Genomic DNA, 72,089 nt, shown 5'->3' with positions numbered 1-72,089 from the left:
TGGTCCAAAAATGGGTCAAAGTTTTGGTAAAGTTTTTCAGGAACATTTCATCCTATTTTTTTTATTGAAATTTTGAATTTTTTGCCCAACAAACTACTATTTTTACATATCTGTAAATTACCTAGCACATTGTGGCATACAACCAACATTAACTCTGCTCTCAAGTAACATAAAGATGGGAGAAAAAGAAAAAAAAATCTAATGTGTTTTTAAAATCAATTTAATCTAATGTTGAACCACAATGCAGGACAGACTTAAAGTTGTTTGGGTGACCCAAGTATGCCATTTCATACCTTAACAATTTTGGATTTAAGTTTAACCACAACTCTTTACTTTCCTGGGTGTACAACATTTGGTTTTGAGATAATTGCAATACCCCCATAATACATTGTAGCCTAAATTACTAATATTTACTCGCAACCTTAACTCCTTTTTACATAGTTTTTATCTGGGAATAGAGGAGCATTGAACTCTGCATGCAAATGATAACCTTTCCATTATGTCCTGCAATTATTGCTAAGAAGTAAAGAAAAAAAAAGTCTTTGAAAAGAGAGAGGCAGTTGTCTTTTGAATGCCTTACTCTTAAAAAAAAACTATCTGGGGTACAACTAGTTTCCACTTTTGAATGTATAGATGTTTCACCCAGAGGCTCATTATATTTTGTTCTTAGGTAAATATGAGTTACAGTATGGGCTCTAGCATCTACTCCTATATTTGACCTATAGCATCAGGTGTTTTGAAGAGGCCTGTAAATGTATGCCAGCTATTCTGCACATGCAGCAGTCCTTTGTGAATACAAGCAATAAGTATGTGCCTGCAAAAATGCAGGCTGAGATATAGAAGACATTTTGGAATGTTTGGCCTATCATTTACACTTCCAGAAAACAAAGCAACATTAGCGCTATCAGCAGTAAATTATAAGAACTAGTGTCCTTTGCAGTTGTACCAAGTTATTTTTATTTACATTATATTATATACTATAATCTGCAATATAAAATATTTTGCAGAACATATAGAATATTCTGTAAAAAAATCTATGCTAAGGGAATGTTACGGTTGCATGTTTCAAAACCCAAAATTCAGGAAATGCCAAATTTTGGGTTACCATGAAAACATGCAGCCTTCGCTAAAATAGAAACATATTTTTCAGTCTTAGTGGGGGTGGGAAGTGGGGGGAAGAAAACCACCTATCCAAAATGTACTCTGTGTGACTCGTATATGATTTGCAAAGTGTAATAACTCAGTCAAATCAAAAATAGTTTTCACTGGAACATAAGCATACTTCTTAATGAGGGCTATTTCCTTTGCAAATTTCAATTTCCTATCTATGACCAGTTGTTTTGGTTGTAGAGTTATTAAAAGAATAGAGAGGTAGTATTACCTCTGTATTTCGATTGGTGAGACCACTACCAGAACAGCATGTTCAGTTCCGGTGGCGGATTTAGAGTTAGTGGGGCCCTGTGCTCAGCTTCATTTTTGGGGCCCCTCCTTGGGACCCCAGCCAGGAAAAAGAACATTCTCTCTTCTCTCCCCTCACCCCCATTTTTCATTCTTTTTTCTTCATCCTCCTCCTATAAGTAATAGCAAGTAAATGAAAATAAAGTGAGGTACTTGATTGTTTTTGTAGTCTAACATTTTTCCACAGACCACTTGAAAATCACTGGGGGTCTTGACAGACCACTTAATGATCTTTACAATAGTTAGCTAATGGTACAAACAGTATTTGGAAAGTGCTTTGGATAAGAGCACTTTATAAAAAAAAATGTAAAGAAACATTGGGGTGCGGGGTCTGGCCAGGAGTTAGGGTGAGGGAGGGGGCTTAGGGTTGGGGCAGGAGGTTGGGGTGTGGAGCGCTTACCTGGGGCAGCTCCTGTTTGGTGCAAGTGGTACAGGTGGGAATGGGGGGGCAGTGCAGGAGCTCCCATTTGGTTCTCAGGGTGAGGCTGTGTGGGGGTGCAGGAGTCAGGGCATGGGGGGAGCTGGGCATGTTTGAGAGGGCTGGGCATGTGGGTAGGTGCTCCCAGCCCCCTGTCCTACCCACCCCAGCCCCCTGCCCTGAGCGGCTCATGGCAGGGGGCTGGGAGAGGTATGTGTAGGGGGAGTGTGGGGGCTCCACCCTGCCCCGATTCCACCCCCTTCTCCAAGGCCCCGCCCCCACCTCTTCTCTGCCTCCTCCTCCAAGTACGCTGCAGCCTCGCTCCTCCCCGTCCCAGTGCAAAGCTGACGGTAAGCCACCTATGTCTCTGAGGAGCCTTCTATGTTGAATGCACAAGACTATTGTGCTTCACATCAACAAATGTGTATGCTATTTGGAGGAATTGGTGGGAAGAACTTTTCTGCCCTTATTACATTGTTTTTCCATAACTTTGTTCTGTGAAAGCAGGAGAACTGTGCATAGAGCAGCTAGGTTTTTGTGCTAAATCCAGAGCTTGATGAATTGCCCAGTTGAATAAAAGTGAACATGCTGGATGAAAGCAAAGGTGGGATTAACAGCATCCTGATGAAAGGAGAGGTAAGTAGCACAAGAAATGTTTGCTAAAGTGACCCACGAATTTCATGAAAGCACAAAAAGAAATATACAGAAGAAATCAGTAGCCTGTTCAGCCCCTGCATCAACAGATCATCAGTGTCGACCTCAATAAATTATTGCAACTCCAGATGTCTGCTTCTTTTGTGAACTACAATCCTCATCTTCTGACCCTTTATTTAATGTACTTACATTTGAAATAGACAAAAAAAGCAATAAAATGTGCTTTCAAATAGGGAGATATAAACTTACTACCAAGTTGAGTGGTGGGGCATGATTGCTTCCTGAGCTTAGCCCTATTACCCTTTCCAGTAAGTCGAGAACTTCAGAAATGAACTCACAAATATACACACACACAAATACATACAAGCATACACAGATATATGGATAGCTTCTTATAGAATCATAGAATATTATGGTTGAAAGAAACCTCAGGAGGTCATCTAGTCCAGTGTTTCTCAAACTGGGGCCGCTGCTTGTGTAGGGAAAGCCCCTGGCGGGCCGGGCCGGTTTGTTTACCTGCCCTGTCTACTGGTTTGGCCGATTGCGGCTCCCATGGCGGGTTCGCCGCTCCAGGCCAATGGGGGCTGCTGGAAGCGGCAGCCAGTACGTCCCTCGGCCCGCACCACTTCCAGCAGCTCCCATTGTTCCTGGAGCGGCAAACTGCAGCCAGTGGGAGCCGCGATCAGCCGGACCTGCAGACAGGGCAGGTAAACAAACTGGCCCGGCCCACCAGGGGCTTTCCCTACACAAGCGGCAGCCCCAGTTTGAGAATCACTGATCTAGTCCAATCCCCTGCTCAATGCAGGACCAACACCACTAAATCATCCCAGTCAGGGCTTTGTAAAGCCAGGCCTTAAAAACCTCTAAGGCTGGAGATTCCATCACCTCCCTAGGTAACCCATTCCAGTGCTTCACCACCCTCCTAGTGAAATAGTGTTTCCTAATATCCAACATAGACCTCCCCCACGTGCCCCAACCCCCTAATCATTTTTGTTGCCCTCCGCTGGACTCTCTCCAATTTGTCCACATCCTTCTGTAGTAGGGGACCAAATCTGGACGCAATACTCCAGGTGTGGTCTCACCAGTGCCGAATACAGGGGAATAATCACTTCCCTTGATCTGCTGGCAATGCTCCTATTAATACAGCCCAATATGCCATTGGCCTTCTTGGCAACAAGGGCACACTGCTGACTCACATCCAGCTTCTTGGTCACTGTAATCCCCAGGTCCTTTTCTGCAGAACTGCTGCTTAGCCAGTCGGTCCCCAACCTGTAGCGATGCATGGGATTCTTTCGTCCTAAGTACAGGACTCTGCACTTGTCCTTGTTGAACCTCATCAGATTTCTTTTGGCTCAATCCTCCAATTTGTCTAGGTCACACTGGACCCTATCCCTACCATCCATCATATCTACCTCTCCCCCCAGCTTAGTGTCATCTGCAAACTTGCTAAGGGTGCAATTCATCCCATCATCCAGATCATTAATAAAGTTGTTGAACAAAACCAGCCCCAGGAACGACCCCTGGGACACTCCACTTGATACCAGCTGCCAACTGGTTGATCACTACCCATTGAGCCCGACCATCTAGCCAGCTTTCTATCCACCTTATAGTCCATTCATCCAACCCATACATCTTTAACTTGCTGGCAAGAATACTGTGGGAGAATACTCTACCCCATATGGCCCCCTTCTTGCAATCCCTGCAAGTCTGCTTTTGCCTGTTCCCTGATCAATCAGATATGTGCCTCCCCTTGCTCTTGCTTACCTCCTCCTCCAATTGTGTGTGGCCCTCATGAAGTGGTGCAGTCCCTTCCCTGGGCTGGCTGGAGCGGGTGAGCTGTGCCTGTTCCTGGGTGCAGGCATCTCTGTTGAACTGCTGCTGTTGCTGTGTCCGATTATGAGTTTCCGCTTCTTCTCCTCTTCTCTCTGTCTGTGATGGTGGTGAATGTTCCAACCATTGCATGTCCTTTTGTGTTGTCGTGTGGGTGGTGGTGGTTGGGGGGTGTGGGGCAGGATGGCAAGGGTGCCTGTGGAGGTATTGTGTTGGAGTGTGGTGGAGAGTCTATACTGTCTTCGCTTCCAAATCGGGGCTGCTGTGTGGTCCTGGAGTTTGTGTGTGTTTTTCAACAGAGGAAGGTGTTTGGAGTGGATTTGATTTTTTGTCCAAAGGCCCTTGGATCACCATGTCCTCAGGGGAGCTGACGAGGCCCAGGGGAGGGCAGCCCTGGTTCAGCTCCCATGGTATGAGGGTGTGCGAGTGACCCAGAGAGTGTGTGCACATGTGTGTGTGAGGGCTAGTCTACACTTACCTGCCAGTTCGACGCGGAGAGTTCGACTTTTCGGAGTTTGAACTATCGCGTCTAATATAGACGCGATAGTTCGAACTCCAGAAGCGTTCCGTTCGACTCCGGTACTCCACCACTGCAAACGGCGGTGGCGGAGTCGACCTTGGAGCCGTGGAGTTCGGTTCCGCGGCGTCTGGACTGGTGAGTACTTCGAACTAGGGTACTTCGAATTCAACGTAGCTGAATTTGCGTACCCTAGTTCGACCCCCGTTCTTAGTGTAGACCAGGCCTGAGAGAAGATGCAGCTCTACTACTTCTCTCTTCCCCTTGGTTGCTTTGCCCTCCTCCCTGTTTATGGGATCACATGTCCCTCCAGTGTTTTGGAGGGAATTTTGAACTCACCGTCTGTGCTGTCTGTCTCCTGTGTGTCCAGAATCCCGAGGCAGCTGTGCTGGGTGCCTGCTGACCTGAGGAGATCTCGAGGCGGGGAGTGAAATGGTGGATTTTGAGAGGAATGGGTGTCTTCTGAGCCTGTGCCCTTGCAATCCATTTCTTAAGACAGTATTTTTAGAAGTTTCAGAATTATTTTATCAAATCATCCGCTGGAAAACATGTATGTAGTTAGCAAAAATCCATACTCTGTGTATATGTATGTGACCAATGGTCATTTACATGAGGTTCAGTTCAAATGACTCCGTCACTAGTGCCAAAATGGGCACTACACAAAGTTTACTATACAGATTAGGACAGGGCATGCCAACTGTATGGATTTTTGACAAAGGCTGGAGGAAGAGCACTAAGTTATGCTTCTGCAATGTACAGAAATACACAAGAAACATTTACTGAAACTTCAGAGTGGTGGAGATGTATTCAGTGCTACTGTCAGATTTTGCATGTATGTAGGATGTCAGGGAAAACTAGGATGATGTCAGTCAAATTATCTTGTCCATCAGTCTTCTAAGAAGTATACTGAAAAGCTTAGCGCAAGATGTTAAAAGAGCTGGTGCTATTTTTGTTATGAAATGAATGGATGTTTTATGTAGCAAATCTGACAATGAGTTTCCAACATGAAAGAGTCCTCTTATTCGATCTTACCTACCTTACTTGATCCAACGTTTTAGAATAACCCAAGAGTGTCAATCAGGAAGAAAACAATATAAAGAGGTCCCGATGAAACTCCAAAGTCTATCAGATAAAGTCAAAAGATAGGAGCCAGAAGAAACAACACAAAGATCTTGTGTCTCCTTCTGCTTCTATCATCACTTCCAGCAGCTGTTCCCCTCAATGGTGGGTCAGAGCTGACAAGTACAAAATCACTGTTTTCTCTAAATTCAGTTGCAAACATCCACTAGCCCAGCACTATCTGCCTTGTCTGTGCTCGATATCTAATTAACTAGCAAAATAGAGAGTTTGTCTGAGGGGTAATTCCTTGGTATATTAATCTTTAAAATGAAAATTATGGCTTGCCTCTGGTAACATTTTTAAGATTTCCCCCCTCCATGGGTCAATTCAGATAACACTTTCAGTACAGGTACAAATGCTCTAAACAACCAATGAGTGAACCTGAATAGTGACAATGCAAAAGGATTGATAGTTTTGACAGGTAAAGATGGAGAACTTCACCAGCAGATGCTGTGACTACTGCAGATACTGATATAACTTCTGACACTGGCAATAATGAGTGGTCTGAAATATCAGTCTAAATAAGAGGCTAAAAAGTTTAAAGAAATTTGAACAGGAATCTCATGGTACGCTAACATAATTGAAAAGCCCTGTTTTTCCAGGGTGGGAGATGACAATATAAAAGGCTGACCATGGCAAAAATGTGGCCTAATTGTTCTTCTGGAGTTTCTTAACAAATACTAATGGTAGCTTCCTCTCCACCTTGCATTGGGAAAAGTTTATTATAGTAAGAGGAATAATAATTATGGATGCAGCTGGAGAGAATTCAAACTACCTTATAGCACAAGTAATACTCCAGGAGAGTTTAACAGTCCCAAGCAGAAATAATCCTGTCATGGTACCGGTCTATATTCTGAATGCCATCCTTTGCTTATCTTGCATACGTTTCATCACACAATATGTGATATTAGGTATTAGGCTTTTCTTCTTTCACTAGAAGTCTTCTGAACTAATTCAATCATTTGTATTATTACGTCCTGCTACCTCATGTTTATAGCTATACTTAAAATGTGAGGTCAGCTATATCAGTACAGAGAGGGCCACCACAAGAATTTAGCACAGATTTGTTATGGTTCTGTTCTTCCACTGCTGGAGAAAGAAGGAAACTTTCCCTCTTGCCAAATACTGTTGTACACAGTTACAGAACAGAAAATATTTAGGTTCACAGAAGAGGATACAGAGGCACTTAGAGAACCTGGTGAAACGAAACAAAAACTTTCAATCCATATATCACAGCTTCTGAAATTCCTACATCAAGTCAGATGAAACCACAACAAATACCAAGCAAAGAAAGCTAATCTGTGTCCAGATCAATAAATAAAAAGCTGTTGTCATTTATAATCAGTACAGATCCCTTGACTGTTTTCTACTCTTGTTAAATTCTTCAGTGGCTTTAGTTTCCCTTGAATGCCTTGCAAAACTTTTGTTTGCTAGCAGCCTGGTTCTACTACACTTGCTCACATCAAGAAGTACCTTACTTGCAACCAATGGGACAACAAGCAGAGTAAGGTACGATTCAACATGAGTCAGAGTGGCAGAATTGTGCTCTATGTGAGCTTTCAGGAATTGGTGCCAGTAGTAACTAGAAAAAGTATATTTCTTTACTTGCACATTTAAACAGCTAAGATTAACTGATATTGCTTTATAATCTGGAAGGCCTTGTAACCACTGTTTCTCCATGACGAATATATTTTTAAATAAATCTGCCCTATTCCAGACATACTTAAACTTTGATTCTTCAGACCAAAGACCAAACTCACTTCAGATCTCCCCATTTTTATTAGTCCATCCGCCTTTAGAAAGTTAGGTGCTTTCAAATAAGAGGACTTACTTCATTTACTGATTCAGCCAGGAGGCCCTATCCAATCCGAGAAAAGCCTTAACTAAGTTAACAGAGAAATATGGCACTTGTCTCAGTGGCTTAGAGACCTGTTCCTGCTCTTGAATGGCATGTTTAACTTAAAACTTTTCCATAATCTACAGAATTATCTTCAATTGCCCAAAAGTAAGGTTAATGTTTAAACTATAAAAAATAATTATGTTCAAAAATCCACAAAAATTCCTCCATCTTTCATTGGATAATAATTTTAATAAGCAATTAAAGCACTTTAATGCCACTAGTTATTCCATAAATCTCCCCCTGTATTATTCTTCCTACTCTCACTTTTTACACTGGGATGGATGCAATACAGTATACTATTCTCCTTATTTTGTTCATTTTATTCTCTGTTACTATAACTTTCAAAATAAAGCCTTATAATGAGAAACCATTTATTTTACTAAAATGAGCATTATCTTTTTTCCTTGAAAATGATACTGCTCTTCATATTTATAGTACCTTGCAGAAATGTGAAATATAAAGTTCAGGAAGGCAGGTTTCCTGATAAAATTATATGCAGCATGTAAAACAAAACATACATACCTATGAATACATTAGCCACACAGTCCACTTTCCTGCCTATTAAAGGTACATACGAAGAAAAATGCAACCCTGCTCTTTCACTTCCGCATAATCTTAGGTTTTAGTCCTTAATCATTTTTGAGGAATGGCTTCCTGCAGACTTTTCACTAAACTAGTTGTAACTACAACTGCAAAACACTGTTGACTGGTGGACACTAGAGACTTGTTCATTACCTGTCATTAAATGTTTTAAAGTTTGCATAATTGATCCAGCCAATAAGTCATCATTGATTTATAGGGGTCTGTGCTGAAGAGTTGCTCGTTAAAAATTCATAACACTGGTATGTGTCTTTACAATCCATTAGCTGTTTACGTACCCATAGTCCTAAGATTGATTGACCTTGGACTGAGATTCTCATGGACTTTGCTTTTATTTATTTATTTTCACACTACTTCTCAGTATAGAAAAGCAATATTTCAGCCTGCTCCCTTGACAGCTATACTTTGATTCTTTCCCCCCTCCCCATCAAAACTGAAACTTTACTTGAAATGATGAATAAATAAAGCATATTCCATAAACAGCTTTCCACTATTATTTAAGCTTGCGAGCTGTGCTCCGTTAGTTTCCTTTCCCCACCATCAGATTCAAGTGTGTAAATGTTCTAAAAGGCTTTGAATGTTTTATGATGATTTCAGGGAATGATGGAGTAATAGCTGAAGAGCGAAGCTATTAGTTTTAATATTTATATTGAGTGCTCTGAAACATTAATGTGACAGGATGTAAGATCAGAGCAGCGGGACATATTTACTTCACAACCACTGCCACGTGGCAAAAATATTTATTTTCTGAAGCTCTAAGGCCAAGTTTTTTCACAGGAATTTAAAGTTCAGATTGACATATGCATTAGCTTTTCCTGAACTTTGTAGGTACTGTATTTTAGGAACTAAAGACTGGCTACTGTTTTGGATATGGCTGGCTTAGCCTGGTGTAGGCCCCAGTCCAAATTGCAGCTATAGAACATCATGGATAAAGCACAGAAGCTTACCAAACCTGCAATTGGTTTAGCTATTTGTATGTTCTTACCTTTTTGCCTGAGTTCCAGCAGCACCTTGGAGAAAAGGAAAATGTTCATTTATTAATAAGGAAATGGGAGTGGTTCATGAGCAGGGGTATCATTAAAAGGTTTGTTTCATACTGCATTCCCACTTTTCACACAGAAGCATGAGAACAACTCCGTAAACCGAATGGTCCTAAGTCATCATGACTAATTCTTTTGTTCAAAATTACAAACATATTAAAGATAAGTGATCTTAATTACCAAGGGTCAAATCCATCTCACCTCTCACACACAGTTCTTCATGAGTGAGTAAGAGATGCAGGATGAGATTCCCAAGGGAGACATCCTCCCATCAGATTCACAGAGTGGATCTGATATGAGTGGAACAAATAATGACTTATTGCTGTTGCATTATGAAAATATGCCTGCTCCAGATGCTTCCATGCCCTGTATAAAGATTTCCATTGGCTAAGACTATATCCACATTGGCCTCTACAGATCTCCAACAGAAGAAATAGACAGGCCAAAAAGGGGAGTTTTTTAGCCCACTGCAACACACACACACACAGTCTACTAACTCAGACATGTTTGAAAGGAACACTATGTCAGAATTAAAAAATATTCTACCTCTAAAATGGAGTAAAGTACTAAGCCACCTCGAATGCAGAGACATTAGAAAGATGGATGGGACTTATATGTCCATACATATAGATCTGTTAATAGAAAGAATAACCAAAATCGGCAATTAATACACCCCTTCCAGCAACATCCAGATCAGAGTAGATCATTTAAGAAGTTCAGAAATTACATCCTCTAAAACATTGTCCCAACATGACAATTTTGACCAGGTTTTTTTTAGATAGTTTAAGTTGCCCATTATTACTGCTCGATAAGATTTTGTTGACTTTGATATTCCACAATATCTCACACTCAGTCAGATCTGAAAACCTATAATGTAATCCTACTAGTATATTTGTATTGTATCAACCCCCACTTTGGCTCAGAAGGCCTAATCCTGATCCTGTGTAAGAAGTGGTGCACAGAAGTACAGTAGTGCTGGGAACTATGATAACTGAACCACAAACCCTCAAGGCAAATGTTGTAGTCAAGCCAGCAATTACAGTCATGAGAGCATCTCTATAGATTTCATGGAATGCTTCAGGTGCAGCGTTTCTCCTCCACCCCTATGGTCTCCTCTGTCCTTCTGGTATAGATTATATTCAGCTATTATGGATAGTCCACTGATTCTGTCATTCCACTACATTTCACTAATACCTGTTGTGTGAAGGCATCCTTCCGTTGCCAGCCATTTTACTTCATCTATTTTTGCTTTTAATCGTCTCTCATTGTTAAAGAGGCACTTACAGAGTCAAAGCCTTCAACATGGCCGAACTGCACATAACACAATTCAAGACGTTGAATTTCCACCACTGTCTAGCTGGAAATGCAAGCATTTCCAATAAAGCTGCCATGGAAGCTCTAGGCATTCTCTCTAATCATCTAAATTTTGCTTCCAGGATCTCTCGGCTCCCCGACATCATTGTACCAATATATACTGTGACCACAGGTTCTTCCCCAGCATTTTCTTGTACTGGGTTTAGCTGTTTCATAGGAGCGATTCATCTTCAAGGGAAGACTCTAATATCATTAAGAATAAGGCTGGCAAAAAATTGGGAAAATCATGTTTTTGTCATACCAAAAAATTCACATGTCAAAATGTTAGGTTAAAAAACAAGTGAAGTCACGGCACACACCATCTTAATTAAAATGTTATTTTCTATTAGAAAAGTATTAGGAAACTGTCATAGAAGCATATAGCAATATCAAAATCACCCAAATATGCATAGAATTTATATAAAATATATAATAAGAACACTAGCTAGTAATACCTTGTTTTAATAAAGCACTTTGTAAGTTGCTAAATTATCCAGTTTAAAACAATTTAAAAGCCCACTCTCTCTCTCTCAGAGGCAAATTTGTAAAAACTTACAGTTTTATTCAGTAGACAGTTGTATGCAGTTTTGTAGTCGTGTCAGTCCCAGGATATTAGAGAGCTAAGATGGGTGAGGTAAGTCTTTTATTGAACCAACTTCTGTTGGTGAGAAAGACCTGAAGAAGACATCGGTGTAAGATCAAAATCTTGTCTCTCTTACCAACAGAAGTTGGTCCAAGAACAGACATTACTTCATCTACTTTGTCTCAGTAGAGGGTTGACAAGAGTGATCAAGATCATTAGATTTTTTTTTTATATAAAAACCTCATAGAAATATTTTTGTCATGGAAGCCATGACAGGGACAAACATACAGTTTTAGTTATCATCCAAACAATTATTCATTAGATGAGGACTGACCAAGAATTTTTACAAAACAACCATGAAGATTTCTAAGGGAAATCTGTGCAAACTGTCAAGTACCAGGCAATGAAAGGCTGCACAAGGCCAAGAGAACAAAATAAAATAAACCAAAACAAGAAAAAAGTTTTAAAATTGGAAATTCTATAACGAGAGGAATAACTCAGAAAGTTGCTCAGTCACCCACTCAAGCAAAGTACGCAGCTAAGACCTTAATTCAGCAAAGTTCTTAAACACCTCCCTGACTTTAAGCACTGACATAGGCCTTGAGGTCAAAGGAACTACTTACATGCTTAAAGTTAGGCACATGCTTAACTACTTTGCTGAAATGAAGCCTTAAGCATATGCTCAACTTTAAGCATGTGAATATCCATTGACTTTGGTGCTTAAAATTAAGCAGGTGCTTTAGGATTTTGCTGATTCAGGTCCTTAGTGTCGTGTTACTTGCTCTAAACAGAAATGTAAATAATGTAATTCTAAACTCTTTTGGAGGGGGCAGGTTTTTTATTGTGGTTTATTATTTTGAGCCCTTGTAGCTTAATTGTTGGATGATGCATTAAATATTTGGAAACTTATTTAATCTATTTTGACTGATAATAAAAAAAAGTCCCTTCTCTTAATTCCCTGCTGCTCAAGAGAGCTATAACCCAAGCCCAGCAGCCTGAAACTCAGCTTGGTGAGAGGAATATTTTTGAAATGCATTTGAAAATAAACACTCCTAATTAAAAATTGGCCTTTCAGAACCTCCTGCGAGCCATGGGCATCCTGCAGAAAGGTGACATCGCTTTTCTAGACTGGCAGCATGGGAGCTCAGTGTAAGAGATTCAAAGCCAGTTTTCATCCTCCCTTAATAATGGTTTCATAATTAGGGGTGAAATTCACTCTAACTCAGAGAGCTCACACATGGCACAGTGGGGCTGCATGGAGAGTGGGGAGAACAGTGGAGCCTCAACAGCCCATGTGCTTCTGAGGGGCTCTCTCCACTGCAATCCAGACACATAGGCCAGATCAGTGGGCAGCACTGGGGACACAGTATCCATTACTACATGGGTCCCCTGGGTGAATTCCTGGCCCCAGTGAGGTCAATAACAAAAATCTCACTGACTTCAGTGGGGCCAGGAATTTACCCAGGATGTCTCTAACACATTGTACAAGTGGCATAAAAGAGCATCGGCTCATTGACTGTAATGGCGAGGGGAAAGGCAGGCTGCATTGTAGCCCTATAGCCTGGCCTCAGACTGTGGAAAGAGGTTTTACAACCCTAGTGCATGGCAGTGGCAGATATAAAGTCCAAAGAGTCAGCCTGTTGTAGCTGAAGTGAATTTTATCCTAAGAGAAGGTTACTGTGTAAACTTTCACCACTGTATTTAAATATCCCTGGAGTTTTAGCAGGACGGGGGCTGGCTTACGATCTCCTTTTCCACTGAGCTCCCATACACTGCTGGTGTCACAAACGATACCATGTCTCAGCAAGATGGTCACTGCCAGCAGTTGACTCAGAAACACCAATTTTAATTACAAACTTTATTTTCAACAACATTTCACACTTGGTACATGGTGAAAAGTGCTTATCACCACGTGAAGTCTCATGCTGTTGTGCTGAGGGAAATGAGTGCAATTTACGTTAAAAAGGGCCAAATCCATCCCAGCTATAAACTCCACTGATTTCTACAGTGTTACATCACAGGTAAATTTGTTCCACTGTGTTTAGCAAAGACATTGTTAAAAATTCAGCTTCAGACTGGTTTATGTCCCTTTTTTCACACAGAAGGGCATTACACGGCCCCAAATCCTAACTAATTTTTATATTTACAATCATGTACACAATGGAGGGACCATGTGTCCCAAATTACCAAAAAATTGGCTTCGTATATTACATTTGATGTATAAATACTGATAAATTTGCTTTCACAGTGTAACCTTTTAAAAGCATCCAAAAAGATCCACATAAAAACGTGACTGACTAGTAAAAGATGTAAGCTGCATTATGGTTATATTGGTATTCTTTAGAGAGCAGGGAAAATATAACAAGTATGACTATTATTATAGTTATATAGCATATTCCATTTAACAGCAAAATAGCAGAAGTCTGAAAGCATATCCTGAGGTATTTTCACTTCATGCATTTGACATTGATATTAGTTATTGCATTTAAGATACATTGGGCTGTTTATTGCTGACTTTCTCCTCACTGAAAATGTTAACCACAGCAGAGAAATATTTGATGTTACAAATTTTTTAGCTTGCTAGTCTTCATTTTCCTTTTAGTATGCAATTATTTGTTTGGTTTCACTGAGCAAATGAAATTTCAAGGGCATTTCAAGGAAAATAAACAAAGTACAGCCCAAAAGGGGTTTTTTTTTGTTTTGTTATGTTTGTATTCAGGAGCAGCACTGAATCATGCATATGTATGAATCAACAAAATCAGGTTAGCTAAGAAATTGGAAATTGCACTCCACACTAGCGTATTTTTCTTGCTCTAGAGATCTTTGCTACGGATTTGAAGGACTAATAAAAAATCAGCAGCATGACTGGAACAGATGTTTTTTATGGAGTTGGCTTGTTAATAGTCTTTTTAGCTTCTCCTAAGGACTTAAAGCAAGTTCCTCACTTGTCCTGAATATTTAAAATGATGTTAACATTGTCCAAAATGTGCACTAACAAGCAGCAGCGGAAATGCTAGGATTTTACACACAGCTACGAATAAGAATTCAAAAAATTTCTGCAAGTGTGACGAACCCCAAAAGTAGGTGATGTTACAAAACAAAGAAGTTACTTACTGTATCTAAGCCATTTGATGTCATCCTGATAGAAGGTAGATTGATAAAATATTTCCATGCTCCATGCTACTTGGATTATAAAAACATAGGTTTATTGCAGGGAACAAAATTGCTTTTACATTTATTATAATGATTTGCTTGTGTTTAAATGAAAATTTAAATGGACTAGATCCTCAGCAAGCGTAAATTGGCCATACTCCACTGATTTCAAAGGAATTATGCCTATTCATATCAGCTGAGGATCTGACCCTATGTATCCTCTTTCTAGGTCCATGAAACTTACCGCAGATAGAAGATTGGAATGAGAATATTTTGGAAAGACAAAAATCTAAACGGATAATTCTGTCCACAATGTTTCACTGGACTGTGAATGTTTCAGTTACTCTATTTCTGTTATCTTCTCTAGTTTTTCCTGTAATTTCCTATCTTTCTCCAGAAATTCTTGGCTGGCCAATAGAAGTTATTTATGCATTGTGCTAGGCTTTGATAGGGATGATATCGCCTCAGTCTACACAATATTTTCATTATTATTATTATTATTATTATTACTAAGGCTTCAGAAGCCTGATCCTGCTCACTGGAATCCAGACATGACATTGGCCCATCTAATTTTCTTTCACAGGGGAGAAACCAGTAGAAGTTTCATTTCTTAATCAGGCGAAGAGAGGGTGGAATGGAACAGAGTTCTAATTCATTTAAAAGTTTTAAACTTATTTTGCCAACAATATTTATTTCAATCACTTGAAAGACTTGGAAGCATCTTCCAACCCGGTATTTACCCATAATTAGATTACAGAAGCATCACACAGTTATTGTCATTGAATATTATATTGCCACTGAATATTACAGCGTCCCAAACCCCCAAAACCTGCTCTGCCAGGTAAATGGATGTAGTTTCCTTTCAGCTAATAGATGCTAAAGCTACTACGTATGTGACTTTAGTCAATGAGTATGGATTTCCTCTTTTGGAAATGAAGAGCATCCTTCAGATCCTTAAGGGAAAAAAAAGAGGATGCACTCACTTTCGTTGGTAAGTCATTTCACCTCAGGTGTAAACTGGGGTGACAATATTCATATTCGTAAAGTGCTTTGTGATCAACACCTTTGACACACTTGTCTGGGGAGAACGGGGCTGGCTTTGTTCCTTCCCTGCTGAGTGCTCACAGAGGGTTGCATTATGCAAGTGCTCCTCATCCCTGCTCTCATGTTGGGGTTTTGCAGTGCCTATTTTCTAATTCTTGTTTAGTGAGTACGTGAGGCTGGTCATTGGTAGGGTTAGAGAGAAGGCATGGACTGCAGTATCTTCATCTCCACATTCCATTGCTTGGCAGCACACTTATTTGTTACCTCCCCTCCCCCTCACTACCACCACCACTCACAGACATATGGAGTGCAGAACTGTGGTTCTTAAGATATATAATCGAGCCTTCATTTTGGAAGCAATATAGGAGAACAATTTCCAAAACTACAAGAAGTTATGTGCCAAATATGCACAAACAGTTACTGCAATTGTATGTATCTGCAAGTGAATAGTTCTACTTATTTGCATGTGCAACTGTGTCAAGTAGACACAATGCTGAACATTCACTTTTGCATGCATATTTTTGAAATTCTGTAATGGATTTTTAATTGCCTTTCCTTCATTCAAGAGGTATATGTTTATTTTAGTTACATTTAGAAACCAGGATGTTAAAGAGCCATCAGAGGCTATCATTTCAGTCCTTGGATATACTAGAATGGGTCCAAAGATTATATTTACATTAAATCAATGTGAAAATAGCTGTGAACAACTTACTATGTTTGTGCAAAAATACTGAAAAACCAAAAAAAAAACCAAAAACCCCCCAAAACTCCTGCTTCTAAGCAAAAGGTCCTTCCCATTTCTCATTTGTATTTTCCCAAAAATACAAAATGTCTGAGCCAAATTCTGCTCTCAGTTCCACTCTGTAAACCAAAAGTAATTCACTAGTTGAACTGAAATTCCTCTGGATTTACACACTGCAACAGAGCAGAATGTATCCCTCATTTCACATTATCAACCAATTCCATAAACTGTATTAGTAGGAAGTTAGGGTTGTTTGGTTAAGCACAGAAAAGGCAGAAAATCCCCGAGTTAAGCTTGCACATGCACCATTAATTTGATATGTTTAATTACATACCTTCTATTTCTATCATCTCCTGATCTTTGACCGCTTCACCAGACAACATTTCTGTTCTCTTTTATGCAGGTTTTGCATGTAATTTCCTAAGGGTACTTTTCAAATAAAAATAAAGCTGGATAAAGCAAAAGAAAATGGGCATTGCATGGAAAAATTCCATCAGCTTCATGCACAGCTGTTACCGCATCACAATGTATGTACATTATTTCAGGCCCCCCACCTCAAAATTCAGACCATTCAGGCCAATGAAAAAATAGCAAAAATGCTGAGTCAAATTTTGACAAAAATCAAACAGTTGAGAAACAGTAACTTAAAAGATTGATGTGTTATTTTAAATGAAAAGACTTCTTGAGAAAATCTTCATCTCATGTCTCTTTTCACTAGCCTTGTGTCTTTCACTAATCCACATTGGTGGTGTCTAAATTGTGCCATCTCTTGACTCCAGACATGCAGGTTTACAGACCACTTCATAGATGATCAGTAAAATTTTGATCATTCATTCAAAGCTAACTTTGAGACCTTGGTTCAGCAATCTCGCAGGAGTGTGGAGGAATATTCCTCCTTTAAAGAGAATTTTAATGAAGTTTAATTAATATGAAAAAAAATAAAAAACTTTACTGATAACAGATTATAATATGCTTTTCCTGGCCACATAATTTTTCTCCTCTCATAGTCCACATACTGTTTCATCTATCTCACACTACAATTGTGCAAGAAACCAGTGCATTTCCAGTATACATAGTTTTTCTGACGTTGTCTGTATTTAACGTGAGTAGCTGATATAATGTGCAACACCTTTTTAGTTAATGTTGAGCTTGGAAAAATAACCAGGGTTTGAGATGGTATAAGCACTTGACAAGATTTTATAGTAGACATTACTAGTATTCTCATCTAAATAATGATAATGGAGATCCCAGTATATTTTCTTCTCTTATCATGTTGAAATTAAGTGTTAGTGAGAACCGGCTGCTTATCTGATAAGAACTCAATTAATTTGTGTCCAGACTCATTAATCTTTCTTAATTCATGTCAGACCCTTACATTTGATCCATGACCTCTGTCGCCACTTTTGCACAAAAATCTCACAGGACCAGAATCACATCATGATTTGGCATGTGTTCATGAGCCCCTGCAGAACTCTTCAATCTCATCAGCAATAGCAGCTGCTGTATTTATATGCACATGACTTAACGATAGGTTCACAGCTCCTTTAAGGCAGGTTGAAAGAATTTTGTTATTGGGAGGACTAAATCCCATTAGAAATACAGCTGTGTCCCTATTTGGATCAAATGATTCCCCATTGTCACTTGCTTTTCTATTCCCAACACACACAAGCATCATTCAGGGGTGTTGAAATAGCCTGTGCAAATATATCAAACTTCCCAATGGTTTTTGAAAACAATATTTGATTTAATTTTCATAAATGTGCAGGGTTGTTTTGTTTTTTGGGGGCTTTGGGGGGTTTTTATTGCCCTTTTATACATGGACATTAATGGATGTGGGAACATAGAATCTAGTTGAAATCTATCATTCTTGTCCACTATACCCGGGGCTTTCATGGACTCTCCTTGAACTGGACATGGACTCCTCTTTTCATGGGGACTTAGGGATGAGCTAGTTGCCCAGGTGCCTAGACTGAAGCAGTTGTGTACACGCTTGCTGGTGCCTAGGGAACTGTTCCAGCAGAAATTTAGGTACCTAGGGACATCAGGCAACTACACTGGTAGCTGGCAGTGGAGCAGGGGATTTGGGGATCAGAATTTTGGATTTAGGTGCCTAGAGTGGCAGTCAGGCACCTAAATCCTTTTGTGGGTCTAGGAAACTAGGCCAAACTCTTTCCTGATTTATAATCCATACACCTTTGTCTTCAGCAGGAGTGCATGGGAAATAATGCATTGCAGAACTTGGCTCACTACATTTCAGAATAACAGATTCCAATATTCAGAGAAACAATTAAGTAAACATTTTCCAATCATACTTTAACTACAAATTTGTTTTCATGTGATTTATTATGTACACACAATAATAAATTATAGGATAATACCCTTAATTTCATCATTCAAAAGCTATGGTACATGTATACCTTTCTTTTTGTAATAAGAAATATAGTTTCATTTTCTTTGTGCCAAACATATGAAATCACTATGGTTTACCATACTTGGTAATAATGTTACCTATTATAAAGTGATGCCATTTTTTGGCCTCATGTTTTCTTGTTTCCAGATTTTTTTTATGTGCTTTCAGTCCAAAGCATGTATATCATATCAAACGAGGAAATTTCGTGGATGTCTGTAATGTGACTTGTAACTATAGGACCTGCACTTTCGTTTGGCATTTTTGTTCAGACATCATAATATAACTATACTATATCATATCATTTCATAAGAAGGCAGATTCAGCTGACAAAAATACCGTAACACAATACAAAGAAGTGAAGTGGAACCCAAAGATATATATGAGCCAGAGAGAGAGAGATGCAATAAATATTTTTGTAAACCAGTATATGTTACTGACTGCAAAGTAATTTAAATTCAGGGATCTGTTTGTCAAAGTTTTGTATTTCTGATTCAGTGTAACCTAGTACTCACTTGTACTTGTCTGCATAAATTATATGTATTAGCAATTTGTATCACTCCTAATGGTTTTCTCTTTCATGTGCACAGATAAGTGGATGTGCATTATAATCTACATTGAGCAAGCAAGATGGATGCTCACACAACATGTAGCTCTCCCTGTAACAGAGTGATCTATCCCTAGGGTGACCAGATGTCCTGATTTTTTTAGGGATAGTCCTGATATTTGGTGCCTTTTCTTATATAGGCTCCTATTACCCCCTGTCCCAATTTTTCACACTTGCTGTCTGGTCACCCTATCTGCCCCTTTAATAGCCCAGTGGGGAAGAAGCGTAATGGAGCAGCTGACCCTGCCTCAGAGAGAAGCCCAGCAGACAGGTGATGGGAATCAGCTGACCAGCACCTTATGCTGGCCCACTCTCGCAGCTGGACAATATAAAGAAGAACTCATCTCTGTGAAGGGAAGGGGAAACTAAGAGAGAGAGGATACTAGGGCCCTACCAGGTAGCTATCAGAAACCAGAGGACCCCAGTCAGAACCCCTAACCAGACTGTTTGTGTTACTTTTTGCACACACTTTTTTTTGTGAAGGCAATAAACAATGCCTTGAAGAAAGGGACCAAAACCTAACCTGGGCATGGCAGACTCTCTATCCCCAGCTGGTGACTAGAGCCACCAACATACACTCCCCAACTCCAAACACTTACAACATTCATAGAAATCATAGATTATTAGGGTTGGAAGGGACCTCAGGAGTTCATAACCACAAGAATAATATGTAATAACTTAGATATCACCTGCAGTCCAAGGCTTTTGTGGCTTGGGTTTATATGTAGATGATTTTCTTCTCTTGTCTTCTTTCAGTCTCTGGAAAAGCATAACACATCAACAGATAAACGCCATATATTGCTCACAAACATACAATATCTGGTATTTAAAGTACAAATAACTCACAATAGCATTTTATAAAGCAATTGGATAACTCATACTGTGTATTGTTTACCTGTGACCACAGATCATGTCCTACCAAGCAAATGCCTGTTTTATTCTTATTAAAATGTCAAACCGCATCTTAATCTTATCAAAGTGACTACACCGCAGCTTTGAATTACTCTACATAAAGCCTATGCATTCATTAATCATTCATCCTTGCAATGAAGAAGGTAAGACTGTTAGATACTTACCATGTCTGATGGGCTAATTGTGATGGGACACAGATCAGCTACCTGCCAACTGCCCTTGATGATAACTCTCAGGGGCATGGGGGCAGGCAGAGGAAAGAATAGGACTTCAGCCTCTGCTCTCCCCCAATGGCAGTCTTTCCAAATGGGGAGGTGCTTTTCAAAACAATATAATTTATTTATGAAGAGGACATTTAATTCTAATACTTTACTGTATCTCTAGTATGACTGTAACCATGTCTCCCCTCTTCCCCCTCTGTCTACAACTATCAGATTATAATCCATCATCTTACAAGGCTTGTTTCTAAAGAAAAAATAAAACACAAGTCAATAAATGTGGTTCCCTTTAATAAGTGCAACACATGTACTGTAGTGAGATTTCCCACTGCTGTGGTGGGAGCACATTATGACTTTAAACAAATCTTCTCCAAGCATATTGCCAGAGAAGAGAAGGATCATGAGCAAATCATGAAACAGTGGGGGCGAAGGACCTCTCTGGCTTTAAGATTAAGCTTGATAAGTTTATGGAGGGAATGGTTTGATAGGATAACGTGATTTAGTCAATAGGTCAATAACGTGCCGCCACTGGTAATTAGTACCGAGGGTCAATGTTGGGATATTGAAAGTCTTTTTCCCGAGTGTCTGGCTGGAGAGTCTTGCCCGCATGCTCAGGGTTCAGCTGATCGCCATATTTGGGGTCGGGAAGGAATTTTCCTCCAGGGTAGATTGGCAGTGGCCCTGGAGGTTTTTCGCCTTCCTCCGCAGCATGGGGCAGGGGTCGCTTGCTGGAGGATTATCTGCTACTTGAAGTCTTTAAATCAGGATTTGGGGACTTCAACAGCTGAGTCAAGGGAGAGAATTATTTCAGGAGTGGGTGGGTCAGCTTTTGTGGCCTGCATTTTGCGAGAGGTCAGACTAGATGATCATAATGGTCCCTTCTGATCTTAAGTTCTATGATTCTATGATTCTATGAAATCTGGTTTTAAAAGAGCTCAGAAATGTGTGAAATGATTGTGATAAATATCGAAAAGTGAGCAAACTCTTGACTCAACAATCAACTCAACTGGCAGATCACCAGAGATCTGAATTAGGAGCACAATTAATCTCAAATCGAGACTTGGCAAAAGCAAGTCCCGGTGACTTCCTGTATTACTTGGCGGCAGCATGATCTAGTGGTCAAGAGTAGAGACAGATAAAAAACAGGAACATGTTTTGCAACATTTTCACTAAAAATGTGTACCTTTTTTTGTCAAACATTTTGAATTTGAAATTTTTCAACCAGCTCTAATCAAGATCACAGTAGGGCGGTGAGAGTCATGAGACTTAGGTTCTAGTCCTGAGAATGAAACTAATTCATGAGGTCACCTTTGACAAGTCACCACGTGTGCCTCAGTTTCCCAAAATGAGGATACATGTCTCAATATGAGGATTGTGAGGTGTTTGTGGAGCGCTTTGAGATCCTTGCATGGAAGGTGCTATAAATGTTATTTTTTTAAATGAAATATTCTACATGAAGAGCAGACACACCACCGTTTACAACAGTGTCACTACCACTACTGAAGAATACGCTAGAATTTTAATAAGAATTGTATAAAAAATTGTAAGGTCTGAAAATGCTAAATTTAAAGTAAAACACTTGTATGTAATGGCCAGACCTTTTCAACGGCCATCACTATAATTCTGCTGTTCATTTCTTCAGTGGGAATTTTGCCTGAATATGATCCAGGATATTTGCAGGATCTGGCCCATATTGAGAAAGGCATGAGAGCTGAACTGACTGAGAAATACAAGTTGAGAGCTGTCATTCTGAAACTCATTTTCCCCACGTGAAGATGAACTCTTATTACCTGTGAATATGGACTTCAAATACTATTTTCAAGTTTTAAATGTAGGTAACACTTTACATTATGTGACAGCAGGGTACCAATTACAGCATAACTGTTATATTGTAAATCTAATACAAGGATGTGAGCTGAGAAATTTGAATACTGGTCCAAACTTCTCCTAAAGTTCAAGGAGGTCTGACTCTAGTGTTCTAGTTCAAGCCAATCTCTAGTACCTAAGAAATAGGCACATCATATTTTAGAGCACTTAGCTCACCCAAGTAGTATGTTAGTTTCTCTTTCTGTCCACTCACTGGTTATTGACCAATGAGACCACATCCACCTACTTTCACACCTTAGTAGCAAGTTGTACATGGTTAGGTCAAAGGAAACTTAAATATTATTCTAATTCCCAAGATTTATTTTCCTCTTCTGCTTTGTTTAGAGGATAAAAAGGCCAGATCTTCAGCTGGTCTAAAATCAGCGTAGCTCCATTGTCTTCAATTCAGCCATGTTGACTTAGACCAGCTGAAGATCTGGCCAAAGTGGGAGGAAAAGTGAAATGTGAGGGTAACAGAAGCATCGATAAGAAAAAAGGAAAGAGTAGCTGCAAGAAAAGGCTGTGTTTTAATCCTTATGGGAAAATCTTATGGAATTTGGTAGAAAAATATATCTTTTCTATAAGCTTGTGAACCGGTCTTTAGCATTTAATGTACATTTTATCCCTGATATAGGATTCCATAGGATGGTCCAAAGAGTGTAGTAAGAACAGCATTCTCCACTAGACTCTGTACGTTTCTTTAGAGTAATTTCTACATAAGGGTTTGGGACAGAGTCAGGTCAAGTCACTGAAAAGGCTTCTATTAACTTTAGTGGACTTTGGAGCTGGCTATTTGTGTATTTTAAGCAGACAGCTCCTTCACAGTTATTCACGTCCCATTGAGTTCCTTCCACAGTATTATGGAGCCTTCCCTTCAGAGAAATGAGGCGCTCAATCAGCACTGTCTGCCTTGCTGCACAAAGCTACCAGACAGAAAGGACAAAGCCACAGTGGAGAAATTGAGACCACGCAAGTTATGCCATCCTTGATGTAAAGGGAAATCAACTCTGTTTAAATCTTTTAATTTTTTTCCTCTGCAATAAACCATCTACATTTGCAAACTTTGAGTTTCCTCACTGATCTCTGCTTTTAACCAGGGCACTAAACCCCAGTGTACAGTAAATATTATATACGCAAGTCATTTCATTTTGTTTAATTAGGTGCACTCAACTATTTTCCTCTCAGTGAGTGGGGCATTTATATGTATATCTGCCATTAACACTAATGGGGTTTACACATGTAAAATTCCCCATGCATCAAGAAGAAAACAGACTATTCTAATTCATACATAATGGATCTGTAGCAAAATTAGCATGTGGAACTCTTCAAATGTACTTTTCATGCAAAAATCTGTCAATAAGTAGAAGGAAAATGTAGTACAACCTCTATTTTCTGTATCTCAGTTAATCAAAACTCTCTGTGATCCAAATCAGGGTAATATCTTCTACATGTATTACATAATCATACTGAAAGCATCCCTCGATTATCTGAAAACTCAATTATCCGATGATAACCAATGTCCCCCATGACATTAAGATAATACTGAGTGTCCTGTTTTGAAGGGCAGCTGCTGAGATATGTTATCTTCCCTGTGACTATGTATCTTTCTAGCTTAGCACATACACACACACATTGTCTTTGCAAATACCAGTATAAAACATTTGACCCTGCACATGAATTATCTATACCAATGTATAAACCAAAAGGTTGAGTGTACATATTACAGAGCCAATGCAATGCATAATTTAAATATGCTGTGGCTGGTGGTCTGGCCATTTCCAAATCCCTCATCTTAACTGGACAGGTCTTCTTGCAGGACTTTTTAAAAGTTATCAGATATGCACAGACTCCAGCACAAGCTGCTGTACTTCAAGAAATCCTGTCCCATTTAAATTAATGGAAGTTTTGATATGGACCTCAATGGGGCCAAGATTTTACCCCACGTCTTTTGTAGCAAGAGGCTGGAGGGACCTTACAGAGCCCTCATTTCCCCCTTGCTTTTACATAAAATGTCAGTTAAATTTGGGTGTACTGGGAAAAAATCCTACTAACACTATTAAAACCTTCAGGCTAGCCTTGAACATAGTGGTGGGATAATGGTGGACAGAAGCCATCTATATGTGAAGAAGAGTGGAAAAACTAGTTTAGCAGGCATACCCAAAAATTATAAGGATGTCTCTTCCCCATCTGTAAAGGATTCTGTTCCTCAGTCCTGTGGCTTTGACGTGTGAAGCAAAACCTATTTCCATGTGCTTTGATATATTCCCAGTGGACCCCAGTTACAATTCCAGTGGGAAACAGAACTCTGAGTTTCATGATTTTCATGTTTACACTCTCAGCAAAGACATTACACTACTGCAGTTTTTCTTTTTCTTCTTCGGTGAATGAATTCACATTTACAGCAGTTAGATTCAGTTTAATTCTGCAGCCAAGCATACTTACAAATCAATACTTTTGGCCAGGAAAAAAACCCACACAGCAATGACCTTTTAATTTATAAGCACCAAGTCATCCAGCAAGTGGAAAATGCAATGCACGAAGTTAGACGCCATAACAAACCATTCTTGGATTTGACGACTCTTTTCATAGTGAGGTTTGCTCAGGTGTTGTCTCTCAGGATACATTTAGAGAAATTTTTATTCCAACCTTCTGATTTTTTTTTTTGAGTCAGAAGAAACACCAATGTAAATGAAAGTATCATATTACGACTAACAATAGTATTTTTCTTACTTGATATCACCACTGGAGTATATATAATATATTTAAAGTGCAGCAATGATTTTCACATTCCTAATGGATTGAAACAGAAATCAGCTGTAAATTCAATGGGAAAAAAATTACATCTTCCCTTAGGTTAATCAACATAGCTCACATTTCCAGGTTCCTGCCCCTGGGAGCATCTGTCAAAGCTGAGTCAGCACCTTCCTCTGCAAAACTAGTAAACATGGTAGAAGACATTTCATTTTGTCATCTACCTAGGCACCCAGGATTAGTATGCAAATAAGACAGCACAAGAACAGACCACAGCAGCAGTGCTAATGCTCTAAGTGATCTTTCAGTGTAATTAGAATTTGTTTCATCACACTAATTTGACATGGCAAATTAGTGTAGCTAAGATAAGGGGGTTTTGCAGAGCCAAAGCGCTGTTACGTACACCGAAACTTGCCAGTAAGTCCACTTGCACATGGGAGTTGTGTAATGTTGTAGAGAAGTGACAATTAGCAAAAGCTCTAGAAAATATCAGTTTGTTTTATTTTTAATCTGGTAATTTGACAGGTTATATTTCTTCCTGTGATGATATTACATGCGATTGCTTAGAGATCTGAGCTTGCACGCTAACGAGAAATCCTTCATGGCTCAGAATAAGCTAAGTTGTACCACAATTATACAAGTTTAATCACGTCTGGCCCAGTGGTGTGGCAGCACCATGCTATGCTGCCGCATGAGAGTAAAGGGGCATCTTTGAGACTGCTACTCCACAGGAAGCTGTAGATGAAAGCCACTCCACTCCAATCCATGGAGCAATGCTGATAGCAGCCTTGGTGCAAATCATGTGATCTAGTAAAATAGTGGGCATCAGCCCTGGATGGCTGATTTTTCCAAGTCTTGCTTATTTTGGAGCTTTCTTCAGGCAGAAGTGTTTTACAATATGTGCCAGCTTCCTTCCAGCACCGGAGCAGTCCAAAACTCTCAGGATTTAGAAAGATTGGCCAGATCAGCAGACAATTTGAGAGAGATTTCAGCAAAGGTAGAGGGCCTGGTGAGGAGACTGGCTGAGGGCAAGGATGCTCATTCAAACTATTTTGAATCTAAAATGGAGGTTTGAGATAGTCTGTAAAACTCTAAGAACTATTTATCTCTAATTTGTAGATAAACAAGTGCCAGCTGACCTGAGACAGAATATGCTGTGTATTTGAGCCTTCAGAGATCATCAGCCAATAGCAAGTGGCTGGCTACATGTGCTGTTATGCATCTTTTAGACGAATCACAAATCCACATGCTATCCCCAAGTGCTTCTTCCTTTTCCATCTGACACTCCCTGAAGAACAAGGGCATTATAAACTAATGATTTGATTGCACTGATCCACAAATACAACTTGTAATCTGGCTGGGACACTATTCTTATTCTGTACTTTTCATGTTATATATCTGAATCAGAACACAGGGTATACATAACACAATGGAAATTGTTTATAGGATTTATCAGCTGTGTTGTACAGTTGGGGTATATTTGCATTGAGATTTTAAAGGAAGGAAGGAAAGCTAGACAGATAGCACTGGTAAATTACCTGTAGTTTCAATTATACATTTGTCATTGCTCCTGTAATGCTTGATACTGTAAATATAATCTTTTATACATTGATTAAAAATGTCAGGGAAGGCAATTCTGGGTTGGACATCTGGAATAAGGCACATGGCACACAAGGAGAGGCTCATGTATAGAAAAACATATGAGTCTATACACGCGCACACCTCCTCTCATATAAAACAAATAGTGTTCATTCATATTATGTAGGTGTGTGTATGTATAAACACTGACCATATGCAGCCCGAAAACCCACAAGCAGAGAGTCAGAAAGTTTGTCTGCAGATCCATGAGGGCCTTCAGAAAAGAAAGAGCCAAATAGCCAGAAATTTAAGCTGCCTTTAGTACTTGGAGACCTCCATCCATTTCTTCCAGTTCTGCACACCTCAAAGGGGTAGAATTGGACTGTCTTCTGTTTAGTAGACTGTGAACCAACACTTACCCTGTGCAACCCCAGTGACTTCAAAAACAGACTTCTTTGGGAGGAATCCCTGTGGCGGGACACCTGACTCAAGGGCTTTCTGGGTGGAGCTAGGAAGTGCCTCTACACACACAGGGCAGCAAAAAAAAGGAAAACTTTCCCTCTCCTATTGTAAGTGTCTCCTTGCTAACCTTCGGAATGATGCTCCATAAGGTCTTGAATGGTAGGATTGGGAACTGCAGGGATTCCCTAACAACTGCAAGTAGGAATTGCACGGATGCAATTCCTACAAGCAGAGCAGAAGCTCAAATAGAAAAAGTCCACTTCTGTACTCACTCACACCCATACAACTTCCCTGATTTTATATTCATGCTTCCTAGTATTTTTAGAGAGATTTTACCACATTCTTATTTTTGTTCTTCTTTTCTACTTACAGGAAAGATGAGGTTTCCCTTGCTAGTTCAGTACCAGAAAAAAGAGTATCACTCAGGTGGTCCCGGTTCCTAGTCCCCAGGATAGCTGGTCAAAAATGTCGGTCTATTTACACAAACACACATACAAATAGAATCTCTCTTTACATTTCTGACGATAAAAATTCCCCGACACAACTGGCCTCTCATTAACCATGTAATCCTCTCACTTTTAAGGATAAAAAAGTTAGAGTCAGTTCTGATCTAGGAGGAGAAAAGATACTTTAAAAAAAGTAAATGCAACTAAAAGCTGGTCAAGCTTGATGTAAGAAGTTGATGCAGTGGGGGGATATATTATTCATCATAATGTGTGCCATAAAATGCCTTTTTAAAGACAGAGAAAAAGGCCATACTTTAGGGAATGTTTCATGGTGAGTAAGAGGGTTAAATAAACAAATGATAATAACACCAATCAAACCTCTATGCTTAAAGCCTGCAGAGTCAATCTGCTTCTGACTGTGGAGCTACCAACCAGCACAGGCAAACTAATTAGACACAGTCAAACACTTAGGCAATCACACCTTGTGAATGTAAGCGTCTTCCTGTCATTTGGCAAGTCTCTCAGCTGCCTCTGAGCGTGAGACAACAAATCCCCTGAAAACAAGTTCCTCGCTCTCCCTGTTAGTGAGATCTAACAGAGCACAATGGCTGGAGGTGAAAGGTGACAGTCTAGTCAGGTAATGACATCGTCTTGAACAGCCCACATTAAAATAGTGGCACTTGTTTAGACTAGCCTATTTGCACCTACCTGCAGAGGGCCTTTTTAATGTAATTATTAGCCTCTGCGGCCTTGCTTAGGATTTGAAAATATCATTCATTTTCATCTTGCTTCAGCTACCGCTGCTATCTCCTATTCAGTCTCAGTCACCTCATCTCCCCACAACTAAGTGTAGAAACAGAGGCAGATGAGAAGAGCTGAATTAACAAGAACAAGTTGGCAGGTGAGCTATGTGACAACAACAAAAAAACCTAAAAGATTTGACAATATATTCTAATCACTACCTGACTGCAGCAATACTGAAGACACTGAAATGGCTTTCTTAGGAAAACAGAAAAGATACCATGATAATAGTCTAGCTCTGTTAGTGAGAAAGCAAAGAGGTCAGGAACTGATCCTCATGAACTGTAGAACAAACATTTAATTATTCTCTTTTTGAATGTTCTTATTTTTTCTTGTTTTAAACTATTCTCTATTGACAGGGTGTGATAGTAGGTATGGCTCTATGAGCTAAGATGTGAAAAAAAATATTTAAATAGCTAGAAGGGATATCTCCACTCAACTCTAGCCATGCAGACATAGGCAAACAACACACTGTCTAAGAATCGAGCCAGTACATTATAGTTATATCAGCCAAAGATCATACTGCCTCTATCCCATTTCCATGTGTCCTCTTAAGCAACCATTCTGCTGGAGCAGTGCAATGAGTTATGTTATAGTATCTCTCTCTACTTGTAATTTCAGGTGCTCTGCAGAGAGGGTCCTTGTTCTGTACAAATTGAAGTGGGGTGCCTCCCAGCATGGATTAGGTTCTGCCAGAGAGCAGTGATGATGTGTGTGGAGAAATAATGTAAGTGCATATGCCCAGTGGCAATAAGGAGAGATTGAGGGGACTGGTGTACCTAGGGTTGTGAGAGTTACAGGGCCACTATAATGGATATGCTTGCCAGGGGAGTTCTGACCTTCACAGCGTCAGCCAAATATCTAGGGGGCATCCTTCGATACAAACAGATGCTCTACAAAGGATTAATGGAGGAGAGACAAGAACAGTTCCTGCTGCTTGCTGCAAATAGAGATCATTTCATCAGAGGCCACACAAGGAACCAGCAACAGCTTAACTTTCCGCCTCTCTGAAGGATCAATGGGTTGTTGTATTTCCGTTTTTTTAGTATTAAAATCTGATACAGTGGAACTCCAGATGGCTTGAGTGGAGGGTTTGTTCACTATGAAGTTGTGTCTTTTGGGTCTATTGCTGTGTTAACGCTCCCACTCTTGTCTCCATTCCTTCTTCCATGCTGCCCTGAAATGCTCTTCCAATCGCAATGTGCTAGGCCCCCACCCTCTCCTCATTCTAATCCTTCCCATTACCTATTTCTACTAGGGGACCAACCAGCAGAAATAAACAACAGAGCAAAGGCAGCCTTAATGTTTGGTCTGATACAGTTCTGAACAAATAACACCTAATCAATAATCAGCACAATAAGAAGTTGTTTGCATAAAGGTATTTCTCATTATCTATAGTTACAGGACCTGCAGAGCCATTCTTCCCATCTCAAAGTAGGACGACCGCTTCACATAATTTTAATATTGGGCATTTTCATTGCAACGTATATGTCAAATGATCACAAAGTCAATTGGCACCGGGAAATCAGTAGGTACTAAGTACTGCAGCTATTTACTTTGTTTGTTTGTACCTGTTTCTCCATCTGGCTCTGATGCATGAGGGGCCTTTAACTGTACTTGTATGTACACTGATATTGTGCATCTGACTTAAAATGACAGCTGGAATCAGGACCCCAGATAGAGCTGATGATGCCCAAGATAAAGATATAAGTGAGTTCTGGAGGGTGCCAACTCTGGGTCAGTCTTAGCTTATTTGTCAAGCTGCCAGTTCACTGCTGCCTCCATGCTTTCCTCCACTGACTGGCAGAAGGCACTGCTTTCAGGGGTACTAAATGCAGTCTGTTAAGAGACAAGCAGTTGGCAGGAGTCCTCATGACAGGGTGGGAAAGGCAAAACAGGTAGCCAGATGGATATGGTGAGGCCCAAGGCAAGCACTGCAAGCAAAGTTTATGTGCATCGCAAGGAAAGAGATGATTTATCCTAATGCTGCCTCTGATTACAGTGCTCTGAGTGCAATTAGGTTCCCTAACTGATCCCCGGTTACACTGCAGTTTCTTGAACAAATCGTATTGTACAGTGGCATTTCAAGCCACTGTGATATAGCACGGCCAGAGGGCAGCAGGAGAGTGATAGATGGGAGATATGTAAGCCCCAGGATGATGAGATCCTTATTATCCTGTTTGTTTGTTTGGTTGTTTGAGGGACCGTGTGCTCTGGCTGGCAGTTGGAGGCAGGTTTGAAAGCTCGAAGCCTCTGGTAATTGGCTGAGCCTTAATCAGTGGGCGGGGCATTCACTCAGGCCAGGCCAGGGCTTTATAAAGCCGCGCACAAGCGACCAGGGAGCTTTGCGAACAGGGGCTGCTAACAGGGAGTTTCGCAAGGGAGTTCTCCAGGTGAAGGAGGAGCTAATCCAGCATCTGTGGGGTAAGTGACTGTCTGTAGTGTGTGTTTGTTTGTGTTTGGGGGTTACTTGCTGTGTGCTGAGCTTGTGTTTGTCAGTCTGTTTGTTTGTTTGGTTGTTTGAGGGACCGTGTGCTCTGGCTGGCAGTTGGAGGCAGGTTTGAAAGCTCGAAGCCTCTGGTAATTGGCTGAGCCTTAATCAGTGGGCGGGGCATTCACTCAGGCCAGGCCAGGGCTTTATAAAGCCGCGCACAAGCGACCAGGGAGCTTTGCGAACAGGGGCTGCTAACAGGGAGTTTCGCAAGGGAGTTCTCCAGGTGAAGGAGGAGCTAATCCAGCATCTGTGGGGTAAGTGACTGTCTGTAGTGTGTGTTTGTTTGTGTTTGGGGGTTACTTGCTGTGTGCTGAGCTTGTGTTTGTCAGTCTGTTTGTTTGTTTGGTTGTTTGAGGGACCGTGTGCTCTGGCTGGCAGTTGGAGGCAGGTTTGAAAGCTCGAAGCCTCTGGTAATTGGCTGAGCCTTAATCAGTGGGCGGGGCATTCACTCAGGCCAGGCCAGGGCTTTATAAAGCCGCGCACAAGCGACCAGGGAGCTTTGCGAACAGGGGCTGCTAACAGGGAGTTTCGCAAGGGAGTTCTCCAGGTGAAGGAGGAGCTAATCCAGCATCTGTGGGGTAAGTGACTGTCTGTAGTGTGTGTTTGTTTGTGTTTGGGGGTTACTTGCTGTGTGCTGAGCTTGTGTTTGTCAGTCTGTTTGTTTGTTTGGTTGTTTGAGGGACCGTGTGCTCTGGCTGGCAGTTGGAGGCAGGTTTGAAAGCTCGAAGCCTCTGGTAATTGGCTGAGCCTTAATCAGTGGGCGGGGCATTCACTCAGGCCAGGCCAGGGCTTTATAAAGCCGCGCACAAGCGACCAGGGAGCTTTGCGAACAGGGGCTGCTAACAGGGAGTTTCGCAAGGGAGTTCTCCAGGTGAAGGAGGAGCTAATCCAGCATCTGTGGGGTAAGTGACTGTCTGTAGTGTGTGTTTGTTTGTGTTTGGGGGTTACTTGCTGTGTGCTGAGCTTGTGTTTGTCAGTCTGTTTGTTTGTTTGGTTGTTTGAGGGACCGTGTGCTCTGGCTGGCAGTTGGAGGCAGGTTTGAAAGCTCGAAGCCTCTGGTAATTGGCTGAGCCTTAATCAGTGGGCGGGGCATTCACTCAGGCCAGGCCAGGGCTTTATAAAGCCGCGCACAAGCGACCAGGGAGCTTTGCGAACAGGGGCTGCTAACAGGGAGTTTCGCAAGGGAGTTCTCCAGGTGAAGGAGGAGCTAATCCAGCATCTGTGGGGTAAGTGACTGTCTGTAGTGTGTGTTTGTTTGTGTTTGGGGGTTACTTGCTGTGTGCTGAGCTTGTGTTTGTCAGTCTGTTTGTTTGTTTGGTTGTTTGAGGGACCGTGTGCTCTGGCTGGCAGTTGGAGGCAGGTTTGAAAGCTCGAAGCCTCTGGTAATTGGCTGAGCCTTAATCAGTGGGCGGGGCATTCACTCAGGCCAGGCCAGGGCTTTATAAAGCCGCGCACAAGCGACCAGGGGCTGCTAACAGGGAGTTTCGCAAGGGAGTTTAGAAGGGGAGTGGGAAGGGAGCGGGAGTCCCTCGCCGGCCATAACCCCTTCCCTGTAGCCCCCCCTAAAATCCTAAAACCTATAAACCAAACTACATTCCAAAACTACTTCTGTAAACCAGCCTTTCACTAACTAGGAGACAATGCAGGCAGAAGCCCAGCAGCAGAGTGGGGGCTATCCAGTTTATTGCACTGAGTGTAGCATGTATGATTACCTGCCCTGTGGGCGGGTTGCGTATGTGTGCAGTCGGTGCAAGGAGCTCCTGGCCCTCAGAGACCATGTACAGACTTTGGAGGCCAGGGTGGCAGAACTGGAGGAGCTGAGAGAGGCAGAGAGGTATGTTGATGAGGCTTTCCGGGACACTGTAGAATTGTCCCACCTCCGCTTAGACAGCACCTGTGCTGTTGAGGAGGAAGAAGGGCCCAGGGAAGTAGAGCAGGCAATGGGAGCAGAGGGAAACCTTCCCGTAGTTGGGACCCTCCTTCCAGATGGTGCTGGGGTTGCCTCTCGCACTGAGGTTGCCTCTCCGGGGGAGGGAACTCCAGTTTCTAGGAAAAGGCAGGTGTTAGTAATGGGAGATTCAATTATTAGAAATGTAGATAGCTGGGTCTGTGATGACCGGGAGAACCGTATGGTGACTTGCCTGCCTGGTGCGAAGGTTGCGGATCTCTCGAGGCATCTAGATAGACTTATGTGTAGTGCTGGGGAGGAGCCGGTGGTCGTGGTACATGTAGGTACCAATGACATAGGGAAGGGTAGGAGAGATGTCCTGGAAGCCAAATTTAGGCTGCTAGGGAAGAGACTGAAATCCAGGACCTCTATGGTGGCATTTTCAGAAATGCTCCCAGTTCCACGCGCAGGGCCAGGTAGGCAGGCAGAGCTTCAGAGTCTCAATGCGTGGATGAGACGATGGTGTAGAGAGGAGGGGTTCACGTTCATTAGGAACTGGGGAAACTTCTGGGATGGGAGGAGCCTATACAGGAGAGATGGGCTCCACCTAAACCAAAGTGGAACCAGACTGCTGGCGCTAAACATTAAAAAGGTTGTAGAGCAGTTTTTAAACTAGGTGATGGGGGAAAGCCGACTGCTGCAGAGAAGCGTGTGGATCGGACACAGACTTCTCTTAGGGGAGAGTCTGATGATAGAGAATCTCCAGGTTATAGTCAGGAGCAGAGGAATGAGAAATATAATGTAAGGGCCGGATCAGATGATGAACAGTCACATAAAAAAGAATCTGGCACATCAGAAAAAGGCAGGCTAATAAACAGGGACAAGTTTTTAAAGTGCTTGTACACAAATGCCAGAAGTCTAAATAATAAGATGGGTGAACTAGAGTGCCTTGTGATAAAGGAGGATATTGATATAATAGGCATCACAGAAACCTGGTGGACTGAGAGCAATCAATGGGACACAATCATTCCGGGGTACAAAATATATCGGAAGGACAGAACAGGCCGTGCAGGGGGAGGAGTGGCACTATATGTTAAAGAAAGTGTAGATTCAAATGAAGTAAAAATCTTAAGCGAATCCACAGGTTCCATAGAGTCTCTATGGATAGAAATTTCATGCTCTAGTAAAAATATAACATTAGGGATCTATTATCGACCACCTGACCAGGACAGTAATAGTGATGATGAAATGCTAAGGGAAATTAGAGAGGCTATCAAAATTAAGAACCCAATAATAGTGGGGGATTTCAATTATCCCCATATTGACTGGGAACATTTCACTTCAGGACGAAATGCAGAGATAAAATTTCTCGATACTTTAAATGACTGCTTCATGGAGCAGCTGGTACGGGAACCCACAAGGGGCGAGGCGACTCTAGATTTAATCCTGAGTGGAGCGCAGGAGCTGGTCCAAGAGGTAACTATAGCAGGACCGCTTGGAAATAGTGACCATAATACAATAGCATTCAACATCCCTGTGGTGGGAAGAACATCCCAACTGCCTACCACTGTGGCCTTTAATTTCAAAAGGGGGAACTATACAAAAATGAGGGGGTTAGTTAGACAAAAGTTGAAAGGTACATTGACTAAAGTGAAATCCCTGCAAGTTGCGTGGGCCCTTTTTAAAGACACCATAATAGAGGCCCAACTTCAATGTATACCCCAAATTAAGAAAAACTGTAAAAGAACTAAAAAAGAGCCACCGTGGCTTAACCACCATGTAAAAGAAGCAGTGAAAGATAAAAAGACTTCCTTTAAAAAGTGGAAGTCAAATCCTAGTGAGGCAAATAGAAAGGAGCACAAACGCTGCCAACTTAAGTGCAAGAGTGTAATAAGAAAAGCCAAAGAGGAGTTTGAAGAACGGCTAGCCAAAAACTCCAAAGGTAATAACAAAATGTTTTTTAAGTACATCAGAAGCAGGAAGCCTGCTAAACAACCAGTGGGGCCCCTTGATGATGAAAATACAAAAGGAGCGCTTAAAGATGATAAAGTCATTGCGGAGAAACTAAATGGATTCTTTGCCTCAGTCTTCACGGCTGAGGATGTTAGGGAGATTCCCAAACCTGAGCTGGCGTTTGTAGGTGACAAATCTGAGGAACTGTCACAGATTGAAGTATCAGTAGAGGAGGTTTTGGAATTAATTGATAAACTCAACATTAACAAGTCACCGGGACCAGATGGCATTCACCCAAGAGTTCTGAAAGAACTCAAATGTGAAGTTGCGGAACTATTAACTAAGGTTTGTAACCTGTCCTTTAAATCGGCTTCGGTACCCAATGACTGGAAGTTAGCTAATGTAACGCCAATATTTAAAAAGGGCTCTAGGGGTGATCCCGGCAATTACAGACCGGTAAGTCTAACGTCGGTACCGGGCAAATTAGTTGAAACAATAGTAAAGAATAAAATTGTCAGACACATAGAAAAACATAAACTCTTGAGCAATAGTCAACATGGTTTCTGTAAAGGGAAATCGTGTCTTACTAATCTATTAGAGTTCTTTGAAGGGGTCAACAAACATGTGGACAAGGGGGATCCGGTGGACATAGTGTACTTAGATTTCCAGAAAGCCTTTGACAAGGTCCCTCACCAAAGGCTCTTACGTAAATTAAGCTGTCATGGGATAAAAGGAAAGGTCCTTTCATGGATTGAGAACTGGTTAAAGGACAGGGAACAAAGGGTAGGAATTAATGGTAAATTCTCAGAATGGAGAGGGGTAACTAGTGGTGTTCCCCAAGGGTCAGTCCTAGGACCAATCCTATTCAATTTATTCATAAATGATCTGGAGAAAGGGGTAAACAGTGAGGTGGCAAAGTTTGCAGATGATACTAAACTGCTCAAGATAGTTAAGACCAAAGCAGATTGTGAAGAACTTCAAAAAGATCTCACAAAACTAAGTGATTGGGCAACAAAATGGCAAATGAAATTTAATGTGGATAAATGTAAAGTAATGCACATTGGAAAAAATAACCCCAACTATACATACAACATGATGGGGGCTAATTTAGCTACAACGAGTCAGGAAAAAGATCTTGGAGTTATCGTGGATAGTTCTCTGAAGATGTCCACGCAGTGTGCAGAGGCGGTCAAAAAAGCAAACAGGATGTTAGGAATCATTAAAAAGGGGATAGAGAATAAGACTGAGAATATATTATTGCCCTTATATAAATCCATGGTACGCCCACATCTCGAATACTGTGTACAGATGTGGTCTCCTCACCTCAAAAAAGATATTCTAGCACTAGAAAAGGTTCAGAAAAGAGCAACTAAAATGATTAGGGGTTTAGAGAAGGTCCCATATGAGGAAAGATTAAAGAGGCTAGGACTCTTCAGTTTGGAAAAGAGAAGACTAAGGGGGGACATGATAGAGGTATATAAAATCATGAGTGATGTCGAGAAAGTGGATAAGGAAAAGTTATTTACTTATTCACATAATATAAGAACTAGGGGTCACCAAATGAAATTAATAGGCAGCAGGTTTAAAACAAATAAAAGGAAGTTCTTCTTCACGCAGCGCACAGTCAACTTGTGGAACTCCTTACCTGAGGAGGTTGTGAAGGCTAGGACTATAACAATGTTTAAAAGGGGACTGGATAAATTCATGGTGGCTAAGTCCATAAATGGCTATTAGCCAGGATGGGTAAGGAATGGTGTCCCTAGCCTCTGTTCGTCAGAGGATGGAGATGGATGGCAGGAGAGAGATCACTTGATCATTGCCTGTTAGGTTCACTCTCTCTGGGGCACCTGGCATTGGCCACTGTCGGTAGACAGATACTGGGCTAGATGGACCTTTGGTCTGACCCGGTATGGCCTTTCTTATGTTCTTATATGTTCTTATTCCCTGTAGAGGGAAGAGAGGCTGCTACAGATTAATTAGAACACTGAAACCAATTAAAGCACCTGAAGTCAGTCACCTGATAAAAACCCACTGCTTCAATCAAACAGTTGGAGGAGTTGAAGCAGAGTGTTTGGTGCTGGAGCAGAGAGGAGTTTGGAGAAGTGCTGTGGTGGGCCAGAAGACCAAGACCCTAGGTAAAGGGAAACCCGGCTTGTGCAGAGCAGAGGGACTCTGCAGACACAAGGGGTTGGGAGAAACTTGGCCCAAGCAGAGAGAGGGCAGGAAGCCGCATAAGCTGAAGGGCCGGAGAGGGAAGTAGCCCAGGGGAAGGAATTGCTAGTTCAAGTGGTTCACCGCTATCCCTAGGGCCCCTGGGCTGGGAATAATTAATTTGATTTGGATAATTTCTGCACACATTCAGTACTACTGCACTGTTCAGACTTGTTATATACATATTATTTATTATTTATACATAAGCTATTATTACTTATCTACATATTTTAATTTTGTAAAATATAATGTAATAAACATTATATTAAAACCTCTGCCTTGCAGCCGGGTGGTGTGGTAGGGGCTTCCTCCCAACGGGGAGGGGGTCTCGGGGCTTCTGCCCCCCAGGGTACACCTGCCGGGCCTCGGACTTCAGCTGGAGCAGGGCTGAAGCCCCGAGCCCCAGCAGGTGTGCTCCAGTTCTCGAACTTCTGAAGATAGTTGTATGTGGTTCAGTGGGTCAGTAATATTGGCCACCCCCATCTTAGATTATCCAGACAGAGCTTCTCTACTCACCTTATCCACCACTTTCCTGGGAGTACTGCTTCCTCAGCAGGCAGAAGCTGAATAATGGGGAAGGGCACTTCAGGAAAATGAAGACTTTTGCCAGTCTTGGCTCCAGCTCTTATGTTAAAAAAACTCCTCACTTTGCTCCTCTTTTAAATAATGTTTTAAGGGAAATCCCTCATATAGGAGAAACGTTTCCACAGCAAGGAACAAGCCAAGGAATGGCTCAAAGAAGACCTGAGGCAAATTAAAGCCCAATTTAACTTTTGCTCAATAACTTCGCTTTTTCTGAATGAATCATTTATGTGGTGAAAAACTTCAGCTTATCGTACTGGAAAATTCAATTAATAGCCAAGTTACTTATGGCGTGGGGGAGGGCAGCAGAAAAAGTTTCAGTCAAAGAGCAGAAACAAAACAATTTGACATAAGAGATCACAAGCAGAGAACTGTCAAGGTGACCAGTTTGCAAACAATCCATAGGCTGGCATTTATTTGCATAAACTATTCTGTGAATATTTATGAACAACAAATCCATCTGGAGAGATCAGGAGTGGTTTTGGAATTATTCAGAATGCATAATAATAATAAATAAAATTCATCTGATAATTAACTCACCACAGATTACCTGATCATCCCTATTTAGGAATACTTTTCAAACCCTGCACGATCGTCACTGGAAATATTCACGTATTCTGATGTCCTCTACTAACAATTTTCTATTTCTGTCTTATGCCTTGATCCTGCAAACATTTATGCATGTGCTTAACTTTTCTACCATGAGTAGTTCTATCAATTTTGGTGGTATCAAAGCTAAGCACATGTGTATTTGCAGGATTGGGACCTTAGTCACCTTATCAGATGTCTCTGAGCCACATCTGATGTTCTGTTTGGTCACTGGTTCAAACAAATATGAGGAGCCCCCTATAAAGTTACTCATTTGCCCCTCCACCTCCCATCTGCCATGCTAGATCATGCAAAGTTTTGGATCCATCGGGTAGTAGCAATATGGAACGTCTGCAAAACCAACATGTTTTCCCCCCCATAAGTCAAGTCATCTCCCCAGAGTTCTCAGCCAATCGTTTCCAGTCCTCTGATCTTCTGTCAGCCTTATCTGTTGGGCCATTTCCAACTGTCCTTTAATCAGCCACTACCCTTCAATACAGTCTAGACCTTAGCCAAGAGCTTATCCAGGCCCTATCTAAAGGTCCATCAGCACTGACACACACTTTTTCACAATATACATTTCACAAGGCAATAGAATGAAGTGGAAGGTTTAATCAACACTGAAAAAAGTTTGGCTTCAGTGGGAATGGCAGGGTGCTCAGCACCTTTGAAAATTGGACCAGTGTCTCAATATGGACAGAACATCCTAACTCTAGCCACCTGTTTTTAAAAACATTGTTCACGGAATTTAATAGAAAACACTTGACGGTGGAAGTATTAATCAGTCCTGATGCTAATTCAGGTTTGCACCATCTGATCTGACCTTCCTGACTTGTAGTTTATACTACATGGAGTCCAACTCTTAATGAATAGGAAATCTCTATACACTCTATGAATCAATGGCTAGTCAGAAAAAGAAGTCTACTGCCTCAAGGTGTGCTAAAACAATAGAACAAGAGAAGAATGATGATTTACTAATACAGAGAAAAGGCTAATCGATACTATAAAGACAATTGTAAATTCCTAAATGGAAGTAGTCAGCTCACTTTTTGGTGCAGGCAGGGTTGTACAATATTGCTTTTGCAGATTATCATACCAGTTGATCTTGAGAGTAACACTTGGACTCCACAGGATACCTATTGCTTTCCTCTCCTCCTTTACTGTGGAGACTAGAGGACAAAAAAAGAAATGCAGTGAATATTCTTCAAGAGACTTCATTGCCAAATGATGTGTGCATATTAAAAAACAATGGCTAGCAGATACCATGGTATAGGGTCAGGGGCGGCTCTATGTATTTTGCTGCCCCAAGCATGGCAGCCAGGCGGCTTTCGGTGGTGCGCCTGCAGGATGTCCGCTGGTCCTGTGCCTTCCGCATACCCGCCGCCAAATTGCCGCCGAATCTGCGGGACCGGCAGACCTCCTCCAGGCGTGCCGCCGAAAGCCGCCTGACTGCTGCCCTCACAGCGACCGGCAGGGCGCCCCCCATGGCTTGCCGCCCCAGGCACATGCTTGGAGCGCTGGTGCCTGGAGCCGCCCCTGGATAGGAAGGATGGTGCAAAGAGGTGTGGCTAGAACTCTTTACCGAGGCAAACTGCATCATCTCCAGTATAACATTCACACCTGGTCCAGAGACCAGATGATCGAGCTTCCTTTGACTGTATGTTCATTCCTCCTCGGTCCAGGACCTCAGCATACGTGTGGCTGTACCACTGTGGTCAAGCCTGCTCACTGTTGTACACATGCTCCTCCTCTGATTCAGCACACTTGAAGTTCTTAATTTTCTATTCATAAAGACTCATCTGCCATTGGCAAAGTGCTGTAAGAACGGACCACTCTGAATTTGTAAACCAGATCCAAAAGGAAGGCAACTTCAGAAAGGCAAATGTCTCCTACAACACAGAAGAGCCTATACATATAAGGATTAAAAATCAAAATGAGTGGTATGATGTGATTTACAATGGCACTGATTAACACTGATGAGATCCACTTATTACCATAGCTTCTGAGTGCCTCACAATCTTTAATGTGTTTATTCTCATAACACTCTGTAAGGTAGAGACGTTTTATTCTGATTTTACAGATGGGGAACTGAGGTACAGAAAGACTAAGTGACTTGCTCAAGGTCACCCAGGCAGACTGGCATAACAAGGAATGCAACATGCACCTCCTGGGACCCAGACTAGTGCCCTAACCACTGGATCATCCTTCCTCTCTGGTTCTTCTTCACGCAGTGCACAGTCAACTTGTGGAACTCCTTACCTGAGGAGGTTGTGAAGGCTAGAACTATAACAGTGTTTAAAAGAGAACTGGATAAATTTATAATGGTTAAGTCCATAAATGGCTATTAGCCAGGATGGGTAAGGAATGGTGTCCCTAGCCTCTGTTTGTCAGAGGATGGCGATGGATGGCAGGAGAGAGATCTCTTGATCATTGCCTGTTAGGTTCACTCCCTCTGGGGCACCTGGCATTGGCCACTGTCAGTAGACAGATACTGGGCTAGATGGACCTTTGGTCTGACCCGGTATGGCTGTTCTTATGTTCTAAGGACTGGAGATAGAATGCAGCGGCTTGAAGACCTATTTTAGACTATGTGCTTCTGAATTCTGGGATAAGGACTAGTTGATTACGTATCCATTCCCCTGGCTGCTCAGTGCTATTACCATAAGAATCATTTGTAGCTGGACATCTTACTCTGGGATTGCTCCCTCTGCACTTTGTGGACAGAAAGTACCTTGGGTATTGGGGACTGCACTATAAAAGGGAGGGCACAGTCATGATTTTCTTGCCAAAAATGGAAAAGAAATAAAAATTTGATCTTCTGCATGCTGCCCATCATTTTTCTCTCTCCTGGTTATTTTTGTTGTGTATATAATAATATACACCTACAGTTGTTTTTATATAAACACACAGGAAATAATTGTTAGTCAGAAGCCCTTTTCCTCACTCACACAAGATTTAATGTAGGAATATAAGAGAAGCAAACATAAACTGGTAGCATAAACTGGTCACACTTCACGGCTCTTAAAAGAGTGGGCAGTTTTGTGCTCCGGTTGAAAAGATCTAGCTGAAGATTCAAAATCTGGAAGCCTATGTCCCCTGTCTCCTTAAAAGAAACATTAGGTTCAAGTAGTAGCCACAGGAAAGAGGAAAGTGAATAGCTGAAAACTGAATGATAGTTTGATTGCTGTGGTCTCTCAGGTTTTATCACATTAGAATAGGTTTAACCCCTGAAAGCCTGGTCATTTGTCAAGTATGATGGGGAAACTGCTTTGTTACAGAGGGAGAACAAAAGAAATGCACTGCTGCATATGGCATTCCATTAATAAGCCTCACACCCCGTAATAGGAACATTTGTATACAAATGTGTTCTTTGGGATATAGCCAAGAGCAGAGCACCCTAGTGAATCACAATGCACAGTTAATGAGTTATTTTTGGTGAATTTGGCACTATGAGTTAATAGAACCAATTTGTCCCCAAAATGCTAAATCGTTTAGCGCTCCTTTGGAGGTGTTAAGTGTATCTAGAACTTTAGGATGCTGTCAGTAAAAAATAGAGACTAGTCTAAGCTGTGCCTAATAATTTGTATTCCTTCAAACTATATTCCTCTTGGAGACCAGATGCATGAGGCGTATTAGACAGAATGGCAATATTTTTGTTGCAGAAAGCAATAGGACAATCTGACTAAGCTGTAGGGCTGGTGCCTGTTTGAGAAAGGTGGCCAAGAATAAAATAGGCTATTGTTATTATGAGGCTTCCAGTAAAAACCATTAAAGAGGGACCCAAACTGAAAAGCTCAGAACTAGATTTCAAATGCCCAATTATTGGGGTGTTTGGATCTGAGTTTTGTTTCAGCCAATTATAAAAAGAAGAGCTATCAGCAGAATTCAGATCTGGGATTAGATTACACATCACTCTGGAGCTTGAAGGAGGCAGGTCAATGTGGGGATTTAGTCTGATATCTCTTCAGTTTTCAGGAGTATTTCTCCATACCAGAAAGTGCTTCCATAGACATTGGTCCTACTTTGTGGGAAATTCCCCTTAACGCCTCCCTCTCTGGTTAACAGCTACCGCTAATGCCTTGCCGAAGCCAAGCAAAGGAGTTACTCATAGAAGTGCAGGAAGGTGTCTCCCATAATTGAAGTTTTCATTTTAATGCTCAATTTAAAATGTATTTGGGGAGGGAACTTTGTTTTTGACAGCTATACCAATTGTCTGCATTAACCAACCATTCTAAGTGGATTGCACTGAATAGGAAATGAAAGTAAAACAAAAATTAGAGGTATGCCAAACTATCTGAATGTAACATGGATAGCAGTGAACTGTGACTCATGTCATGTTGTGTTATGTAGCATCAAATCACTGTACAGTATGACACAACCAAGCAACATGAGTGGCATAAATGTGACAGCAGAAAAGAAGGATCTTTTTTCTTACTTTTTTTTTTACTTTTTTTTTTTAAAGAGCATTCTACTTTTAATCAGATAGCTGTTGTCAATTCAGATAACAGCTGCCTGACCCAAATTTTCAGCTGACTGAAGTGGACAAATACTGAAGTGTGAACTTTCTATTAGCAAAAGTTAACATTTCAGGCTAGCATTTCTGAGCTAAAAATACTCCCCCCGCACCACCCTCTCCCCTAACAATAGCTAGTTTTTCTTGCTGATACTTGAATCAATAATTTCATTTCTATATTACAAATCTTAAAACAATACTGGCAAAAAAAAGTATACTGGAATTTTACTTACTCATGTTTAATTATTGATGTAGGCTTCTTTAAACATATTTGGCTCTCTGAAACAGCTCTTTAGAACTGTGTTCCATTTCTTATTGCTTACCTATTCTGTTTGTTCTCTGCCTCCCTGATCCTTTTCGATTTTCTGCAGGTTAGCAAGTGCTGCATTGTCTGCTTTTGAAATGTGTCTTTAGGCATGCTTTTGTTTGACAAGGAATGCCAAGGCTGAGCTGACAAAGTCTGTTTGAAAATCTTTTTCCAGGTATACAAGATCAGTAAGTCTGTTCAATGTATTCTGTGATTAGTATTTTTCTTCAGATATTTATATCAACATTTCAGTTTTAGTGAAAGATGTTTTCTGAGCATACCTGTCAGTGAGAAACTTACTAAAGGTAAGTAACAGTATCATTTATATATTCAAATGTATAAATATATTTATGGTAAATAGTTGACATCTCTCTCCATATAACTTAAAAGAAAATATACCTTTAACAAGCACTCAGCCACTGTTCTTTTCATAGACTGAAACAAATATCAGCTTAGGAAACCTGTCTTATAGGTACTTTTGTTCAAGCCCTGTGCAACCACAATCTCTTTAAACATATTATTTAAATGTCTGGACCTTCTCCCCTGGTGGTGGGGGCAATGGGGATAATGTTTGTCCTATTAGGCAAAGTATCCGGCAAAGAAAGCATTTATGTGCGCTAAGTAGAACCATGAATTACAAATAGGCTGGGCACATCTTCCCTCCTACCTCACCAGGCACAGCACTGGATCATTCCCATGGTAAAGCAGCTTCAATGATTGAGTAGCATATTGACCAAGTACTATCCACAATGTGCAAACAGCTCCCCAGTCTGTGGGCAGATTTGGTCAGTGTGAATGTGCACTTAAAATACTTTAATTTCCTCTTTTACACTGTATAGCAACAACACGCAATGTACCTAACACATGATATTGTGCCATAAAGAGGCAGCCTTCAACAATGACTACTACTGCATGAGATCGCCTAAATCAGGGGTAGGCAACCTCTGGCACGTGTGCCAAACGCAGCACGCGAGCTGATTTTCAGTGGCACTCACACTGCCCGGGTCCTGGCCACCGGTCCGTGGGGCTCTGCATTTTATTTTAATTTTAAATGAAGCTTCTTAAACATTTTAAAAACCTTATTTACTTTACTTACAACAATAGTTTAGTTATATATTATAGACTTATAGAAAGAGATCTTCTAAAAATGTTAAAATGTATTACTGGCAAGCGAAACCTTAAATTAGAGTGAATAAATGAAGAGCTGGCACACCACTTCTGAAAGGTTGCCGACCCCTGGCCTAAATTCTTGGAAAACAAGAGGTAGAACTACTCAACAGTGTTTACTTATACTCTTATTCGCAGTGACGCAGCTGCTGTCACATACTTCTGTTGCTTCTGAACACTCATCCATAGGGGATAGAGCAGCTAATACATTCTGGATCTCCTCATTGCACAAGGAGGCGATTGTGTATTGTGGTGGTTGGGCTCCAATGTAATTTTACTGTGTGGTACTGGGATCCCCAAAACAGATTTTTCCCCTCTGGAATAAGAAAATTAATACAAGCATCCAGAAGTCTTAATGTTCACCCAAGACAGAGAAGAGCACTTAGTGAATCAAACCTCCATTCTGAACAGACTTGAGCTTTGGGTTGTTCAGATTCAGATCTGAGTTTAGATTTATTGAATTTTTCAACTGGGCTCTATCTTTACAAACCAAATGCCTGGATGTGAACACTCCCAGATTTGGGACCTTCAAAAAACATACCCAATTTTTGCAGTTTTAACCTATCCTTGATCCAAAGTATCCAGATTCTGAGGTTCCCTATGCTTCTCCAATAACTTCTGTCTCCCTCCATCTTGTAGCCCTCCCATAGACATTGGCACCATCTTTTCCTACCCAGGAGTCTTTCATACATCTCCCCCACTGAAAAGTTCAATATGTTATAGGGCCATATCCCCAGATCACATGTAGTTTGAATTCAGTAAAGAGGCTTCCAGAGCCGTTGGATATAATAAAAAGATATTAAAAGTGTGGGGATGAGGAGGAAACTGAAGCTTATAAATGGTTCCAAAGTGAAGCAACATAGCCAGAAAACAGGACCTGGAGAATCCTGGTCAGAGAGTGTTGTAGCAATTTTGGGAGACATGCAGAGGGAAAGATCCATATCCAAAACAATATGAGCACTGGGGGAAAAGTCTGCATTCCTTTGCATTCAGTCTGGGTTTGGCTAAAGGTTCGGGACATTTCCTACTTGTTTCTAAACTGGTTCAATTATTGATTGCAATTGAATTACCTGAGGAAATTAGCCAGTTTTAATGTTTGTAAATTGTTCATGAAAAGACCCAGATTTCTAAAAATACATTTATTATTCATAAGTATTCACTTACTCAAGTTTATATGAGTGAGTTTTTCCACCCCGGAATATGGGTTTTCTGCAAGCTGTTCACTCTGACTATTCACTATTCATTATGTGTATTTGATCACCTAAGTGACATGGTATCACTTTGCAAATTGAATGATTGACAAACATAGGGCTAGATTCCAATAGCCTCACTCACACTTGGTAGTATCTTACTCCATGACAAGTCGCATTAACTTCAATGGTGCTATTCACAGAGCAAGGTACTACTCAACATGAGTAAAGGTATCACAACCTGGCCCATAATGAACAGGAGAATAACAATTAGCCAGTAGCAAATAATGAAAATGTGAGTAATACATGTCCAGTGTAGATTTTCAGATAATTATTTGTGCTAAACTTTCAGAAATGAATGATTCACAAACATTTTCCCAGATTAATCAGTAGTAGTCTGAATACTCATGGACAATTAATTATATGGCCCCATGAATAAAAGAGGCCCAATCTCATCATATTTGTGATGTTTATTAATTGCTTTTTATATTATCACTACTGATTATATAACTAAGAATATTGACGCTATGGTGACCTAATGACAATCACAAAAATAGTTTGTTTTCCCAAGATTTTCCCCAATTTTTTAGAAAAGAACATACACATGCTATGTGACTATCTCACTTTTGGGGCCATATTCACCTTTCTGTCTTTTTGTATAATGATTAAAGAATTTATTGATTTTTAGGAGGGAATTAAGAGCATATTTCACTTCACTACCACCAAAAAGCTTTAGAATAGGACAGTATCTAAATTTTATAAATATATCAGATTGAGAGATCAGATCAGCATCGTTGCAACATCCAGGTTGCAGAGGAGCTAAATGGTGATAGACGATTGTGTTTGTAAAGGATAAGAGAAGAAAGATAATTTTTCTAGCGGACGGGGTACTGTATATGACCACTCCTTTTTCTTCTTATTTGGACCCCTATTGGCCATACACAAACACGTAACAGGCAGCTATTTTGAGATGCATAATGAATTTGAAAGTCACAGGAGTGAAAAATGGCAATTGTTTGGTTTCAGATGCTGTTTTATTTTAACTGACTTTTTAAATGATATTTTTTAATGGGAGCTTTAAAATATTTCATCATTTTTAAAAAAAATGTATTTTACTTTGATTTCATGAACTATTTTAAAAGTGGATTTTAATTACACCATAATGTCTATGGACTTAAAGATATGCTTACATCATTTGCACAAAGAGGAAAATAATAGAAAAGGTCTATATTGATGTCAAAGTGCAAACCATAAATATTCTAAGACTTTTCTGTTATAATAAAAGCACCAATATAATGGATTTTAAATTGGAAAAGGATAACAATTGATCTTAACTTTGAAATATGCAAAAAGGATTTTGCTTATGATCTTTTGCCATATACAATGGACCCCGTCAATTCAGACATCATACAAAAGTTGATCTTGTTTAAAAGGTGCTTGGCTCTCTAATTACACGAGAAGTACCTTTCTTTAATAATTTATTAGAAATATGGGACAAGATAAAGACAACGTCTAAATATACCAACCACATAAACTAGGCTTCAACTGCTCTGTTAAAATTAAAAGCTGAAATTCTTTGACTGTCTCACTTTCTAGCAGAACACAAAAAAGGAATATTTTAGTTGGTTCTCACCCTCCAGGCAAAGTAGTATAAAACCCCTGGCCTGATTCCAACCCCATTATCAAAGGACCACTCACCTAATCTAAAAAAGCAGCTCTTCATCAATTTATCATTAACAAGAGCATTACAATATAATGTAGGGAAACGGCTTTCCACCAGGGATTCAGTTAATGGGAGGCTAGAGCCAGATAACAAGCATGGCAGAAGATATGCCACAGTAGGTGAAGATAATATACATATATTCTAGGCGAAGAACACTGCAAATAACTTCTCTAACTGTTGATGAGTTTTCTGCAGTAGTAAAAAGAAAATTAAGTAACATTAAGTGTCATTGTATTTTTACTGCATCATGCACCAAAGTAAATTATTACCTATCACTTTATAAAAATGTTTTAGACAATTTATTTAGCAATAAATGAAAATGTGATTTCAGAAGGTTTTGCTTTATTACTGCAGGATTAACCAAGTTCGTGTTGGTCCCTGTTTAACATATTTCAGTTAATATTTTAATATAATATTTAATAAAAATTTCCAACCCCAAGTGTTCAAAAATCATGAGCCAGGCACCACAAATTTATGACATTGGTTCAGAAATCTTGAGATAATGCATTCTTTTTGTAGGCCTTCTTGGGTTTGAGCCTTTGGGGTTCATGTTTTCAAGTTTTTTTTCTGCATCTATGGGGCCTAGAAACACTGGGAGGTTTATGTTTGTTTTTTCAATGGGGGGAGGGGTTGGAGGGGTGTTAACAAAAGTTGAGATTCTCACAGAACACAAATCCAGGAGCTGAGGCATTAAGAAAAATACCAAATATCACAGGACTCACTAACTTTTACAATAAAATCAGAACAATTGGCAACACATCTTTTGTCCATTGTCTTTTCACACGTTTAAACAGACTCAAAGTCAGCAGTGAAGCAACTTTTGTCTCCTAGGGTATGTCTACACCACAAATTAAGGTGTGATTGTAGCACCGGTAGAAATAGCCGCACTAGCTTTGATCCTAGCGATTGTGGGTAGCAATAGCAGTGAAGTTGTGGCAGTACATGCTTCAATGTAGGCTAGCAACCTTATTATGTACCCAGGGTCCCTGGTGGGTTTATGCTGGGATGGCTAGTCCACACCACCAGGTCTTCAACACTATTGTTATCCCCACCAGCTAGATTAAAGTTAACCTGGGTATGCCTACCCACATTACAATCAGACCTACATTTACATTGTAGACAGACCCTTACAAGTCGCACTGAAGTACTCAGCTGAATTAAAAATGAGAAATAATAAACGGATATGTGCATTAATTGGAGCTGAGTATTGAAAAAGAAATCCACATAGAATCATAGACATGAAGGACTAGAAGGGCCCTCAATATGTTATCTAGTCTAGTCCCCTGCACTGAGACAGGACTAAGAATTATCTAGACCATCCCTGGCAGGTGTTTGTCTAACCTGCTCTTAAAAACCTCCAGTGATGAAGATTCCATAACCTCCCTAGGCAATTTATTCCAGTGTTTAGCTACCTGTACAGTGAGGAAGTTTTTACTAATGTCTAATCTAAATCTCTCTGGCTGCAATTTAAGACCATTACTTCTTGTCCTGTCCTCAGTGGTTAAGGAGAACAATTTAACATACTCTTTATAACAACCTTTCATGTACTTGAAGACTGTTATGTTCCTCCCTCCCTCCCCGGGCTTCTCTTCTCCGGACTAAACAAACCCAATTTTTTTTCAATCTTTCCTCGTAGATCATGTTTTCTAAACCTTGAATCATTTCTGTTGCTCTTCTCATCCTCCAATTTGTCCACATCTTTCCTGAAGTGTGGTGCCCAGAACCGGACACAGTACTCCAGTTGAGGCCTTATCAGTGCTGAGTGGAGTGGAAGAGTTACTGTCTTGCTTGCAGATACTCCAGCTAATACATCTCAGAAAGATGTTCACTTTTTTATCAACAGTATTACATTGTTGACTCATATTTAATTTATGATCCACTATAACCCCAGATCTTTTTCTGGAGTACTCCCTCCTAAGCAGTCATTTCCCATTTTGTATTTATACAATTGATTATTCCTTCCTAAGTGTAATACTTTGCATTTCTTATTAAATTTCATCCTATTTACTTCATATCATTTCTCCAGTTAGTCAAGATCATTTTGAATTCTACTTCTGTCCTCTAAAGCACTTGCAACCCCTCCAGCTTGGTATCATCCATCCGCAAACTTAATAAGTGTACTCTCTATGCCCTTATCCAAATCATTTATGAAGATATTGAATGGAACTGGACCCAGGGCAGATCCCTTTGGGACCCCATATAATATGCCCTTCCAGGTTGATTGTGAACCATGGATAACTACTCTGAGTATACTTTTCCAATTGGCTATGCATCAGTTGTGCTTAAGTGATTTGCTGAATAGGGATGGGATGGAATTACTTGCATTCTTCAAGTTAAGCAGGTGCTTAAATGCTTTGCCAGAGCAGGGCATAAGCAACTAAGTAACAAATCCTGAATTCCAAATATAACAAGAGTAAACTAAATTTGGGGGGGAGGCGGGGGGGAGGGGAAATCCATGAAATAATTTTACCAAATAACGAATCAATTTGATTAAACTAAAATGTTCAAAATTCATGTTATTTCAGTTCGTGTCTAGGAATGACACCACATATGCTGAAAAACACCAACTGGTGCATGCACTCATCTAATTAGTAATACAGGTCACCATGAACACTTCACCCCAGGGCTCTGGCTTTCTGCACTGGCTCCCCATTGAATATAAAGTCCAGTTCAAGTTCTGCATCCTGAAATTCTAAGCCCTCTGTAGGACTGGCCCTAGCTACCTGAGAGATCACCTTTCCCCTCCTTGACCATGACCTTCCATGACTGCTGCTTTCCACCAAACAATGAGCCTGTCAGCAAAGAGGAGAATGCTCACAAGTGAAGGAGACAGAACTTTTACAGGAGGTGGCTCTAGCAGAGGGACGTTAGAGAAAAATGACCATGGAACTAATCTCATTCAAAGCACAATGGAAACCTCATTTCTGTGACTTAGTTTCCCTCAATAATTTCTTCAAACAAAACAAAACAAACAAACCAAAACTCTATAAATGAATCAAGCTATTTTCCCCACAGGGTGACAAGGGAGGAAGGGGGCTGTTATTTTGCTCTCTTTTGTTTTGTGGTTTAATTCTTGGGACGTGCTCTGGTACTCCAGCAATATTGATGTTCCAGGAACAGAATAAGAGGCAGGTTTCACATAATAATAAGACTCACTCAGCTATTGTGATGTTATTCTGAGGTCCTCCAAGCATTGCCAAAGGATCTGATATCCTAAAATTTCTTTTGAAAACAGAAGCAACTTTTTTTTCTGTATATCTAATTCTATCATTGGAGTTGGGATGGGAATTATTTGCTTTCCTCTGAAGCAGCAGGTATTGGTTGCCACAGAAGGCAAGATGTTGTATTTTATAGGCCACTGGCCTCATCCACTATAGCAAATCCCCGTATGTGGTGCTGCTTCACTGTCTCACACTGCAAAAGAATACTGTACTAGTTTTGGACATGTTTGAGTTACCATGGCAACACCTCTATGCAGCTATCCAATCACATTAACCTCAGTCATATGATGCAGGATTTGTCATGTCTTTTGGTGCCTGGGTCTGCGCATGTCTGTGTGCTCCCATGCAATTTCACTGGGGAAGACTTGGTAGTGAAGTACCATGATGGCTATTGTTGCTGACGAACCTGTCACTAACAAGCTAAAAAGACAGTACAAGTACTGAACAGAGTGGAAAATAATCACAGTCAAGACAGACCTTACTTCTCAATCGCCATGGACACATTAAAGAAAAGGTAACAAAAACTTTTCTCTTGTTTCTGAGATACTGGACACCTGAACTAGGAATACAAAATAAACCTGTTAGACTTTTATGAAGAAAGTGAGGAAACTGCAGAGTCAATAACCAATACTCTCTTTTTAAAAAATCTCACGACTCACAAGCTAGACTTAAACTGGGCCAGGTTTCCACCCCATGGATTTGCACTGCAAAACTGAGATCAGAATTTACCCCAATGTGATCATTTCCTGTTAGAATAATTGTACTTCTATTAAAGTGTGTAATTTTTTCCCCATTAATACAATTCTGAGTTGATTGATGTTTATCAAGTTTCTGACACAGATATTCCAAACAATGTATATGTAAAAAAAAGGAAAAAGAATCTTAGACTCTGTTCCTGCAAATGCTTATGCATGTGCTTAACTTTAAGCATCTGAGAAGTCCCAGGATTCCTCCTGTGCATAAATTTACTCCTGTGGGACTGGGGCCCTAGTCAGTAGCAAAAATGATTTGACCAGTATAACTGAGAGCAGAATTTGGTCCACAATACTATAAAACAACTACACCGCTACCCTGATATAACGTGACCCAATAGAACACAAATTCGGATATAACACGGTAAAGCAGTGCTCCAGGGGGGGCGGGGCTGTGCACTCCGGTGGATCAAAGCAAGTTCAATATAACACGATTTCACCTCTAACACGGTAAATTTTTTGGCTCCCAAGAACAGTATTATATTGAGGTAGAGGTGTATGTTAGAGAAGGGATTACTAACTATTCAAATGGCTCAACAAGAAACAAAGAACATGATTTAATCCTACCCCCTTTTTTCTTTTTTTTGGCACTGACAAAGCAAATGTTAATTACAGCAGGCGGAAATCTGTATTCCAGAACTGGAAAAAGGAGAATGAAAATATTTTACCTGCCAACTGCCCAGCCCACATTGTGCATAAGGCAGTGAAACATGCAAGCAACGCTGTAAAAGTGGATACTGAGTCACTGGTGATTAAGAAGACATTTAATCACTTCAGCAGCTCTACTAAGAGAGTGACGGTGCTGAAGGACATGACTGAGTTTGTGGATGTTGAGCATGCTGCTTTCCTACGTCACATCCCAACATGTTAGTTGAGTCTTTTCCCGGCTGTGAACAGAATGGTTAACACTTGGCAAGCTGTCAACAGCTACTTTGCTTCTCTGGGCAGTGACTAATGTCCATGGAGTTTGTGGCCTCTGTTTGCTGAGAGTGAGCATGCCGAAAGAGGTCCAGAAACTAGCAATGTCGAGCTTCACCTCTGTTTTTCTACAGAATGTATTTAAAGTGTTTAGCGATACTGTGCTCTGCCTGGAGAACACTGGTGTGACAATGTGTAAAGTGTATGCCATAATGAACGGCCTGCGAATAAAGCTACAGCAATGAAAACATGACCAATTCTTCAATACTAAAGTCGAGAATGCATTCACTAGAATGACACCTTTATCTTCAGAAGCCCTTTGCAAGGACTTGACCAAAGTTTATGATATTTCTGTTGACTATCTGGAGAAAAGGTTTGACTTTTCCACTAGCAGCTACTTGTACAACATTCAGTGCTTTAATGTCAGCCAAGAGAAGAAGCTGGAGTTCAGGGATCTGGCTGCAGCTGTAACAACAACGAATCTCCAGAGTACTGTGGACCTAGATGAGTTTTGAGCTGTTTGAGAAATAGTCATGAACTTGGAGTGGGGGGGGAGCAGGAACTGTTGGGGAACTCTGGGTTTAGGTGCTCAGCAGTAAGGGAGACAATGCTAATCTTCCTGACGTGGTTTAATTCGTGCTCAGTATACCAGTCTGCAATACTTAGACCGCATAATTGAAGGACTATGTGGACTTATGGGAAGAAGTGAAGTAGGATTGAGCTGGTGAGGTCAGAAATGCAAGTAAAAATGAATTTCATCATGAGCTGCAAGGAATTCGACACCTACCTAATTGACAGAAAGGATGTTAGATGCATGGCCAACTCATCCAAGAAGTACATGATGGCTAGTGCTGAAAATGGAGAACTGTGCCATCTATAGTACAAGGTAGGCCTATGTGCACCTTCTATTTTATCATCTTATATATGCAACTATATTCCTCTCCTTCCCCCACCCCCTCGAAAGAAAAGGTGTCCCGATTTTTCACAGTTACTGTCTGGCCACCCGGAGGGAAGGGGAAATGCAAGAACTGCAGCAGCTGCACAAAAAGGGTCTGACCAGGGAAAATGTAGCCTCTACATCAGCTAGATAGTGTATCTGACCAAGAAAATTGCAAGAACAGCAGTTAAATAAGAGAACTGGGCTGAGAAACTGTAGTAACAACAGTAGGAGACTGTGATAAAGGTCACTGAAGGGCTACATAGCTGCTAGCATGAAATTGTTGCTGCATTCTAGGAAGTCATTTCCTCTCATCTTTCCTAGCCTGTCACACACCCTTCCACACTTTGGTTCCTATCCAAGGTGTCCCAGGGCCGGTGCAAGGATGTTTTGCGCCCTAGGCGAAACTTCCACCTTGCGCTCTCCCCCCGCGGCAGCTCCCCCCCTCCGCCCTGAGGTGCTCCCCGCGGCAGCTCCTCCCCTCTGCCATGGGAGGGAGTTAACGTGTGTAATGATATGGAGAATCTAAAGCGGGAAGGAGAGAGAGCAAGTTTAGTCGAGTGATTACAGCAGGAATTGTGATGGGAATATCACTTCACCAGAGCGAACAGTGGGAGATTGGCTGGTCTGGGTCTTGTCTTTTTGTGTGTGTGTGTGGAGAAATCTGAAGGAGTTACATTACTCTGTGTGAGCCGTGTCCGTGAGCTATAAAATTACCTGCTGATGAATAAGATGGAAAGTTATCTGAAATAAAGTTTAGAAGGAGCTAACATACCACATGCAACTACAAGTTTATGGTAATGTTAGATAATTAGGACCAATGGGTAAGAGACAAGAATACTTGTGCAGTGAAAATAAAGCATTAGCATATATTAAGCAGATTGTAATTTAATTTATCATGAGCTATCTATCTCTTGAGGAAGGAACCTCAGGGCTCCTTTGGAAAAAAATGTGTTATGACTTTTGATTTATTTTGCTGAGGGCTCTTTTTTGTCACTTGAAGCTTGCCACTCACAAGCGTATGCACTTTGTGAAACCCTGGGAATTGTGAAGAAAACCTATAGGTCATCTTTGTTCTTTACAGTAAAACCTGCACAAGAGGACACCCTTATTAGGGAACTGCTGGACTTAGGAGACCAAACCCAGAGTACACATGGAGTACAATTCTGCTTCTTTTTTATTACACCACTACTCTGCTAAGCACATCTCTTTTGTCATCAGTGCTATTGATGCTTGTAGCCACAGCCCCAGTATTACCTCGGAATCCCCCTTCTTTCCTTCAGGATCTGTTAGTCATCAGGCTATAGAATTCAAGGCCAGAAGAGACAACCAGACCATCTATTCTGACCTCTTGTATATCACAGATCCCCAACAGCACCTGCACACTAAACCCAACTACAGAAATTAGACCATGGTGCTACAGCCCACAGGAGACTAAACTATTATGTGCCACGGGCAGAGAATAAGAGAGACCAAGCGGCCCCAGTGTCCGAGACCCCTACAATGCAAAGGGAATAGATTAAGTGGGCTATACCCAGGTAATCCTGGCAAGTGACCCGCACCTAACACTGCAGAGGAAGTTTAAAAAACATCCATATATGGCGATCAGTTAGACCCTGAACATGAGAGTGTAACCCTTCTGCCAGGCAGAGTTGACAGCAATAAGGGCTGGGTTCAGTACATAGGGGTTCCCTTTCAACAATACAATGCAAAACCAGCTCAAGCCCCCACCCAGTGACCTGGGGAAATCACACACACACACACACACACACACACACACACACACACACACACCTCTGGGTGCCTCAAAGAGGCAATATTTCCCCTCTCACAAGCATGGAGTCTTGATGTAGCAAAAATCTTTAATAACAGGAGATAAACAACTCAACACTAAATTGGGAAAACACCACAACTAGGGTTCATAAAAACAAACCATGAACCAGAATACCCACCCCCAAGTAGATTGGACCATGTCCTTTCCCTTTGGTTCTTGAGTCCAGCAACCTAAAAGTCACTCCACCCACAGTTTCTGTCCTTGGTCAGTGCAGCCCCAGAGTTCAGAAGTTCATCTACAGAGGTTAGCTCCCAGGCTGAATGGAAAGGGGCAGGGTATGGGGGTACCTTACATGCTCTGCTACTCAGGTCGACAGTCGATTGCCACGCCTCTCCATGGGGTTCTGCTGCAGTCTTCACTGCCAGCTGTGCCTCTCCACAAGCCATCCTGCTAGCCACTCACCAACATGTCTTCTGGCCTGCCCCTCTCTCCACTTTAACACAGCTCTCACTGATTTCAGCTGTTAGTAGGGAAGCCTCAAATACCTGTCCCCAGCCTCTCTCAATTCACTAGGCTTTGGAACCCATGTCCCTTGCCTAGCAAGTGCTGCTTAGTTGAGGGCAAGTCCCTCAGTTATAAAATGCCAAGTACAGTTCTAATGTTCTTAATTCACATAACCAGGATAATACTTTACTACTCCTGCACCAATAACAAAGAGACTGTAGATACCACAGCAGCCAAAGTGACCATTTGGGCAAGCAGTCCCATCATGCTAGGCAGGGTGGGTATGCCCATGCAAACGAGATCAGCCCCTGAAGTCCTTGTCCACAACTCCCCACCAGATGTCAGGGGAGAGCTCATTCTGAGGCAGTTTACAAGAGCAAGAACCAGGCAGCCCAACACTTGATAGAAAGAATGATGGTGCCACCTCAGAGCACCAGCCCACCTTAGCCCATCTCTAGCTGTGACCATCTTTAATGCTTCAGAGGAAAAAAAAACAAAACAAAACACCAACCCCAAAAGACAGTAGGATAAAAAAATATCTGTTCCTGGCCCCTTCAGGTGACCCTCTGCAGCCCTGAAGCATGAGAGTTTAGGAACATCTGACATGAATCAGAAGTACTCTCAGGGCTGCCAAAACCTGCCCCCCACCATCATAAGCAATCCTGTCATACAATCTCACTCAAAATTTGTCCAGCTGACTTTTAAAACAAAGTCAGTTGGTTGCCCTCACCATCACCATCACCCCCATTCCTATTGAGAGGCTGTTCCAGAACCTCACTTCTCTGATTATTTAAATCCTTCTTCTAATTTTCAGCCTGAATTTGTTCTTAGCCAGTTTATACCTGTGTTTTTCTGCCAACATTATCCTTTAGCTTAAATAAGACTTCCCCTCACTGGTATTTACCCTCTGACATATTTATTCCTTCTCTCTCCCACCAGTCAAAGGGAAAGTTGTTTGGAGAACTGGCTGTAGCTGTTCATGTTTCTTTAGGATTTTTCATGGGGGATTTAAATAAAAAATTATTGATTAACATATTTTGGTTCATTTCTCATATTTGGACCTCTAATATCTGGCAGTTCTTTTTGCTCAGCATGCGTAAACTCCCCCCACCCAGAAAATCATGTTCTTTCTATCTGTGTCTTGTTGAGTCATTTGAATAGTTAGTAAATCCTTCTCTAACATAGTTGTTTTATAGTATCATGGGCCAAATTCTGCTGTCAGTTGTGTTGGTCAAACCTTTTGTGTTACTGACTAGGGTGCCAGTCCCACAGGAGTAAATTTATGAACCAGAGTAATCCCATCAAAGTCAATGGGACTGCTCAAATGCTTAAAATTAAGTACATTTGCAGGAACAGAGCCTAAGATTTTTTTCCCTTTTTTACATGTACATTGTTTGGAATAATATTTGTCTGCATCAGAAACTTAGTAAACATCAACCAACCTAGAATTGTATTAATAGGGAAAAAATTACACACACTTTAATGGAAGTGCAATTATTCTAACAGCAGATGATCGTACTGGAATAAATTCTGCTCTCACTTATGCAGTGCAAATCCACTGAGTGAAAACCTGGCGCTATTTAAATCAATGGGAGATTTCATCCATTTGACTTGTGAGGGGTTACTTATCAGTGTAACTGAGATCAGACTGTGGCCCACTAACTTTGCAACACACTATAGTGCAGACACTACCAAGAGGCCAGATTCCACAGGGGCACAAAGGTGGGGAGGAGAGTGTGCTTTGGGGAGCACTTTCCCTTCTAGTTCTCCCATAGGCAGCAGCCAGAACCCTGACCCTTACACTGTTAGGACTGGATCCTGCAAAGTGCCAATGCCCCACCTCCCACTGAAATCAGAGCTCCTCTAACCTATGCCAGCTGGCAATGGCCCAAAGGGACTGTATGCCAGCTGGGGAAACCCAGAGCACAGCCATGCCCCCTTCCTGCCTCCAACTCTGGTGCAAGATTGACAGCAGCTGAGAGCTCCCCACTACCTCCAGGGATTTTCAGCTGGCCAGTTCCAGCTGCCTTCTGGCCCCATATCAAAGGGCAACAGTTTTTTAAAAAAACATTTTCCCTTCATACCAAGTTAGGTGTGCATGCAAACGTCCATTCACTATGTGCTTTGCTTTCTCACACTAGAAAGGTTTGCCTCATAGATGTTACCGTGATGTGCCCTCTAGAAATACCTAATATGGGTAGATTAGAGAGAAGAATCGGAGTGGAGGAGGGGAATATGAGGAGGATAAGCAGCAGGAGGGGGAAGAATTACCCTTCATTTTAGCTATAATTTTCTCTAGAAATTGTGCAGTGAGCAAAACTGCAGAAGCAATAATGTTCTAGAACTTGTTTTAGTCAGGAGGGTGGCCCAGATTTCCTATCCCATTTAGCATTGTATGAATACAGGAATGGTAGTGCTTTTTTCCTGCTTTACTTCATTCCAGCAACCAGCATAGAGAGCGGCACACTGAACGAGAGGCATTTATTGTTAATTTTTAGTGTGATTTTTCCATGTGAGTTGAGAGAATCCACCTCTTCTCTGGCCATTGTCCATTCTTTGCTTTCCCTGCTCGCTGTGAATAGGTCCCATTATACTTCTGTTTTGTTACAGACAGTATTATTAAGAGCAGAACAGCGCTGGCTTGTTTTGAGAGTTAGAGAGGTTTGTCTGGAGTTTGTATATATTGATTTTCTGAAAGGCAGAGTGGTATGGATGCTTTCAGTGCTTATGTGCAACATTTATTCACTTGAGACATTTTCTTTGCTCTTTTTCTTGTATGTTTAACATTATAGAAAAGTATCTATAAATTTATCAAATGCCTTTTCAACTGGTTGCCGTGCATGTCTGGCTGGATTTTTAAGCAGGTTGTGATGTTAGAAATAGTAACTTTGGATATGCGTCAAAATCTGGAGAAGGCCTATACAGTTAAAATTAAAGGTGGGGCAGATAGAAGATATTTGGCTGTGGATGGTGGTTAGGCTGGATTTGAGTTTGGGGCCTGAGACAAAATCTGGGCTAGGTTTTAAGTTCTGATTCCATGGTAGTGAAATCTCATGAGAGGTCAAAATAACTACACTGGAGAAAGGAACTGATATGTGATCAGAAGCAGAAAAGGAACAAAAACTGGAACTTGCCTATTAAGAGACCTCTCAAATTAAAATATACCTCTACCCCGATATAACACTGTCCTTGGGAGCTAAAAAAAATCTTACCACGTTATAGGTGAAACCGCGTTATATTGAACTTGCTTTGATCCGCCGGAGTGCACAGCCCTGCCCCCCCAGAGCACGGCTTTACCACGTTATATCCAAATTCGTGTTATATTGGGTCGTGTTATATCGGGGTAGAGGTGTACTACTGAGGGCTACCAAGAACAAGTGAGCATCCAAAACTAAGATGTTGAGCTCTGACTCTGCAAGTGTAGCAATTGCATCTCCCCAACACAACTCACACATACACCACTGCTAACTGAGAGAGCTAAAGAGAAAAGAGCTGTCAGCTTTGCTGAATCAGTCTTGTATTCAGAAGCAAAGGGATTCTGGATACCTTGTACACCATAGAGTACAGCTCCACAAGGGCTGTACTCTGGATGAGGTTGTGAGCAGGATGGAAGGGTGGCTAATGGCTCTCTGACTCAGTGGGTCAGTTGATCACTAGACATGGGGATGGGAGGCTGTACTGGGAGCACAGGTTGGGAGCAGCTTCACTACTATTCCTCAGCAAAAGAAGAAGGTTCTTTGTCCCAAACTGCACAGATCTCCCCATCACAGAACTCAGGTCCTCAGCCTGTGGGTGTGCTAATAGAATTTGCTCCATGATCTATAGTGATAACACAAAGTTTTTCATCCATCTCCCCAGTAATTTTTGCAACATTTAATTAAGTAGTAATAACTTTGGCCAAAATCCTAAAAAAATCATTGTAGAATTGTTTGACTTCCCTTTAATTATATTCTATCTGGAGAGAGAATGAGTGAAACCCTTACCTCATTGAAGTCAATGAGAGTTTAGCCATTGACTTTAATGAGGCCAGGATTTCCACTATGGAGAGATGTCCTGTCTCTCCATAGTTAAACATGAACCTAGCTTCCCATTATGTACAATCAATAATACTGTCCAGGATATATATGAAACCCACAATTTACAGTCAAACACTGTTTGGAATGACATCTTTTTCAATGCAAAGCTACAAATTTTCTCTATTAACAATGTATAGCAAATTAAAGAACTGCTTCAAGAAAACCTAAGTTCCAACTTTAACCACAAAAGACTGGGAAAGTAATACATTTTTATGGATATTACAGGCTTCAAGGTGCACTACATTCGGTTACTGGAAATTCATTGCATGAGTCTTTAACACTTTGTTTTATATGTTGTATTCTTATATGAATTTCTGTGTTGAAATTTAGAAAATTAATACAAAACAAATGAAAAGGTAGCTGAGGTTCTGTTATGAACATAAAGGTATTTTTGTTATAGCTATGCCAATATCAGGGATCTGTCATTTGTCTACACAGTTAAGGGTGTTTGAAACTCCATGGTTTTGACTCATGTGGATGGGTATGCCTCGAGTTTTCTTTGGAATTTCAGGTACAAGCAGATCCAGAAACTCAGAAATGTATCTCAAATTTTTGAGTTTTGTTTACTTGACACCTGAAACCACAAACTGGCTCAGATTCACTCAAAACTTGGCCTAGGTTTAGAAACTTCAAAGCTATTGGTGAATCTGATAAGGGCTTGTCAACATATGAAAGTTATTCTTGAATAAAGTAGAGTATGAATTTTATGTGGAACAGCCATTCCTGAGTAACTCCATATGTGGACACACTTATTTCAGAATAAAAATATCTTTTTCTGGTTTACCTTAATTTTCTCCCAGAGTGGATGACAACTTCTTCTGGCATTATTGATTATTTGTATTACCATAGTGCCTATGAGGCCTTGTTAAGGACCAAGACCCCATTATGCTAAGCGCTGCATAAAGGCGGAAGAAAAAGACAGCCCCTTTCCCCAAAGAGTTTACAATCTAATAAGAACGTCCACACATGGACTTATCCAGAAAGAGTTACTCCGGAGTATCTATTCCTGAATAACTCCACGTGTAGTCAAGCCCTAAGGGTTTAGTTCATAACAATGTCTGTTTAGTCTGGTTTCAAGTTTTGTTATGAAAAATTTAATATGCAGGCTCCCAACACACTTCTGTGATGCAATGCAGTCCATACAGATCTAATCAATTATTCATGGTGGAGAAGACACTATTAGTGCCTAAGACCCTAGGGTCTCAGACTTCCCATGTGAGAACTCTGCCAACTGTGCTGAAGACACAAGTCTACACAATCAATCTAACAGGATAACTCAGTTATACTCTACTTAACCCAGATTGCCTAACAGGGTTTGAAACTGGATTAGTGGATGAGAGGCTTGTTTTAAAAATGATATGGTTTCCCAGGGTGGAGAGGGTAATTCCTGCTGGCTGATATAACAAAGGAGAAATGAATGATGGCTGGATTTGAGAGAAGCTTTTCATTCTGTCCTCTTGCCTAGAAATAAACTAGCTGTGATGGCTGAAGAGATGGGAGAAATAAGCCAAAAGAGGCAGTCATCTAAGGGGTTATAGAAAACTATAGCTCTCCACCCAAATCTTAGTGGACCTTGGACTTCCTAAGGTAATTGAAAGAATCTAGATTCAGAGAATGGATGGAAAGAAACTGCCTTACTCCATGTAAGATTTTTGAGTCTTAGCCATGAAGTGGCAGCAGACAGCTCTTTTGTCTGAAAAACAGTATAAAAGAATGGTAACCATGTTCTGTTGAAAGGTGAGGGAAATGACAGCAGGGTAGATCCATACAGATCCATCTCAATTAGCCTCTTCTATTTGCGACTAATGAAGAGGTCTAAGCCAAACTCAAATCCCTGAAAACAAGGGTTTGAAATGAATATGAGCATTCAGCTATAACTATGGCTGCTGCTACAATGAGGATATAACTGAAACACTTTTAAATACTGAGGAAGGCATTAAGTTGTAAACAGATATCCGGAGATCATGTACTTCATTGTTTTCTCCTTTCTTGGTGAATACAGGACATTCCACCAAAAAAATCAGCAGCATTTCCTATCTTAAATGATGTAATTAGCTTACATAGTGTCTCTCCTCCACAGTTTCCCACTTCTGAGTGGTTTTCACTATGATGTCTCTATGGTAAGATGTCATTCAGACATTTTAATTTTAAAAAGCTTGTCGAGGAGTTTATATTTCTTTCATCTCATCTCATTGCAATAAAAAATATGTTTGGCAACACTATTGCCAATGACCTGATTAGACCTAGCAAAGAGCTGGAAAAGATTATTTGTTAACAGTCATTCCAATTTGAAAAGAAATTCATTTCAATCACAGATGTGGTGGAGGGCGGGGTTCATGCTCACTTTCTACAGATATTCTTGTGAAAAGTTTTACTGGCACAACTGTTCACCAAAACAGGGAATTTTAAACAAATATGGGGAATGTTAATGGACTAGGCATTTCTATTTTGTAATCATGACAATTCACAACAAAAACCTGATGCTAAGTGTTACACTCATTTAGTCGGGGAACAGAAATAAACCATGACCTTCCTGTGCATCTCCTGAAAACAGCTCATATTTTGATCATCACATTTTCATGGCAAACTGTTCATGGGCAATCCATAAGCTGAAAGATGTTTGCATTAAACATTTGTTAAATTATTTCAAAACTAACATATATGTGGAAACCACGATCAATTAGCATCTACGCATGAGAAGTATACGCTGCCAGCAAATACGGTCCCCCACATGAGTGTGTTCTGAAACGTGCAGAATTCCAGAACCAATGATATAGTCTTTCTTTAACATAGCACATATGCACTAACAAAGTGGCAGCATGACAAACAAATTGTATGAGTTCTGTTTGGTCCCTTTATTTAGCCAATTTTCTCTCCTTTTATTCTTTAGCACTTTTTCCCCCAACATGTTTTTTTGTTTTGTTTTCTGTACTGCTACCTGGCTCTTCCCTTACAGACAGCCTCTTTCTGACAGTTATCAGGGTTTAACATACTGTACTAGGAAGCTCGTGAATATTGCTCTTTGATTTTTAGTGTTTTATGATGAATGGGCTAGGAATCATTGCTGTAGAAAAAAGAAAAATAGTTTTTGAAACCCTTTGTGCTATTGAATTCTGCCTACATAATACCCAGCATTGTAAGGCACTGTTATTCTGAATGCTACCTGTAATCAACCTGCAAAAAGACATGACATTTAGAAGAAGCAAGAATATTTGGAGAAAAAATAATAGTAAAACAATATGAACCTTAAGCTTGATTCAGTATTACTGGAAACATCAGTGGTTCATATCTCTCTCTCTCTCGTTTAGAAAAACTTAATGACAATTTACACCGGGCCTGGATCTGGTCCTATTTCTTTAATTAAAAGAAAAAAAGACTGCAACATCAGAAATCCAAATTAGCAGCATTGCAGAGAACCAGATCTATATTTCAACACAGCTTAGACTCAAGGGCACCATGCTGCCCTCCCTTGGATGGATAGCAGAAAACTGTGACAAAGGGAGGAGAACCAAACTGGGGGAGAGAAGAGGGGCAGCTGTTATGTTCTCCTCTTAACACCAAGATATTATGGAGCCCACCTATAAGACAGGTGTTGTGCTGTCCTGGGAGAGGTGTAAAGTGGTGACAGACCTCCATGCCATTCTCCCCTCAAATCCACACACAAATCCACCCAGAAATTACTGCTGATGAGCCAGCAGTAATTTCTCCTGTATGGCTGCAATACAACTCCTGGAAGAGCTGGGGTGCCTGAGAGGAGAATGTCTCTCCTGGGAGCACCAGGGCTGTGGCCCTGAAACCTCACTCCTCTGGTTCTCCTAAGATAGTTGCGCATGTCCATACTCCATTGGTTTAGGAGAGCAGAACCACCCATTTCATCCATGGGGAGTGAGCGAACTCAGCTTCCTCTCTCCACAGAAATGTTAGGAGGAAGGTCTGTGAGTGGAGATTTGAGAAGCTTCCTGTCCGGAATCCCAGTGTTACCAAATTTTGCCATACCAGGGCTTATGCTCTATACTCAATTTATATATATATATAGAGAGAGAGGGGGGGGGGGCGGGGGCATGGGTCAGGCCAACACAGGTTACAAGTTCGAATGTGAAAGTTAACAATTTCCTAATACGCTATTACAGCCAGGTCCTCTACTAGTGTGACTTGGCATAGTTCCATAGACTTCAATGAAGCTATGCCAGTTTACATCAGCTAAGGATCAGGCTTCTCAAGTTGTGTATCCTTCCTCCTCCTGTTCTCATTTCTATTTTGTAGATTAGTAGTAGGATGATGATAGTGCCCTAATAGCCCAAGCAGGGATCCCATTGTACCACACACACTAAGAACATATAGGAAGATACAGTCCCTGCTGCAAAGGGATTGCAGTCTAATTTGAAACAAGACACAGAAAATTAGTAAGAAAGGGAACAAAATAAAGAAAAGGGGGAAGAGAGAGGGAAATGAAGAGTATTGATGAATTCATTTCTGGGTAAACAAATGGCATATTGAAAATCCCCAATATCATCCTCTTTATATTGCAGTACTTTTACTTTATGTTTTGATGGTAAAATAGCTTCAGAATTTCCTTTCAAGTTTCACCAGCTTAAATAAAATAAAAAGTGTGACTTTCCAACAGTCACCTTTCCTGAATTTCCTCAACACATTTACTATGCTGGACAAAGTTTCCTGTTATTATTAAACCATATTTATTTCAATCAAAACTTACAAGTTAGTATGAATCTATCAGTGTTCGCAAACTTTTTTTTTCTGAAGTCCATATTGCTGCTTGATCAAGCATGTTCATGCCCCCTTCTTCTTCGATATTCACAAATATTCGTGTGAAGAAGTACATATACTCATATTGGCATGAAAACAAGGGCATTTGTATGTGAATGAGATAATTTATTATTCACTAATTTCCTGTTTAAGAAATCAAAGGTATTCGAACAGGGACCAAAAGCAATATCCAGTGACTTAAGGACCAATCACAATAAACATTGGCTAGCCAAAGTAAACAAGGCACAGGCTGAAAATTCTTTGACCAAATTAACCAGAGAATAGTTCTGAACAACAAATACATCCACAGAGATCCAAAACAATTTGACAAAAGAAAACAAGGGCTAAATTCACAACAGATGTTATTCACCACAAATAAATCAATAGTAAAGTTCTATACTGCTCTATTGGAAAGTTAAAGAGTCATCACTTCTATATAGACTGGAAACTGGGTTAGAAAACTTTGTGTTTAGTGACAGCACTGTCTGTCACTCACTTTAACTTCGCTGGGAATGGTGCCTTTGTGGTTTTGCTAAATGTGCAGTGCAAGAGTCATGTTTGAAGCAAGCCTTCCAGCTGCTTCTATAAAGGCAAAGAAAGCAGTCAGAGCATTGTCTGTACCATGGAAAGGAGAAGGGAAGAGTTCTGACAGTCTCCCTTTACAAGTAGCAGTGCTCTTACAAAGCAATGCTGAGTTGATTTCTGTGGGGGTGCTGGTAGGATGCAGACCTGTGGCACTGTAAATGGTGCTCTGCTTCCTTCTCCAAGGTCTGAGTCTTTGGTTAGACTGAACAGAGAACCAGCCTAAATCCAGTCTACTTCAAATAAACTTCATTGCTACAGTCCTAGGAAAGAGGGAAGGCATTTCAATCTTGTCTCTGATTCATTCAGTGAGACAAGGTGGGTGAGGTAACATCTTTTATTGGATCAGCTTCTGTTGGTGAGAGAAACAAGCTTTTGAGCTTACCTAGAGCTCTTCTTCAGATCCAATAAAAGCTATTACCTCACCCACCTTGTCTGGCTAATATCCTGGGACCAACACAGTTACAAGAGATCTGATTCATTTGGCAGTTTGGCAAGATACTTGTGAGATGTGATAAACTCCCAAATAGATAGGAGCAAATTTTGCCCTTTCACATGCAGGTTTGCAATGAAGGAAAGGGAAGCAAGAAGCCAAAACCCATCATACAGAGAGCACTGTATGTCATGTGAGTGAGCACCATGGCACAGAACAGTATGATGGTAGTTATGACTATGTATGACACCAGAGCTTGCACCAAAACCAAAGGGAGCATGGTTCACTGGTAAGGGGCTGTGGCTGGTTGCAATCCAGCTAACAGGTATTCTTACATCCTTGGAAATGCTAATTAGCCCTTGTTTCACCAAATACACTCTTCCTCCTTGACTGGTGCAGTAAAATGCTCAACACAGTGTGCCACTCCAATGGGAAATCATCCTGCCATGTGAAATCAGGCTGCCTTGTGTGCCAGATGCTACATCAGCTTGTAATGTTTTTTGATTGTAAGGCCATGATTTACCCCATTCCATGAGACCAAATTCCCTTCTCAGTTATACCATTTCAATTCTGTGGAATTTACAGGATCCATAGGATTTCATTTTCCGGAAAACTGTATTATATTTGTAATCAATCACTCTTGTTTGTCTAGCTGCTTTCATCAAGAATTCCACCTTTTAGGGGTTTACACTAATTCTCTTGAAATCATGAAAAGAGTCCTTGACTTGCAAAGACTCTCATGCCAGGTCTACACTACAGAGTTAGATCGACATAAGGAAGCTTTTGTTGACCTAACTATGTAAGTGTCTACACTACAGTATTGCTCCCACCACTGTAAGTCCCCCACTACATTGACCTATAAACTCCACCTCCATAAGAGGCGTAGCACTTAGGTTGATGTAGTTAGTGAGATGCAATGTCTGTATGGCTATCAGCCCTGCACAGTACTGAGAGCCCGGATGGCAGCCAGTCTCCCAGCTAGGAGCTTTGTGAGGAGCTGAGAGATTGGGCTGCAGCTGGGCTTCCAGCTGGGAGCTAAGAGCCCCGACTGTAAGCCTCCAGAGTCTGCGCCTCTTAAGTGGGTGCAAGTGTTCCTGGTGAGGATGTGCACCGCCGGCAAAGGGTGGGTAGTGTGGACATGAAAAACCACAGTAATTACTGCAGTGGCTGTAAGTCGACCTACTGTAGTGTAGACAAGGCCTTAGGCTGCTCACAGTGGGATATGCATCACTTGTAGTATCCAGTTGTAAACCCCATTCATTTTTTGTAATCTCCTAACCACAACATTCAAAAAGTTAAACTGTATTAGAGACAAATATCTTGGCAAATATCCTATTAAAATAAATCTTTTTCTTACTCAGAAAACAGAAAATAAGCATCCTCAAAACTGGTCGATTTCTGGGCAAGGGTTACAATTCATAACAGCAAAACAATCAAATTGAGTTCTTTGGTTGGTTGTCAGGAGAGTTGGTTTTCTTTTTAAATCTAAACATTTGTTCCCTGATTCAGAAATTGTATGTCATGTTTCAGCCCGGAGCACATTTTATGGCTAAATTATAAACCCCTAAAATTAAGAATTTATAACAATGGATGGCAATGCCTTAGCAGTAACATAGCAAACAACAATTCTGTAATGATAAAACTGATTAAATTCCATCATTCCATCTGAGACACTGCCAACAAATTTTGCATTAACCGCGTGCAATTAAAGTGCTGGTTTCTTCAGTATCTATATATTAATATGTATTCTGCCAATGCTTTTGTAGCTTCCAAAATATTATTAAAATAAATATTTTAAATTAGTTTAGAGGAGAAAAAGTAGCACAATTAGGAAAACATACTGTACCAGAAAGGTAAGAACTTGGTAACAGCAAGGTCAATTTTAGTACAAATGTGACTGCTGTGAATTAAGGTTACCAGAAGCTAGAGATAAGCCTTTTAGTCAGTAGGGCTCCCACATGACACTGCAACCACTTTTACAAGACCATATTGGAGAATCAAGCATTTGTAACATTCAGGATGATTCTGATAAGTTTCAAAGTAGCTGAGGGCCAAAGTAAAAAAGTAACCCTGTTTCTGAGATGGTAGAACAGAGTTTTGTACTAAAGGTGGATCACATTTCCTTTTCAGCCCCTTCTCCGTCCATCACAAATAATTTAGCTAATAGCAAAAATGACACTAATTGGTACAGTAACTTTGGCATCTGTGTGTACTCAAAGTTAAAACTTAATTAGAAGTTAAAACCATGTTGTTTTATTGATGTGGTTTTAGCATTTTTAGCCCTGTAAACATTTAATGGAGGTTTACTTCTAAAGGGACATAACAATGAAACATTCAGACACATCACTAATTTTCTTATGTGGCTGAAGATAACAGCCTTTCTAACCATGTGGTCACTACCAAAGGAAGATCAGAATGCAAATACTGGAAATCCTGTAACAAATAGTCCCCTCCATTTTGGAGAGGAGGAGGGATAGCACTTTGCATAAATGACGTTCTCAGAGTTGCTTCTACTCTTAATCTAGTTTTATTCTTATTCCATTCAGTTAGTGAGGGAGTTATGAAGTTCCAAGTTTCAACACGATGTTACCCTGCTAATAAACTCTATCTACTTAGGCCTTTACAGTGTTCCCTCCCACTCAAGAACATTCACTCCCACCATTCCTCCCATCTGCCTTGAGAATAGAATGGGCAGAACCTGGCAGCAATCAGGAATTCTACGATAATGGGGCCCAAAAAAATGAAGAATGGTGTCTGAACACATTAGCTTGTGGAATTTGTTAAGTTACTAAGCCAGCCCTTATAGTATTCTTTTATTTGTCCTGGAATTAAGTAATTTAACAAATTATTTTCTCACTATGAATCACCTTATGAGAAGATTTCCAGTGACCATCCATCATCAGAGACTGAAGTGACTCAAACAGCCACTTGAAAATATTGCTTCACAGCTCAAAGTCTACTTAACTGGAGTAATCATTTGAGCATTCCACCATGACACCCCCCCTATATACGTACACGGTGGCCCTTTTCTCTACACCCCCTTTGACAAACAGAAACTCTAGCCCTGTTTGACTAGAATTAGAAAGGGCAAATGTATAAATAAAGAGGACGACAACTTCTCTAAGGCCCCAGTTCAGCAAGATACTTAAACATGCGCTTGACCTTAAGCATGAGTATCCCCACTGAAGTGTTAAGTACTGATGTGCTTAAGTACTTTCTGAAATAAAGCCTAAAGAAGTTAAAAATATGTAACAAAGAAAAAAGTACAGTAAAGTATCAGTTGTAAATTAACCCTACCAGTTTTGTTGACATTCATGTTGAAACACAATCTTACAACTTTGGCTGTTTAGTCTACAGGTAACACTAAGGGCTTGTCTACATTAGAAAACTGTATTGGGTTTAAACATCATTTTGATGGGTTAAATTAGTAGACATGATCATGGCCATTATTTTATAGTCAATGCAGACAACGACAAACTGTGTTCAACGTCATGTCAGCTAACTAGGATTAAATCCAATGAAGAACAGTGTTTAAACCACAGCTAGAATACATGTTGTTTATCATGACTTCTCCTTGTCTGCATTGACCAGTCTGTCATGGTCAGCTTCATGTCAGCTAACCTGAGTAAACATTATATGATTATCTAGTAAGGACAAGCTCTAATACAGAGATTGGCATGTAGGAAAAGGAGAGAGAAAAGAATGGTCACTCAGTATTTTTCATTGTGACCGAGGAGAATGCTGCTTGCCTCCCATTCCACCCACAGAGTAGGCATGAAACTAGATTTGGCTTTTATACAGTGATAGGGAGGAGGTGGTTATATTTGGTTGGGGAAAGGTTGCAGTTGAAAAGCCCCATAATCTTCTGATGGGTCAGCCATGATTTTGAAAGTGGACAAGCTCTTTTATATGTTTTGGTAGAAGGACAAAAGGAAGTATAAACTGATGACTGGATTGCTAGAGCTGAAACATAAATAAAGAAAAAACACAAAATATCGCTAATAAACACAGCAAAGGAAAGTATATACTCAATGAAGGCACAAAGAAAAATTGGGTTCTTGATTCCTAATAGGTCCCTTGACTATTTTTTAAATAAACTTTTTCTTGGAAACAGCTCAAATTCTGGACACTTAGTATTTCAGTGATTTCAGAGGCTCTTTTCGGGATTTCTGTGACAAAAAGATTTTCAAGCCCTGAAGCCAACTGGCTCCCAAATGTAAGTTTAAATTATCCATCATCTACAGTGGGATTCAAGCAACATTGAAGGCCATCTTGACGAATATAAGAGCTAAATGCAAGGCAAATTTGTCACATTCTCCACTATGCTGCACACTTTCATAGTTTCATAAAAAGATCCATATAATTAGTTCAGCTTACCAAGAAAAAAAGTTGAATGACAAGGTCAGGCTCTTACCCTTTCAGTAAATTAGAGAAGATTGCCATAAATTGCATAATATAATGAAACACCAATTTGCATATTTGCTGCTATATTAAAAGGGATCAGTTTTAGCTCGCAAAGCAGAACAAATAAAAACATGCATTTTAATAACTCAAATTACTCCCAGGAAGTGACCCTCAGCAGAAAGCCTGATTATCACTACTTAATTAGAAGCCTTGGAAATCTAAATCCTCCTTTAAATCCTATTCTGTGTACAGTGAAAGATGAAGCCACGAGTTTTGTCTTAGATTCAATATTTACTCTTTACTAATATGTTTGCAGGAGAGACTTTCCAAGAATTACAAAGACATGCAAAAAAATTAATATTCAAAGAAAGAGTGCATAAAACCTGTGTTGGCTTGCAGGTGCAAAGCAATTAACAAGCTGGCATTTGCAGTACTTTTAATTAATTAATTAAAAATGCAAAGCTGACTTTCATTTCTTTAAATGTTTGAACATTTTATCCATCAATAATGAACCACCACTTACTGCTGTGCTACAACAGCTGGTAAATGAAAAACTTATTGTAAAAACTGCATAGGAATTTTACATTTTGCTTTCTCCTGGCATTTTAAAAATTATAAAATAGCTTGAAACTCTTTATTGTGTGAAAGTGAATAGTGCATATCTGCTCAGTAACAAAAAATGAAGCAAACAACAATCTGCATTACGTTTTAACCTTGAACAGGAATTAAAATAGGAAACCTCATGACTACATTTATTTGGTTTTGTTTTTCAAATTATAGTGAGAAAATAAAATTCTGTTTGCTTGAGGGTTTTTTTGTTTTGTGTGTGGGATTATTTTATTTTATTTTTAGAATGAAAGCTCATGTCTTGTCTATAAAGATTTAAAATATTATTTAAAATGAGATTTTAAGTAACTTTCAAAATCATGCCAACAATAGATTGCAAGGTGAATATGCTGTGATTAATTGTACATGTGGATACTGCTTGAATGATATATTTACTGTTCTCAGTGGAAAGATTTTGGTCAGCACATATTTAAAAGACAACACCATTAATGTACTTTTAATTAAAACATAAATACTACATTGCTACCTCACTAGGCATTCACTCAGCTGGAACTAACTGTATTTGCTTAATCTACAATTTTAGATGTATTAGCAAAAATAAATGTTGGTGAATGTAAGAGCCTGATTACATATCTTGGGTAAATTGGTGATAATGAGTCAAGAGACTTTGTGTTCATTCACATATATTAGAATAAGAATCATTATGAAATTAAAGCTAAGATTAATCCTGCTAATGACACCATGGAGCATCTGGGAATAAGATAACCCAGATGTCAAATTCACTGTGATACTGTGCTGCTATTTGATAGAGTAACCCCTTGAAGTGTTCTTCTAAGGCAGCTAGCTGGTACCCCACAGTCCCAGCACTTGAAATGCAAATGAGTGACAAGATAGACTAATAATGAGAGCAGATTCTAGCAGTAAGGAAAATGAATAAATTAAAAAAAATCTGAACCGCTGGTAAGAACAAGCAGCAGGCACCCTGATGTCCTCAATTAGGGTGGATGACATCTGCAGTGTATTTCTCTCTAATAAAGCCCTCACTCTGTATTCCAAAGCACACGATTCTAACACTGTTAACATTTTAATGTCCTGGGCGTGCATGGTAACATTAATTACAAGATGATTTGGATGACTTCTGAATCTCTTTTATGTCTTCCACTGAGTAAAAATCTGAGTTGCAGCTTTGATATCATAAATAAAATGTAGAGACCTGCCAAGCTTTAAAGCTATCCTGAAGTAACTCAGATCTGCTAAGTTACATTAAACCTTTATATCTAAGTAAAGAGCATTCTCTATGAATTTAAAGAGGGTCAATGTCTGTACATTTTAATGCTGAGGCTTTATAGCTCTCTAGCATTTTTCTTTAGACTGTAACTGAATTTTGGTTGTTGTTGTTGTTAATGAGTTTAAGCTAATGTTTTGTTGAGCTCAATTTACCTTCTCAGGGGCTGGCCTCTGTAGCAGTTGTTCAGAAACACCCAGTATTTGGCAATTCTCTTCCTCTCTTGCTTCCCCATCCATGGCTCCTATCTTGACCATTGACTGCTTTGTTCCTAATCTAGGATGACCAATTGCATGGGAAATCTTTCACAAACTGAAACATACATGTACGGACCAAAGAAAGGAACAGAAATAAATGAAGGAGAACTTTTAAGTAGGCAAAACAAGCAATGGACCTGATTCTCTACCGTCTTGAACCTAGAATCTGTGCAACATTAGAGAAAAACAGGCATAATACACGACCATTATGCTCTAATAGCCTTCTTTGCATAGGTGTAAGTTACACTCAAGGTGCAAGGCAGTGGAGAATCAGGCTCATATTTTCTTCAATTAAAAATAACAAACATTTGATGCACCTTCACCATCTGTTTGAATGGAACCTGCTTCCAAAGCTCTCTAGTTTGAAATGGTTTCTAATTACAGTTTTGATTGAAAGAATTGTTCTATGAACCGAGACTTCTGTTTGTGGAATTCATATTGAGTAAGGATGAGACAGCATTACTCCCAGTTTTGCTGCCATCTTAACCAGCTCTTTGGGCCTTAGTCTGCCATCAATATTTATACTAAACTCTCAGGACT

The sequence above is a fragment of the Mauremys mutica genome, chromosome 8 (genome assembly GCF_020497125.1).
Source record: "Mauremys mutica isolate MM-2020 ecotype Southern chromosome 8, ASM2049712v1, whole genome shotgun sequence".
In the NCBI taxonomy this organism is placed as follows: domain Eukaryota; kingdom Metazoa; phylum Chordata; order Testudines; family Geoemydidae; genus Mauremys; species Mauremys mutica.
The sequence above is the reverse complement of the archived record's forward strand: the minus strand, read 5'-3'. Positions refer to the sequence as shown.